At 38.1% G+C, this 72,089-nt stretch overlaps 2 protein-coding genes across 10 annotated transcripts; one reads left to right on the plus strand and one right to left on the minus strand.

The window, feature by feature from the left end:
- The first annotated feature begins 23,692 nt into the window (after nt 1-23,692).
- Nucleotides 23,693-28,837, plus strand: RBIS (ribosomal biogenesis factor). 9 transcript variants are annotated; one of them, XM_007180139.2, is made up of 5 exons: nt 23,693-23,832; nt 24,437-24,545; nt 26,001-26,117; nt 28,303-28,419; nt 28,708-28,837. In XM_007180139.2, the coding sequence occupies exons 2-5, from the start codon at nt 24,537-24,539 to the stop codon at nt 28,777-28,779; spliced, it is 315 nt and encodes a 104-aa protein (XP_007180201.1). In that variant the 5' UTR covers nt 23,693-23,832; nt 24,437-24,536; the 3' UTR covers nt 28,780-28,837. The 9 variants fall into 9 exon arrangements, with proteins under 9 accessions (XP_007180201.1, XP_007180200.1, XP_007180205.1 ...); XM_007180138.3 differs by having other exon boundaries at nt 23,694-23,839; XM_007180143.2 differs by having other exon boundaries at nt 23,694-23,832; nt 24,437-24,512.
- On the minus strand, nt 28,821-57,893 carry E2F5 (E2F transcription factor 5). The gene is made up of 8 exons (XM_057532241.1): nt 57,400-57,893; nt 37,615-37,724; nt 36,560-36,723; nt 35,213-35,254; nt 33,889-33,953; nt 32,525-32,792; nt 30,610-30,657; nt 28,821-29,592 (listed from the first exon to the last, which is right to left on the minus strand). Exons 1-8 carry the CDS (start codon nt 57,631-57,633, stop codon nt 29,483-29,485), a joined length of 1,041 nt encoding a protein of 346 aa, XP_057388224.1. The 5' UTR covers nt 57,634-57,893; the 3' UTR covers nt 28,821-29,482.
- Nucleotides 57,894-72,089: the final 14,196 nt, after the last annotated feature.

The raw sequence follows: 72,089 nt of genomic DNA on the forward strand, positions 1-72,089 counted from the left end.
GGAGAGAGGGAGGAGGGAAAGAAAGCGAGAAGGGCTTCCAGAGGGGCTTTCCTGCCTTCTGAGAAGCGGCCATCCTAGAGAGGCAAGTGTTGCCTAGCGGGCCCTCCGGGGAATGAATGAGCCACCCAGGCCGGGAGCCGCCAGGCTGGGAGGTGAGGATCCGGCTGGAGAAGTGAGGAGGGCGGGGATGGTCGTGGTGACTGCAAAGACAATACAGCGCAATAATGACAATGATAAGAGCCACAAAAAGAATTCTGCTGCTATTTATTAAGGACTTACCACAGGCCAGGGTCTTAGCCAAGACGTTTACCCGCATTTTCCCATTAGATCCTCACAACAGTCTTTTGTGGAAGACACTATAAGTTCCCGATAGTTAGGAAACAAGGGAATGAGGCTTAAAAACTAAGTAACCGGCCCCAGATCAACGCAGCTACTTGGAGCCTAGAGGTCCCTCTTAAAGAGGAACCGATCTCCACCCGCCCATTCTTGCTGCCCCCTTCCCGTAACGCTCACCCTCTGCGGGCCTGTGGCTTGGGGAGTGAGGGACCCAAGCCTGGTTACTGATACTCGGCCCTGAAATTCTGTTGCCCTTTTGACCCTGCAGGGATGCTTGGTAGGCTTCCTGCCCTAGACGGACGACGGAACTGACTGCAGAGCCTTGAATTTCTGTCCTCGTGTGGGTGTTCTGGGCTCCCAATGAAAAATAAACTGTGTGACCTGCCAGGATTATAATTACTGTTCCAGCCGTGTACAGGTTTGAGTTAGATCTATGTGAACTTTCAAATTGAATTGTGCAGTGTTACTTATAGACAAACTAATGCAAAGAGCTTCTTAATTGGCATGAGCCTTCCATAAAAGACTTAAGAGTGGCTGTTTAAATATCTTTCATTTTCTCTTGCCATCCACATCGCAGCTGCATAATGTGGTAGTTGCAAGTCCCAGGAAGTCCCTCTTTGGGTAACCACTGCATTGTTCAGGGACCACTAAATAAGGATCAATTTGACTATTCTTCTTTAGACCTGACCTAAATACCCCATAGTGAGCCTGTAGCTCCTTCTACTTATATAGATCTTAAGGAGGTTACAATGAAACAGAAGAAATGCTGCACTTCATATAGCATTAAATACAATAAACTTTATGCTTCTCTTGCACCTAGGAGAAGGCCTAGGCTTCCATATTCCACATTCTGTGGCACAGCTGGGTTCATTTATGCCAAGAATGTAATAGGAACCAAACTTTTAAGAGTAAGGTCTGATCTATATTCATTTTCACCACAGAAGACAATATGCATATATATATTTATATACACACACATATATGGGTGTATATAAAATATATAAATACAATACATGTAAGATACATAAGACATATATAAGTATCTTAAATTTATTTAAGAATGTTATCTTGAGAAGTTAAGTCTGGGTTACTTAGCTAAGCACCCTTATTCTCCACTAAGTCTATAGATATAGTTGGGGATACATGTATGCACTGTATGAATGCAGTGAAAGAGATCACGAAAGCTCAGAATTCCATGAGCCATTTTCTCACGGTGCCCTTGTCTCAGATCAACTGTCTCATATTTTATAAACCCAAGGAACCTCTCTGTAAGGAGCTTAGTATACCCATTTTCAGTAACTCAGATGATTAGCACAGCAAAGTGAATAATGCTCTAAGTAAATGTCAGTTCCTAATGCTCAAGAATATTTCTTGAAGGAATGAATAAATGAATGAATGGACAAAAACTGTTAAAGAAGTTCCAATTAGTGGGTTTCAAATCCTTCCCAAATTGTTACTTTTACTGCTTGGGTACACAATTTCCTCTGGCTTGAATGTATTGTATAGTCTATCCAATTTTCCAAAAGAGCAACCTAACTATTGGAAACAATCAAATAAGCATTTATAGAAACTGGTTAGATAATCTGTAGAGCATCCACACAATGGGCTACTAACAAGATTTGAAAAGAATGAAGAAAATCTCCATGAACAGAGATGGGGTGAGTCCTGCAACAGATTTGGTGGAAAAAAAGGGGAAAAAAAAGCAAAGGTGCAAAAGAGTGTATATAATATGCTACATTTTTTATAATTTTAAAAAAGAGAAATAAGAATTTGTATACATACTTGCAGATTTTCTCCAAAAAATTATGGAGGATAAGCCACAAGTTAACAAAAATGGTTCCTTATAGAGGATGGTTGGGGATGGGGTCTATAGGGATGAAAGTGAGATTTCTCAGTATATCTTTTTAATTTTCTAATCATAAATGTTTTATATTTTCAAAAAAATTAAAGAGGATTTAAAAAACACTAAAATTTAATTTAGGCAGAAACAAATGAACTTAACTGTATATTAATGTGATAATATAACCACACAGAAAAAAAATATGTTTTGAATAGAGTACTCTGGCTATATATCCTTAATAGAGTATATTACATATTAAGAAGAACTGCAAAACAATCTTGAACTTTACTGCTAGATTTAATTTTGGTAGTAATATCAGTGTTGTCATTGTGAAACCATTTTTGTGTATACTTCTTATATTAAGAAAGAACAATGAGTAAATATATTGATAACCTCTGGAACCAATGATTTTCACTCTGGTTTATACAAATATGAAATGGCAAAAGCTAAGATGAACACTGCCGTACTAGATTTGAATATTCTGTTCACTGAAAGATGCTAAAAGCAGTAACACCCCAATGCCAGTGAAGCTAAAAAAACAAACTTTATGGCTCCTCACTTATGGACTTCTTATAAGGCCCTATACCTAATTTTATATTTGTAATTTTGTACTCCTCTTTTAAAAAAAAAAGACAATTCCAAAATTATATTAGCTTCAGGCTCCACAAATCTGCATCTACCTCTTGCTGTGGGACACCTGGCCCCCAGATTTTGATTTCTGAACTCCTTTACCCTTTACAAGGAATCAGAGCCCCTTGGAGAAGTGGCTGGTTTCAGAAATGGAACAAGGAAAGATCAAGGTGAGAGCCTAGAACATATTTTTTATGCCAGAAAGCTAGAAAGTGATCAAAAACTAATGAATCGGGGCTTCCCTGGTGGCGCAGTGGTTGAGAATCTGCCTGCTAATGCAGGGGACACGGGTTCGAGCCCTGGTCTGGGAAGATCCCACATGCCACGGAGCAGCTGGGCCCGTGAGCCACAATTGCTGAGCCTGCGCGTCTGGAGCCTGTGCCCCGCGACGGGAAGGGGCCGCGATAGAGAAAGGCCCGCGCACCGCGATGAAGAGCGGTCCCCGCACCGCGATGAAGAGTGGCCCCCGCTTGCCGCAACTGGAGAAAGCCCTCGCACGAACCAAAGACCCAACACAGCCAAAAATAAATAAATAAATAAATAAATAAATAAATAAATAAATAAGAAAATCCTTTAAAAAAAAAAAAAAAAACTAATGAATCAAGAGAATGAAACACAAGCCACAGAATGGGAGAAAACGCTTTCAAAAGACACATATAATAAAGGGCTGTTATACAGCCTTTATACAAAATACTCTTAACCTTAACAATAAGAAAATAACTTGATTTTTTAAAATGTGCCAAAGAACTTAACAGGCACCTCACCAAAGAAGATATACAGATGGCAAATAAGCATATAAAAGATGTTCCACATCATATGTCATCAGGGAAATGCAGATTAAAATGAGATACCACCTATTCAGAATTGGTGAAAATCCAGAACACTGACAACACCAAATGCTGGCAACAATCTAGAGCAATAAGAACTCTCATTTACTGTGGTGGGGATGCAAAATGGTAAGAAGACAGTTTGGCAATTTCTTACAAAACTAAGCATACTCTTACCGTACGATCCAGCTATTACACTACTTGGGATTTACCCAAATGAGTGGAAAACTTGTGTCCACACAAAAACCTGCACATGGATGTTTATTGCAGCTTTATTTATAATTGCCAAAACTTGGAAGCAACCAAGATGTCTCCTTCAGTAGGTGAATAGATAATTAAATTGTGGTATATCCAGACAACAGGATATTATTATTATTAAAAAGAAATGAGGGCTTCCCTAGTGGTGCAGTGGTTGAGAATCTGCCTGCCAATGCAGGGGACACGGGTTCGAGCCCTGGTCTGGGAAGATCCCACATGCCGCGGAGCAAATGGGCCCGTGAGCCACAACTACTGAGCCTGCGCATCTGGAGCCTGTGCTCCACAGCAAGAGAGGCCGCGATAGTGAGAGGCCCGCGCAAATAAATAAATAAATAAATAAAAATTAAAAAAAAAAAAAAAAGAAATGAGCTATCATCATGAAAAGACGTGGAGGTAACTTAACTGCATATTTCTAAGTGAAAGGAGCCTATCTGAAATGGCTATATAGCGTATGATTCCAACTATATGACATTCTGAAAATGACAAAACTATGGAGACAGTAAAAAGATCAATGGTTGCTGAGGGGGTGCTGAGACGAACAGGCAGAGCACAGAGGATTTTCAGGGCAGTGAAACTATTCTGTATGATACTATTATGATGAATAAATGTTATTATAAATTTGTTCAAATCCATAGAATGTAAAACACCAAGAATGGACCCTAATGTAAACTATGGACGTTGGGTGATTATGATGTGTCAATGTAGGTTCATTATTGGTAGCAAAGGTACCCTCTGGTGGGAGAATGTTGATAACGGTTGAGGCTATGCATGTGCGCTGGTAGCGGGTATTTGGAAACTCTCTGTACCTTCCTCTCAATTTTTCTGTGAACCTAAAACTGCCACCCAAAAATAAATTATATAAAAAAAAACAGACCCATAAAATAGACCCATAAAAAAACTAATGGGGTCATGTAAAACACATACACACACACACCTCCCACAGGAGCTAGCTTACAGGAAGTCCCACTGCCAGATTTGGGACAATTTGGCCACCAGAAAGAATAATGATAATAATACATTAATCCTCTCCCTCAAATATCTATGAGTCCATAGTGGTACAGAATGAGACAGAGAGTGAACTTCTTTATGAGAGAATACAGATGAAATGACAGAATTTTAAACAACCATTTTTGCAAGGACAGTATTTCAGGCAAGAATCAGTAATGGGCGCTAAAACTTCTGGGTGAAAGGTTTGGCTATTAGTGAATAAAATATTCACACAGTCTAGGATTAAGAGACAAAAGATACATAACAACAAAACATAATGTGTGACCCTCAATTAGATCCTAGATTGGGGGAAAAGCTGTAATAGATGCTTTGGGGACAATTGGAGAAATATAAGCATGGACAGCATGTGGTATTATTGAAATGATGTTAATTTTCATAGGTGCAATGATGGTACTGAGAATACTTTAGAAGATGAATGTTAAAGGTATAAGGCCGAAGTACCCTGATGTCTGCAACTGATTCTCAAATGTCTCAGTCAATAACTGGTGACGCTAGTTGAGGCATGTTTGGGGGCTCATGATGCCATTCTTAGAATTTTTCTGTGGGTTTTCGTTTTTTCAAAAGAATTTGGGGGCCTAAATCAATGAACCCTCAAATCAATGGACCTATTAACTTGCTAAGTAACGTTTTATAACTTTGTGTGGACTTTCTCCTTAACAAGGAGCCTCTGACTCTGGGATCATAGCCATCAAGTGTAAACAAGTAAAGTGAGATTAACACTGGCCAGAGAACCCAGGATATGGTCATCAACTCCATTTCACTCTTGAACCAGTTAGATCCAGTACAAGCTTCCTTCGCAGAAAAACATGCTTAGGTCACCTCTCCTCAATGAATCAGATACTGTATGTATGAGAGGCACTTGTAAATTACAACTCTAGCCATACAAATATTCAATTAAGTATAGTAACATATTAAAAAAATATCAAGGTATGAATTAAAATTCTTTTGTTAGGGGACATATGCAGATTCTTCCTCAGAAATACACTTTTTTTTTCCCCAGGGACTCTTTTTACAAATTCTACATGTGAACTGAAGTGGCTGTTTTCATCTGACTTTTACCCAGCAGGAAACTCACATGAGCAAGGTTCCTCATTCCTCAGTTACCTAGAGAAGCAAGCTTCACTGTCAGGAACACGGCCCCCGTCTGCAGAGTCCCACGTCCGAGGTGCTCTCACTTTGTACCCATTTCCTTCATTCATCAAGTACTGTGATTTGCACAGCTGGGACTGATTAACCACAAGACTTGTCATTTGATTCATTTGATGTCTTGTGGAGAGTGTTAATTTTATGGAGCTGATACTATATGTGGTTTCAATTTCTTTAATTTCCCATTGCTAAGGTTATGCTGGGTTAGAATTGAACAAGGCAAGCTCTCCAGATTACAATGAGGCCCAAAGGGGCTTAAAGGTCTTGCTCAAGGGACAGAGGTTTCACGCTAGGATGAGAATTCTCGTACCAGAATTGGAAAGGTGACTACAAGGAATCACCTCTTAAGTCACTTCTCAGATTATAACTTTCAGAAACTAGAGCAAAACATTTTGTCCCACATTGTCAGACAAGAGCACATTGCTAAAACCCTGACTGCTATATTTTTGTTCTTTTGTTTAATCTCACACTGTTTTCTACAGTAACAAAAATGTATCCATACCCTATTTTATAGTACTTTGTGTCTTATTTGAACATATTATAAGAGTAGATAAAGTGTGAAAAAGGAGAGAGCTAAGATTACTTAAAAGAAAATGAAGCTGTATAAACATCAGAACAGTGTTGAAAAGTCCAGATAATTCATGCCAAAATAATAATTCAAAATAATTAACAAAAAGAATTTAGTTAATTGTTCCTTGGTTTGGAATGAACAAGTCAATGTCACTCTATTCCTGCCAACTCTCTGAAATATAATGACAGAGAGAAATTAGGGTGCTGACAGACATTCTGTCATCAGCTCTTCTAAAGTTTATTTATCCTTTTCTGTCCTCTAGGAAAGGACAGTCTATTCTATCAAGAACGATTCCCATATCCCCATCTCAGCAACAAGGAAGGCTTCATACATACTCACTCCAATAAGTTCACTACCTGGATCCCACCATTCCGCCACTGAAAGCTTGATGCACTAGCCTTGGACACCTAGCAAAACTTCCCACTCCCATTAAAAACATACCATTATATCCTTTATTAACCTACGCTACCAATTCCACTCCTTCTTTGTCATTGCCATCAGCATACTAATGTGTTCTAGAATTTTCTCTCTTTAGGAAAAAGTTTCTTGCAGAACATACATACAGCTCCCATTTGCTACCCACCTGTCCTCTCTGGTGTTCCTTGAGTTTTTCTCTCTATACTCAACTATATTAGTAAGGTTTCTCCAGAGACATAGGACCACACACCGTGCACGCACTTGTGTGTGTGTGTGTGTGTGTGTATGTTATAAAGATATTTATTATAAGGAACTGGCTCACACAATTATGGAAGCTGACAAGTCCCAAAATCTGCAGGATGAGCCAGCAAGCTGGGGACCCTGGAGTGTCAATGGTGCAGATCCAGCCTGAAGGCCAACAGGCTTGAGACACAGGAAGAGCCAGTGTTTCAGTTCCAGTCCGAGGGCCATAAAAAGTTAATGTCACAGTTCATAGGCAGTCGGGCAGGAGGAATTCTGTCTTACTTGGGAAAGGGTCAGCCTTTTTGTTTTATTCGGGTCTTCAGTTGAAGGATGAGACCCACACACATTAAGAAGGACAATCTGCTTCACTCAGTCTACTGATTTCAATGTCAATTTTATTCAAAAACACCCTTGCAGAAAAGATCCAGGATAATGTTTGACCAAATATCCTGGCACCCTATGGCCCAGTCGAGTTGAGACATGAAATTAACCATCACACAAACCTTTAAATTTGGGGGGCTTGGGGCTTTCCACTAGGATCTCTCCTCTCTCTACACTCTCTTCCTAGGTACTTCTATCACTTTCTAGGATGCAATCTACATAGTTCAGCTATCTCTTCCAGCATTATCCAAGTTTTACATATTCAACTATTTACATTAAAAAAAAAAAAGTAGGAATTCCCTGGTGGTGCAGTGGTTAAGAATCTGCCTGCCAATGCAGGGGACACGGGTTCGAGCCCTGGTCCGGGAAGATCCCACATGCCGCAGAGCAACTAAGTCCATGTGCCACAACTACTGAGCCTGCGCTCTAGAGCCCGGGAGACACAACTACTTAAGCCCGCGTGCCTAGAGCACATGCTCCACAAAGAAGAGAAGCCACCGCGACGCGAAGCCCACGCGCAGCAACGCGGCCAAAAATTAATTAATTAATTAATTATTTTTTAAAGTAAAAAGTGAAATTTGTTTAAATTATGTATCTTATTTAACCTGACATATCCAAAATATTGTTTCAACATGAATTAATAGAAAAAAATTAATGAGTGTGCCAATTATCAATTTATAATTAAATTGAGTAATATTGAATTAAATATCATTATGAAATTCAGCATTAATTACTGCTCTGTGATAAAGGAGCGTTAAGAATTTCTTTGCAGCAAGCACAATGTTAATGTTTTTTCAGTAGAGGGACACTGCAGGAAGGGAGACTGTTTTCCTGGTTCTGACATGCTACATTTTTTGTTTTCTTCTTGCTCCTCTTGGGCTGCTGGCAGGAACACATGTGGGTGGACTTGCAGGGGCACCCTGGTCCAGCCTCACACCCAGAGTGTGCAGTCCCTTGGCAAGCTCACAGCCTCAGCCCCAGCCCAGTGACAGTCTCACTGCACTTCCTGAAGCAGGCACCACATACCCCAGCTCTCATGCCACCCTGCTGGCAAGCAGATGCCCCAGCTCCCTGTGCACACCAGCCCACCAGCCTCAGGCAGCCTGCACCATGACGGTGTCTGCCGTGGTGCTCTTGACCCAGACCTGTGCATTCTAGGCTGTGCATCACCCTGCCAGAGAGTTGGTGCCCCATGCTCGGAGTCCCTTTGCAACCTGCATGCCAGACTTATCCCACTGTACCCTGGAGGGGCTTTTTCTGCTTGCCTGGCAACCCTGGACCAGCTCCTATCTGGGCCACCCTTTAAACTCCTCTGCCATCTAGTGGGCTGCAATCACACTTCTCCAGAGATATGAAATCCTAACCTCGGAAAGGAGGCCAACTACCAAGTTTGTCCTTCCTTCAGAACGCTCCCTTAGCCTAAGGGTATTCCTTAGCATTCTCCTTTACATCTTATTCCCTGTTAGAGTTAATAATTCTTTACAGTAAACTTTTCTTGTACAAGTTATTGTGTGATTTCTGTCTCTTGGTTGGACCTTAACTGACACAGTATATCTTTTACATTCTTTTATTCTTACTAAGTGTTCTAAATCTGGTTTGTATTTTACTGTTACAGGATATCTCAATTCTGGCCAGCCCCTTACAAGTGACTGATGGTTGTATGTGGTCAATGGCTACTACACTGGGCAGCACAGTTCTAGATCTCCCGAACTCATTCAACTTCTGCAACTTCAGGTGTCCAGAATGGACTTATTTATTCCTCTCCCCGTCCCAATCTCCTTCTCAAAAATTTTCCTATCTCATTAAATGGCACCACCACACACTTGGTTGCACAAGTCAGAAGCTTAATACTCATACTTCCTGCTGGTCTCTTTCTCCCCTCACCTCTAAATTTTGTTGACTTTGACTCCTAAACAATCAGTTAATATGACAAAACCAGAAAAGAAAGAAAACTATACTTTAAGCATTAAATCCAAATCCAAAAGATGTATAATTTTATAAAAGTTCTTATGCCATTCCTTCCTAATCAAAGTTTCAGTTTCTTAAAAAGTATCAACATTCCATATTAATTAGGATGCAGAGAAATAGACATGTTCATACTCTGTTGGTAGAAACGTAAAATATATGATATTTCTGGAAACAAGTTGTTAACTTAAATCAAGTATTTTAAGTATTTGTAATCTTAGATCTTATTCCTAGTCATGCTTTCCAAGAAAATATTAGGAGATTGCTCAGAGGTTTATGGAGAGGGATGTTCATCACAGTGTATTTATAACAGAAGAAATCAAGAAACAATGGAAATGCTAATGATAAGAAGAGAGTTGAAATAACGTCGAACATCAAAAAGATGTAACTTTAGAAAGATATTAAATATATTTTTAAATATACTTAGTATATATGTTTATATTTATAGATTATACACTTTTATCTAAAGAAAAGTTCCAATTTTTAATAAACAAAAGAGTATATTTGCTTAGAAAAAAAGGTTGCCAAGAAATATATTTTTAAAAATCTAAGTGGTGGAATTTATTCATTGTTCAAAAATATTTGTCAGGTTCCCTCTATGTGCCAGACACTGTTTTAGGTACAGGGGATATAGCAGCTGCACTAGCCAGCTTCCAAGATAGTCTTCAATTATCCTCATCTGGTATTCAGCTCCTTTTGTAGCCTCCTTCTTCACTGAATAGGACCAGCACGTGTGATTTTAAAAATACAGTGGGGGACTTCCCTGGTGGCGCAGTGGTTAAGAATCCACCTGCCAATGCAAGGGACGCGGGTTTGAGCCCTGGTCCAGGAAGATCCCACATGCTGCGGAGCAACTAAGCCCATGTGCCACAACTACTGAGCCTGCGTTCTAAAGCCTGTGAGCCACAACTACTGAGCCCATGAGCCACAACTAATGAGCCCGTGTGCCACAACTACTGAAGCCCACATGCCTTGAGCCCGTGCTCCGCAACAAGAGAAGCCACCACAATGAGAAGCTCACGCACCACAGCGAAGAGTAGCCCCTGCTCACCACAATTAGAGAAAGCCCGCGCGCAGCAACAAAGACCCAATGCAGCCAAAAATAAATAAATTTTTAGAAAAATAAATAAAAAAATAAAAATACAGTGGAAGCGATAGTGTGTAACTTCTGAGTCTAGAGCATAAAAGACACAGTTTCTCCCTTGATTTCTTGGATCATTCAGTTTGGGGGTAGCCAGCTTCCACAGCTGAGGATACTCAAATAGCCCTGTGAAGAGACTGTCCTGGAGAGGATTTGGGGTATCCTGGCCATAGCCAGCACCAACCTGCAGCCACGTGGGTTGCTTTGCAAGAAAACCCTCCAGCCCCAGGCAAGCCTTCAGATAACTGCAGCCTCGGTCAACATTTAACTGAATCTCATGAAAGACCCTGAGCCAGAACCATCAAGCCAAGCCACTCACAAATTCCATACCCACTGAAATCATGAGAAAATAAATGATGAGTGTTATTTGGAGCAAATAAATTTGGGGGTGAGTTGTTATGCATTAGAGAACAAATATAGCAGCAAACAAAACCAGATAAAAATGCTCTGCTTTTATGGAGCCTACATTCTAGCAGGAGGAGACAGATAATAAGCAAAGTAAATACATATATGGGATGCTATATGGTGATAATGGGATAGCGGAGAAGGAGGGCAGGGATGTAGGAGGACTTGGAATTTTACAGAAGTAGTCGTGGAAGCCCCCCACTGAAAAAAAAATGCCATTTGAGAGAAGACCTGAAAGAGGTAAGGGAGGAGCTTTGCAGCTATTTAGGGGGAGAGTGCTCCAAAAGAAGGGTCGAGAAGCAAGAGCACGCCTGGCATGATTACAGAAAAGTAAGAAAGCAGTGGGGGAGGTGGCGAGGGTTGTCAAATAGGGCTTTGCAGGCCATTATAAGTACTTTGGCTTTATTCTGAGTGATGTGGGAAACACTGGAGGTTTTGAGCTGAGGAATGACATAATCTGATTAGCATCTTAGCAGGATTCCTCCGGCTGCTGGGTTGAGTAGAGATTAAAGCAGGGGAACAAGTTAGGAAGCTATTACAGTAAATACAAATGAAAGAAAGACGGTGATGAGTTAAATCAAAATGCAATAATTGCTGGTTGTTCACATCCTTCTTTATACTTTTCTGAATTTTCCAAATTTCTACAATGACTCTTCATGACTTTTCTAATCCAAAAGGAAAACAATGTTCATGAAATACCTTACAGTCCTCAGTATTTTCTGTTGTATTTATCATAATATAGATGCCGATGTAATTCTTAGTAGGATTTCAATACAACGGAGTTGCTGTAAAACATCACAAAAAAAGAGAGTCAAAAACTGTCAACTTTAGTCTGTATAGACTCTGAACATAGTATCAACTGAAAAACAACTCAAAATCATTTTTGAGCTTTAGACAACTTGAGTGTTTACATTATCAGCTAAACTTGATAATTACAAAGCACAGCAGCCTTTCATTTTGCTTTAAACACTGCTGAAATTTGGAGTGTCAAATGTTAATTTAATAGCTCACTGCCTCCTTTGCAGTTACCAATTTTCTGAGTTTTAAACATGCACCTGCTAAATATTTCCCAATTCCTATAATTTTTAACCACTACTTACATTTTAACCTAGCATCACAAAAAATGTGAAAGGACCTCATGCACTCTTTGAATATTTTTATTGCCTTTGTGATATGGATTTGACCGTTTTCACCTTCAGATATTTCATGTGTAAGCTGTCCTTTATGACTGTAATCAGTTCAGGTTCAGGATTTCTAGGCATTTGGCCAGATTACTCTGGATAAAATCTGCTTAATTAAATTAAAAACATATTTACCAAGCATCTATCACTTCCAAGGAACAGTACTACAAGAAGATAAAAAGAAGTGTTCTTGTAGGTATTTTTTAGTCATGCTAAAGATGATAGAGCTTTAAAGTCATTTTTACTGTATTGGCTACAATCTCTTCCTGCTTTTTATACTTCAAGGAATTTTATTTCATTCAGCAAATGTTTATGTCACACCTCTCATGCACTGGAAATATGGAATCCTGGATGGAAATAACAAAGGTGAGTAATGGATCCAGCCCCTGAAAAGTGCATGGACTAGTTGAGAGACCAGTAATATGATATTTGAATTTAAATTATAGAAAATAAATAATAAAAATATAAAGCCTGTGATCTACCTCCTACAGCTTTATAATAACCTGAGGAAGTGAGTCGTTTTTCCTACACTGCAAAGAGTTAATCATCTCTTTTCATTTACTGGTTCTATTTTCCAGATATTTCCAGGAATTTGACCTAAACAGAAAGGTTGAAGGTCCTGTCTGCTCTGCTCTGCTCTGCTTTATTATATAGAATATGTTATAGATGTTTATTCTTAGTCTGAAAATAAATGCTTCTGTCACTGAAGGGTTAAAGGAAGAAAAGAATCTCCATTTCTATAATCAATCATGAAAATTTTCATGATAATTGGCTCCTCACAAGAAATGCAGATTTCACTGAAGGGTAGCTTTACTATTTATTTGGCCCACAAAGAAACTATACAGAAAGGCAGAATGTATATCATTTTTACTGACTGTTCTTCACGAATTGGATACACAAAGGAGCCATAGCAGGGACACCAACATCCCAGGTTCTCCATGTCTTCATTACCCCTCATCATTTATTTCCTGGACCATTGCCTCCCTGCCTAAAACCATCCCTTCTTCCGAACTATTTTTATGCTGCCAACTGAATTGGTTCCATACACAAAGCCATAAAACGCGCGTATGTGTGTGTCTCTGTGTGTGTGTGTGTGTGTGTGTGTGTGTGTGTGTTGGGTGACACAGAGGAAAAGGGACTCCTTCAGTCCCCATAGAATAAAATCCCAAACTCTGTTATTTTCTTGTCTTCCTTTTTTCTCTTCCTTCCTCATTCCTTCCTTCAAAATTCAGTCTAAAAGACATTAGGTCTTAATAAAGGAGGGAAGGTGGCAGCAGGCTAGGGAAGGTCACAGCCTGAGCAGGGTGAGGAAGCCATATCTTCAGATGGCAGCAGTCAGAGCAAATTTTGCAAGCCCATTAGGAGTTAGGAGGGAACATGCATAGGGTGGAGGTGGGGGGACTGGCAACAGTGAAGGAAGATTTGTTACAAGCAGGAAGATGAATCAAATGAGTACATATATTTAGAATAATAGGAGACCGTTTTCTCATTGATGGAGAAAGAAATTACAACTATGGAAAGGTAGAAAACTAAAATAAATCCTATGGTATTCAACTGGAACTGGAATAATTGGAATTGGAAATATTGGCATGAACTCATGGTTTGCACATACAGAAATACATACAGTTGGTGAGGTGTGTGAATGTATATAGGTAGGTAGCTAGACAGACAAATGGTATAAACATACATGCATATATTGCCTAGCTCTGCCCACTGAGGAGACGTGGAAGCATCAACAACCCAGATTTTGGTTTCTAAATATTAATCTCCTCTAAAAGGAACCAGGCCTCCATGGAGATTTGACTGATTCTAGGACTAGAAAAGTGTAGGTCCTAGATGAACCTGGAATGCTTTGTTGTGCCAGAAAGTATGGAGGTAGTCAAGGAATGGTGGGGACAAGTAAAAAGGATATACATGAAGGAGCACTCACTTGTCAAATATGGGGCAATGTGAACATCAAAATAAATTATGAAAATAATATCCATTGAATAATATCCACTGAATAAAATAGCATCTCATGAGCCCATACTTAAATAAATAAATAAATAAATAAAGGAGAAAGTTTTTACTTACAATGGAATGTCAACTGATGACTGTAGAAGGAATGATGGAAATAAAGAAATTATAATTTCACAGTCATCATGGTAATAATTAATTCAACCAAGAAACATCAATGTGTACCAAAACCAGCATATAAAACTTTGATGAGGAATGGGATACTTACATAATTCCAAATACCTCCTCACAAAATACTTATTGATTAAAATGAGGAAAAGAGTAACTTCATAGTGAAGAAAGCTGGTGGGTATCATCTTAATTAAGTGACCAGAAGTTACATCCCCTATAATGGGACAAGTCAAAATCATGTACCACCTTATAGGATGCAATGAGAAGATCACAGTATCACTTCTGTGCTATTTCTCCCCCACCAAAAAAAAAAGTATGCATTCTGAATTTTATGATAAAGAAACAACAAAAAAAAACCCAATTAAGAACATTCTACCTGGGGGAATTCCCTGGCAGTCCAGTGGTTAGGACTCCACACTCTCACTGCAGAGGGCCTGGCTTTGATCCCTGGTTGGGGAACAGGGATCCTGCGAGCCACACAGTGCAGCCAAAAAAAAAAAAAAAAAAATTCTGTCTAATAACTGGACTATTATTGTCAAAAGTGTCAAGCCAAGAGAACCAAGGCAAGATTGAGGTGCTGTTCCAGATAAGAGTTGACTAAAGAAACATGGTAACTACCTGGCAAGGCTATCATTCAGATTTGATGGGGAGAGAAAGAGTTTTACTGACAAGCAAAAGCTAAAAGAGTTCAGCACCACTGAAACAGCTTTACAAGAAATGTTAAAAGGACTTCTCGGAGCAGAAAAGAAAAAGCCACAACTAGAAATATGAAAATTATGAGAGGAAAAATCTAATTGATAAAGGCAAATATACAGTAAAGGTAGTAGATCAACCACTTATAAAGATAGTAGGTAGATTAGAAGACAAAAGTAGAAAATCATGTTATATCCCCAATAAGTACTTAAGGGATACACAAAACGAAAGATGTAAAATATTATATCAAGAATGTTAAATGTGGTGGTGAGGGGAGTAAAAATGCAGGGCTGTTAAAATGAGTTGGAACTTAACAGATCATCAACTTAAAAATAATCATGTATATACATATGATATACATATGTATAAATATGTTATATATATATATATATATATATATATATAATTTTGCCACATATAAACCTCATGATAACCAACAACCAAAACTCTATGATAGATACACACACACACAAAAGAGAAAGGAATCCAAACAACACTAAAGACAGTCAACAAATCACAAGGAAAGAGAAAAAAAAACTATAAAAACAACCAGTAAACAATTAACAAAATGGCAACAAGTACATGCCTATCAATAATTACTTTAAATGGAAATGGACTAAATTCTCCAATCAAAGGACACAGAGTGGCTGAATGGATACAAAAATAAGACCCATATATATGCTGTCTACAAGAGATTCACTTCAGATCTAAGGACACACACAGACTGGAAGTGAGGAGACAGAAAAAATATATTCCATGCAAATGGAAACAAAAAGAAAGCCAGGGTAGCAATACTTGTAACAGATAAAACAAACCTTAAAATAAAGACTGTAGCAAGAGACAAAGAAGGACATCATATAATGATAAAGGGATCAATCCCAACAGAAGATTTAACAATTGTAAATACATAAGCACCCAACATAGGAGCACCTAAATGCATAAAGCAAATATCAACAAACATAAAGGGAGAAACTAACCATAAGAAAGAGAAATTAAGAAAAAATTCCATTTACCATTGTATCAAAAAGAATACCTATATTTCATTGTTAGTGTCTAGAAATGCAACAGATTTCCACATATTAATTTTGAGTCCTACAACTTTACTGAATTCATTGATGAGTTCTAATAGTGTGGTGGCATTTTTAGGATTTTCTATATATAATATCATTTCATCTGAGAACAGTGACAGTTTTACTTCCTCTTTTTCCAATTTGGATGCATTTTATTTCTTTTTCTTATCTGATTGTTGTGGCTAAGACTTCCAATACTATGTTGAATAAATATGGAGAGAGTGGGCATCCTTTTCTTTCTCCTGATCTCAGAGGAAATGCTTTCAGCTTTTCACATTGAGTATGATGTTAGCTTTAGGCTTGTCACATATGGCCTTTATTATGTTGAGGTAGGGTCTCTCTATACCCACTTTGTTGAGAGTTTTTATCATAAATGGATGTTGAATTTTGTCAAAAGCTTTTTCTTTATCTACTAAAATGATCATATGATTTTTATTTTTCAATTTGTTAATGTGGTGTATCACATTGATTTGTGAATATTGACCCATCCTGCATCCTTGGGATAAGTCCCATTTGATCATGGTATATGATCCTTTTAATATATTGTTGAATTCGGTTTGCTAATATTTTGTTGAGGACTTTTGCATCTTTGTTCATCAGTGATAGTGACCTATAGTTTTTTTTTTGGACTGTCTTTGTCTGGTTTTGGTATCAGGGTGATGCTGGCCTCATAGAATGAGTTCAGGAACACTCTTTCCTCTGGAATTTTTGGAAATAGTTTAAGGATAGGCATTAACTCTTGTTTAAATGTTTGGTAGTATTCACCTGTGAAGCCATCTGTTCTTGAACTTTTGTTTGTATGGGAGGTTTCTTTTTTTAAAATTACTGATTCAATTTCATTATTGGTAATTGATCTGTTAATAATTTCTATTTCTTCCTGATTCAGTCTTAGGATATTGTACCTTTCTAGGAATTTGTTTATTTCTTCTAGGTTGTTCATTTTATTGGCATTGTTCATAGTAATTCTTTATGATCCTTTTAATTTCCATGGTGTTGACTGTAACTTCTCCTTTTTCATTTCTGATTTGATTTATTTGGGACCTCTCTTTTTTTCTTTATCAGGCTAGTTTATCAATTCTGATTATCTTTTTAAAAAACAAACTCTTAGTTTTATGGGGTTTTTTGTTGTTTTTTCAGTCTCTATTTCATCATTTTTACTCTGATTCTTATTATTTGTTTTCTTCTACTAACTTTGAGTTGTTTGTTTGTTTCCTGAGGTAGGCTTGTATTGCTATACACTTCCCTCTTAAAACGGCTTTTGCTGCATCCCATAGATATTGGATCATATGTGTTTTTGTTTTCATTTGTCTCCAGGTATTTTTTGATTTCCTCTTGATTTCTTCAGTGACCCATTGGTTGTTTAGTAGCATATTGTTTAGCCTCCATGTGTTTTTGGTTTTTTGTATTTTTTTTTTCTTGTAGTTGATTTCTAGTCTCATAGTGTTGTAGCCAGAAAAGATGCTTGATATCATTCCTAAATTTATTAAGACTTGTTTTGTGGCCTAGCATGTGGTCTATTCTGGAGAATATTCCATGTGCACCTGAAAAAAATGTGTATTCTGCTGATTTGGGATGGAATATTCTATAGTCTATTAAGTCCATCTGGTCTAATGTATCATTTAGGGTCAGTGTTTCCTTATTGATTTTCTTATTGATATAAGTGGTGTGTTAAAATCCCCTACTGCTATTTTGTTACTGTTAGTTTCTCCCTTTTGGAGAGAATGTGGAGAAAGGGAAAACTTTGTGGACAGTTTCTGGGTATGTAAATTGGCACAGCTACAATAAAAAACAATATGGAGCTTCCTCAAAAAATTTAAAATAGAACTACCATATAATCCAGCCATTCCAATTCTGGGTATTTTTCCAAAGAAAACAAAAACAGTAATTCAAAAAGATATATGTACCCCAATGTTCGTAGCAGCACTATTTACAATAGCCAAGATATAGAAGTAACCTAAGTATCCATCAATAGATGAATGGATAAAGAAGATGTGGCGCATACACACACACACACACACACACACAATGGAATATCACTCAGCCATAAAAAAAAGAATGAAATTTTGCCATTTGTGACAACATGGATGGACTTAGAGGGTATTATAGTAGGTGAAATAAGTCAGACAGAGAAAGACAAACACCATATGATTTCACTTATATGTAGAATCTAAAAAATAAAACAAATGAACAAACATAACAAAACAGAAACAGAGTTGTAGAGAAAAAACAAGTGGTTGCCAGAGGGGAGTGGGGGGGATGAGTAAAATAGGTGAGGGAGAATTAAGACATACAAATAAATGAGCCATGAACATGATATGTACAGCATGAAGAATATAGTCAATAATAATGTAGTATCTTTGTATGGTGACAGATGGTAATTAGACTTATTGTGGTGATCATTTCTGTAATGTATAGAAATATGAAATCACTAAGTTGTGCACCAAGAAATAAATAGTGTTGTAGGTCAACTATACTTCAGTAAACAAACAAACTTATAGAAAAAGAGACCAGATGTTTGGTTACCAGAGGCAAGGTGGGGGAAGGGGGAATTGGATGAATGTGATGAAAAGGTATGCACTTCCAGTTATAAAATAAACAAGTACTAGGGATGTCATGTACAACTCGATTAATATAATTAACACTGCTGTACATTATATATGAGCATTCTTAAGGGAGTAAATCCTGAGTTCTCATCACGGAAAAAAACTTTTTTTTTTCATTTTCTTTTATTTTGTATACATTGAATACATGAGATGATGGATGTTCATTAAACTTATTGTGGTAATCATTTCATAATGTATGTAAGTAAGATCACTTTGCTGTACCTCAAACTTATACAGCACTATAATGTCATATATCTGGATAAACTGGAAGAAAAAAAGGTATGATAACTAAATGTAACACTTTATCCTGAATAGGATCCTTTTACTATAAAAGACATTATAGGGATCATTGACAGTTTGAATGGTGACTGTGAAGTAGAAAGAATCAGTGTTCATGTCCTGATTTTTGATGGCTGTATTGTTATGTGGGAGAATATCCTTATTTGTAGGAAATACACACTAACGTATGTGGGGTAAAAGGTCCTTTTGTCAGTAACTTACTCTCAAATGGTTCAGAAAAAACCACTTGTGATTTGTCTGTAAGTTTGAAACTCTTCTAAAATAAAAAAAAAATAAACCTTTCCTGGTTGTCAAGGCCCTTCATTAGCTCATCTTACCAGCCTCATCTTCAACAGCATCTCCACACCCCCACTCCTCCATCCATATTGGATCTCTCCCACTCCTACAAGCATAGCATGTCCATTTCTGGGTCTCTGGCTTGCTCGTGTCATGCTCTATTCCTATAAGGCTTTATAGCTCCACTTTTGCCTGTTAAAATTCTTGAGTGTAAGAAATATCATAACACATATTCTTGAATGCATACATAACAGAAATATCATAAAACTTAAATTTTTAAATCAAATTCAATCTGGCTCCAAATTTTCACTCTATAATTTGATGTAAAAATTTCTTCTCAGTCTCAAGTATATGGGAAGCGGGTGGCTTAACCCGCACACAGAAAAGAAAAACCTTCTCTAGTTTTCAGTTCATCACAATGGCTGCTGTAATGCTTAATATCAAAATCCACATTTCACTTGAAGGCGGAAAGCTCCATCCATTCTGTGACATTTGCTAGCGTAGGGATCTTATGTTACTACTCCCCAGGCCATGGTGGCATGTGCCACAGGGTCTTAAGTCTCAATCACTTGCAGAAAAACCCTCACCACCTTCTCCCCAACCACTTCTTTGGTCTCCAGAAGCTCATCTTTTCCCCAAGCATTAGGTTATTTCTTCTTTCCATTCCCTAAGGAAGACTCAGGTGGGAATGTCTTTATACCTGGAAACTTCCATTTTCAGCCTAGAAACATAAAAATCATCGATAACCATTAGAGGCAAGGAAACTCAAACCATTTTGTAAAGGTTTAGCTACCTTAGAATACTGGGAGGAAAAGTGGTTTCATCCTTTTAAGCCTCCTATTGCTTTGAGTATAAAACACGAATACTTCGACCAATTATACCACCACGCTGCTCATCCTCTAAGATGAGTTGGTAAAGTTTTTTAAAGTTTTATTAAGTTGGTAAAGGGCCAGATAGTAAATATTTTAGGCTTTGTAGGCTATGTGGTCTCTGTCTCAACTACTCAACTCTGCTGTTGTAGCATGAAAGCAGCCATAAATAGTATGTAAATGTGTGGCTGTGTTCCAGTGAAACTGTGCTTACTGACACTGAAATGTGAATTTAATAAAATGTTCATGTGTCGCAACATATTGTCCCTATTTTGATTTTTTTCCTCCATTTTAAAATGTAAAACCATTCGTAGCTCACGTGCTGTACAAAAATAAGCAGTGGGCTGAATCTGGCCTGTAGGCTGTAGTTTGCCGATTTCTTCTCTAAGACAATCAGATGAGAACTTTTAACATGAATGTTTCCAGAATTCCGAATTATTTCCTTCCATAAATAGCTCATTTTTGTGCATTTATCATAGTCCTTACCACTTTCTGTCAAAAATGATCATTTCATATGCATACGTCTATCTCAAATGACTGTCCTCTTTACAAGAAAGTACTTCCTTTGAGGTCTCACAGAGCCTAGGTGTTCAAACTATTTCAGTTGAATGAAACTGAGTAGTGGGGCAAATAAGGTTGATGAATGAAACAAGTCTATCATGGAGCATCATCTAAACAATGCTGGCTTTGTTCTGGGAGAGGGCTGAGCTTTGTTGCAGATGATTTGTAATTATTTTTGTGGGCTCTCATTTTCTTCTCCCTAATTATATTCGTTAACCTGCTGAATTGCTTCCAAGACCGTTCTTTGAGGACTGAACCTGTATAAAGGACTCTGCATTGCTGAGTCTCAACAGGAAAGCTAAGGTTTCCAAAAAAACATTTCTTTATTTATGATTTTATTCATCTTTAAGGTTTTTAGAAAAACTGGAAGTATGAGATTGGTATGAATTTTTAAAGATTAGAAATCTTGAAGCTATTTGGTTCATAGAAAATTAGAAAACTGTCTTTTAGAACATTACATGTTTCTTTCTTTTGTCTTAGTAATACCTTATGCTTTCATGTTTTGTATTTCACTAACTCTGCACAATAATCCTGTGAAGTAGGCTGAACAGGAGTAGAGTTAAGACTCTTCAAGGTACAAGTGGTTTAAAAAAATAACCCAACAGGGACTTTCCTGGCAGTCCAGTGGTTAGGACTTCGCCTTCCAATGCAGGGGGTATAGGTTTGATCTCTGGTCGGGGAGTTAAGATCCTACAGGCCTTGCAGCCAAAAAACCAAAACATAAAACAGAAGCAATATTGTAATAAATTCAATAAAGACTTTAAAAATGGTCCACACCAAAAAAAAAAAATTTTAAAAAGTAAATAACCCAATAATAAAAAAAAGCAATGTTTTCGTTCAGATAATTGAGAAGACAAGGGATGGATCTTTCTTCCATCTATGGCTGAATCCAAGGACTCCAATGATATCACCAAGGTCCTGTGTTCTGTTGTTCAGCTCTGTGTTCTTTTGCATTGCTCTTATTCTTTCCCACTGCAGACAGGCTTCCCTCAAGTTGCTGTAGGAGATGGCAACTAGCAGCCTCAATTTCACATCATCCCAGCAAAAGGATACTAAAAGCAAGAAGTGTCCCCACTAGCTCTGGCTGGAAAATCTTTAGAAGAGGACTGTAATTATTCATTCAACCAGGATCACTTAATGGAAGAAGAGTGGTTTCCCAGAAAGGGATGCTGAGCAGATAATGAATGTTCTCTGAAGTGGGTATTTACTGAGAGGCCATCTACATATGGGAAAGGGAGGCATAGAGAAATGAAGTAACTTTTCCACAGTCACACTGCTGGTAGGTAACAGAAGTAAACAGAAATCATGCCTTCTCACTCATACCTCATACAGTGCCTCTGTCCTTGCCTGTATAATCATGTTATTTCCGTGGTGTAAGTATCTCTATCTCACCATTTCGAAATGAAAGCTAGGCCTGTTAAGTTTTCATAAAGACTATAATGTCATTCCATTGCATCTATTTCTTTGTCTTCTGCATCTACATCAATAACTTCACATTCAAGGAACCATAATTATACTCACCTTATTAGCTTCAGTATTCCTGGATAACTCTGGCCTTGTGAAAGAATCTAATGGTTTTCTGTCGCTTTGATGTTACTTTGGTCTTGCCACCACACATTATGGGCATTTTATAATGCATTTTAAGGTGTTTTTAAAAGTCACTGTTTAGAAAAAATACAGAGTTTTAATAAAATTACATTGACAAGTAATTATTCCTCATTCCTTAACGTATTCCCTAATTTTTTGTGATGGACATAAACAATAAAATGATTTACTGTAAAAGTGGTTCATCTTTCTATAATCAGGCAAGTGGCTGATTTGGCGGGAAGAGGACTTGACCGAGGGCCAGCCCACGTGGATTCTAGTTTGGCTTTGTCAATTACTAGTTGTGTGGATACCGAAAATGGCTTAGACTCTGAGCCTCAGCATTCTCACTTGCAAAAGGGGAATGGTACTTTGGCCTTATTTTGATACTTAGAGCAGAACTCATGTACCGTTACAAAAATGATATAAAAATGTCAGTACTTCTACATTTGTTTAAAAGCTGGCTTTCCCTAAGACCGTAACAAAATAAGGAGGGAACAAGTGAAAACTGTTACCTTAGTGGAAAGATCCTCTTGGAAAAAGTGATTCGATTTTCTAGAAAACTCAACCCAGAACACCTTAACTCGGAATTATACACACACAGACATAAAACTGGAAGGCAAAAATGTTTCTTCTAAGATTTTCTAAGTTCCCTGATTCTTATTTTACAACTTACTGATATTTTCTTGTGCCTCTGCTGTGCTGTCAGAAATTCTCATTTTGAAGCAAGGATTAATGAGAAAAGCATTTCAACTTTTGGCTCACTACAAATTTTCCCTTGGGAGATTATAGTTCTAGATCTGTTCCAGACATTAGGTTCTTTGTTCCTCTAACCAAACCCGGGACGCCACTCAGAGGTGCGCAGCGCCACCTCCTGGGAGCGCGGACAGAGCCAGCCAGCAGTAAGCGGCTGAGGGCCGACTACCTGTGTTACGGTCTGTGTGGCTCTGGTGACTCAGACACTTCGGGTGGTTTCTGTACACATACCCCCGCGAGGAACTCGAGACTTTGCCGCGTCTTCGACGCCTCAGCTGAGTAGAGGTTCTTAACCCAGCGAACGGCAAGGGAAGTTAACAGGGAGGGTCCTGTGTTTAGGGAAGGGTGCTCCGCGGCTGACATGGTTCTATGGACAGGACTACGTTAGGTGGGTGGGAACCAGACCGTGGGTGGAACGACGCTCGGTGGGCGGAAGGACGCACGGTGGGCGGGGCTTATCTCCGTCAGGACCAAGCTCACGGGGCAGCACTCCGCCCTGTGGGCGGAGTTTCGCTCGGTGGGCGGAACTACGGCCTGAGAGAGGACCCTTGACTGGCTCCTTCAACCCGGAACTTCCTGGATCCTGCGCGTGCAGATGGCGCTACCTGGAGCTTAAACCCCTGCAAGAGGGTATCGGAGGACTGGTGAGAGGTTAATAGAAAAATTTTTCGGCGCGCTGGCGTGAAGTTTCCGAGGATTGAGACAGGATTGGCCGTCCGCGGGCTGCTGCCGTCTGGCGGCTCCGTTCCGTCGTCGCTCGCTGCCTTAGGCAGTCCTACTCGGCCGCAGGCCTGCTGGCTCAGGCCTGAAACCCCCGTGCCTGCTGGGCCTTCAGCCCACGGCAGGGTACCAGTTTTGGGTTGTTCTGTTGTCACCAGTTTCCACGTGGTTGTTAGAGAAAATCCCTATCCCCCTACCCCCCCCCCCAACTAGGCTATCAGCTTCTCCACGAACCTTCCTTAAGTCCCCAACTCTATTGGATCTTTCCCTTTTGTGACTCCACTCGTATGCTGTCAATTACAGCACCTATCTTTGTTTCTTGTGTTTGTATATGTTTCATATGTATGTATATAGGTTCTGTACCACGCTTGGTACATAGTAATTGATTAATGAATACTAGATGAATGGTTGGATTTTGGTTACTTATTGGAAGGATTTTAGATTATTTAATTTGGGGGTGGTTTATGTGTATTTTCTGCTTCTATAATAGTCATGTATTTTCTACTGTGTTCATTTTTTTTTTAGAAGGAGTTCTGTTGGGGTTCGGAAACATTGCTGTCTCTGTTGTTCCTGAGGCTAGACATTGAAGGAGGAGAGATACAATGTGAGCAAAGGGAAGAAAGGAAGAATGTGCAAGGTGTCTTCAGAGAGTAATTAGTAGACTAGACTAGAGTGGGTATAGAGAAATAGCAGGAGATACCTTTGACAGATTTATGCTAGAGTCAGGTTTCCAGCAATATGTCAGGACAAAGAATATTGCTCCTTGTGGGTTGGAGGAGCCACTGAAGGATTTTAACATTGGGACGGTTCATTTTATACCACTATGCAGAATAGACTTGAATGCATGTGGCTTAAGCCAGGGGTTGACAGCCTTTCTGTAAAGGGCCAAATAGTAAATATTTTAGGTTTTGCGAGCCACAGTTGTCGCAGGAAAGCAGCCACAGACAAAACATACATAATCGAATGGACATAGCTGCGTTCTAATAAAACGTCATTTACAAAGACAGGTGCCTGACCTGATTGGGTCCATGGGTATAGTTTGTCCCAACCCAGAGTCTAACCAAATAGTCCTAGGGACTAAAGCAGTAACCCAGTCCTGAACTAGGCAGTACTAAATCATGTTTTTGTACTGCATTTTTATTTATATACGAGAGGCCACACCACATAATGAGAGCTCAGGATCTAGTCTGCTTGGCTTTGAATCTTGGCATTCTCTGACTACTAATAGTGTGACAATGGGCAGATTAACTTCTCTTTGCATCAGTTTTTTTTTTTTAATCTATAAAACGAGGATAAAATAGTACCTCCTACAAAGTGTTGTTGTAAGGAGTAAATTAGTTAAAACACATAAAATGTTAGCATAGTGCTGTACATGTAGTAAAAGCTTAATAAATCTTAACTATTAATATTTTTTAAATTGTTCCTCACGTGCATTGTTAAAGACAGGTTTGAGATGTTTCTCAAGTAGAATTTATAGGCTTAGTGTGTTTAGCTATAAAACAAAGATAATACCTACAGTTTTTAGACAAGAGCCATTCACATAGAGGTGATGTGGAAGTCATGAAAGTAATTTAACGCGGGGGTTAGGAAGTGTAAGATTAAGTACTGGTTTTGAGGAGGTGCACACAGGAGTGAAAATGGGGCAAATAAAAAGGAATGAAAGAAGGAAGGAGAAGGGAGTCAGTCCTAGAGTACGAAAGGAACCAGCATGGAATAGCAGTATGTAAACTAGCAGAAGGATGGATGGTGCTGGTTAGCATTGTCAGATGCTGCAGAGAGCTGAAAAAAAACAATTGCTGTGTTGAGAATATTAATTCATGAATCTAACTGGCAGAAATTAATGTGGAGCCTCTTATGGGCCAGGTGCTAGAGATGCAGAAAAGAATTAGCTACACACTCTGCACTGAAACAGAAAAATCTAGTAGGACCAAAAGGACATAGAGATAATTTTAATACAAGCAGCAATTTTAAAAATAATCAGGAGTAAGGTGGAATTTCTTAGATTTAATTGGTACCTTTACTTCCAAAACTTAAATTGATTTAGTTTATAAACATGGGCAACTTAATTGAGCTCCTTTTCTTTCTTTCCTAGACAATGGCCAAGAACAAACTAAGAGGACGGAAGTCCAGGAATGTATTCCACATAGCCAGCCAAAAAAGCTTTAAGGTTAAAAATAAAGCAAAACCAGTTACCACTAATCTGAAGAAGGTTAGTATCACTTAAGCACTCTGACTTTATTGTTTACAAGCAAAGCATAATTGTAAAGCTACTGAAAAACTGAATGCTAATATTTAAAACAGGTTCTTAGCCTTTCCTACAAAAGCAAGATGATTTTAAACATTTGTTTTAAAAAAGAAAAAAAGATGAAGAAAAATAACCTCCCTTTCTTGAATCCAAATGTGCAAAAAGAAGAAAGCATTTTAACTGCAAATGTATGAGGCTCCAAGTAACAGTTTTAATAGCTTTCTCAGAGCATAGAAATCATAAAAAACCATAGTATGGAAAAGTTATCTCTAAACTAATATATATTCAAGAAGCTTTCAACAGAGCCAAGACATGGAATGTTAGTCAACACCCATTCTTTTTCTCCTCGGTAATTCTTATTTCTCTGAAGATATCTAGAACTCAGATAAAAGCCTAAAAATAGAAGATAAAATATTTTGTTTCTTAAAATACAAAATTTGAAAAGAAAGGAGTTGCTCTATCTTTATTTCAAAATATTTGGGGAATGGGAAATTTCTTCAAGATTAAGTAGACTCCTTAAGATTATTCAAGAAAATGTTTTCAAGCTTAAGTAGTAGGTGGAGTCACCTCTAGAGGACTTAGTAATTATCATAGTGGTCCATAGAAATGTAACATTTTATCTTTCAGTCTTCATGAACTAGCTGAGTTAAACTTTTTGGTGGAGCAATTTCATGACTTTGGAAATGCTAAAAAGGAAATAAAGCTGGGTGATATGACTGGGGTTTGGGGGTGACAGTTTTAGATAGAATTGTCTTCAGGGTTGACATTGAAGCCAAGACCTGACTGAGGAGCCAGTGATGCAAACTGCTGGGAAGTGTTGGGAGCAGCATGTTCTAGGCAGAAAGAATAGTGAGTGCAAAGACCCCCAGCTGGGTGAAGGCTTGGTGTATTTGAGGAAAATTACTTTGTTTGGATAGGAAGTCCTAGAAGCTTTATGGATGCTAATGGAAAAGATCTGTGGGTAGGCAGCCTGGTTGGAGAAAGTATCGAACACTTTTATGAGAAAGCAGCCTAACTTAGGGGGAGGTCGTACGATTGCCAGGCACTGTATAAATGGTAAATTGAAGTTGGTGGCCATGAACTTAAAGTGAAGCCAGTCAGCCAGTTATGCTTTTCTACAGCTTCAGTTTGGGGCTCAGAAAAGGCTGATACTTGAGTTTAGCTAGGTCGCCAGGCAAGTCTTGATTGAGGGAGAGAAGAGAAGGAGAGTTAAGAGGGTGTGAAGGAGTGACCGATTAGTGGTCATGGAATCTGTGCAGGCTAAAGGAAAAAGTGGGGATATGAAAATGTGAACAATAGTGAACTTGGTAGGAAAAGATTTCAGTGAGATTTAAGAATTATTAATAAAATAAGTGAATAGAAGGATAGGAGGTGGTGCGGTAACAGGTAATGATGCAGCCTCAGGTGATGCATGGGAGTGATGGCACGGTAGGTCGTGGAAAAGACCCCTGGAGATGAGGACCTGAAGAGATTAAGAAGCCATAGGATAGGTTTTTGTTGTAGCCACTAAGCAGTGACGCCAGGCGTGAGAGGGGTCAGTGAGCCATGGTTTGAGATCTTTCACAAAGGAGCAAGTAATCATGGTGTTGGTAGGTGACAGTAATGAGGAGAGGGGTGTCAGAATGTCCTGATGCATAAAATGCAAAAGAGCCAAAAGTTTTGAAGGAGAAAGAGTTGGGGAGCAGCTGTGAAGAACAAGAATACCACCCCCACCTTTCAGATTCAAGCGAGGAAGGCTACAGGGGCCGCTGTCCTCAGGAGACTGCCAGGCACTTCCATCAAGGAAGGATTCAGAGACGTACTGTTAGAAGGACCCTGGAAGCATGCCATCCAGGTTCCTCATTTTACAGATGAGAGACGATAGCACCGTAGCTTAGAAAGATCGTGGTCACATATTTTGGCCTGCTTATACCAGGAAAGTCAAGGTATGAGGTATACCCACACAATTCTTATTTTTAAAAAAAACAGAACCTTTTGTCTAAAATGTCCCAATAAGACTGTAAGAATTTTAGTGTAAATTGTCTCCACAAATTGGTAGGATTGATAAGAGTTTATAGATTGGGGGGTAACAAGATTAAATTAAGGTTGCCTGTATTTTTATCCTTAATGGTTGTGAGGTCATGGATTAAGGCTCTCTTTTTTTTTAAAGATAAACATCATGAACGATGAAAAAGTTAACAGAGTGAATAAAGCTTTTGTAGATATACAAAAGGAACTTGCACACTTCTTAAAAGGCCTTTCCCTTGAACCTCTGCAGAAACAGCTGGTGAGTGGAAATCACTTCCTTTTGTTCTGGCTAATAAACTGAAGGCTAATAAATTAAACTCCAAATTTTCAAAGCCTGTATTGATTGTAATTTTTAGTATTTGGCTCTGTATTATGTATAGCTTATTCAGACTTTAAAACATTGAGTCTAAAATATGGGAATTTATTGTTCTATTTCCAAAAGTACAACTAGAGGAAATTATATTGAATAATAGATTATATGTCAGTAGATTATGTCATTTTTGTTTGCTATTGTTATCTAAATTTTTAAATGTAATTTTCTCTCCAGATTCCTCAGCAGTGTCCTGAAAACGAACCAGTTAATGTTGATGAAGCTACAAGATTAATGGCTCAGTTGTAATACACTGGTGATGCATCAAATTCCCCAAAAAGACCAATAAATTAAATGCTTTATACAATTTTATTTTTAAAAATCTTGTTAATGTACAGGCATTGGCACATTTTAAAAACAAACTACATAAACAGATCTTTCCTATAACCTAGGAAAGTGGAATGTCAGAAGTCAACAAAATGTGATAAACTTAAAGTGCTAAAACAGAAGGCACTTCACAAAATCTGTTCACTGAAACAGTTAATATATCCTAGTTTACACCCTTCACTTTATAAGTGGCAGTGAATGTCTGGATCAGAGGATACACAGAAATATGGACAGTCTCGTGGCAGTAAAAATGTAAGACAAACAAATGATGAGCCCTTGGCCAACTTTTTTGTTTTTGATGACCTTAAGTCTACTTTAACTTTCCTCTCATATAAGGAAAAAAACAAAGATTCAGAATGGGAGGAAAAGTTGAAATTCCAGAATGTAATTACTTGAGGGTAGGGAGTTGGTGGATATGAAATCACTTTTTCCCCTGAAGCAATCAGAATCCTTTGTTCTTATGGTTGAAGTTTTGTGAAGTAAAAAAGAAAGTATTAGGGAAGAACATTTCAGAATCAGTGAACTAAAAAGGTGTTACATTCATAATTTTAAATACTTAGGTTATTAAGACGTCTAAAATGTTACACAGTTAGAGGTAGATAACAGTCCCAAGTTTCCATGGAATCTAATAATTTAGTATCTGGACATCAAACAGATCACAAACTCCTTCATTATCATCTAAATTAAAGTTGTAGTCATCTGCCGGGGTCGGAGAAAGCCGTAAAAGCGGAAACACTGCAACCAAAAAATAAATTCAGTGTTAGAGATGGTTTCTACATAGAGGTAATGATGTCTAACATAAAATACTATCAAAAACATCAAGCCAAATTATGTTTCCCATGTTGTACAGCAATTTTTAAAAAATATATAATAGGAAATGTAATGATCAAATTAATGACTAGTATTTTGTGTATATTTTGAAAGATTCTTCTTTAAAGACACTTTATGCATTGATTATAAGTGTTAGCTTGAGAAACAGAAGTTAATTTTTATTGGTTGAACTTGTCACTAAAATTTATGATTCAGAAACACTGGTCAAAGTATTTTCTCTGATCTGCTAAATAAGCTACCACTTTGAAAACAGAGAAAGGAACTAGACATAAATTAATAAATATGCTGAAATTCTCTGCTTTTACAGAAGTGTTTGATAAATGTCTAAGTGGTTACTGTGCCATTGGCTAATTTAACAGCTGCCACTTCCTAGGTCTCGGCTATACATATTTGTTAGGAACCAGGACTCTGAATCCAAGAACTTTTAGAAAGGTGAGGCCCAGAGAGTAATTGTTAAAGTAACTACCGTATTATAGCTAGTTGATTTTTAAGAATTATTTTAGATTAGACGATGATGTGGCTAATCTTAGTAATACTGACTTCACATTGGCAGCTTGAAATTGGCCGTGGTAGGAGTGTTTACAAAACTATGTTTTCAGATCTCCTGTTGACTCAGATACACTGTTTTACTCTTCTTGGCCAAATTCTTCAGGTGTAAAAAGGGCTAGTATGCCAACAATTTAGAAGTTTATTCAGTAAAGGTGATAAGTATCCCCTTATGAATTCTTTTTCTTCAAAATGCAGGCAAAAAATTCTGAAGGATGCCTATAACTTACTATAAATTTCATGAATCATCATAGTACATTAAGCAGTTAAAAAATATAGGTTCTTCATTTCTTTTAAATCATGTGCCACTCATAAATTCTAGAAAAGCATTATTGATGTATAAGGTTATATTTATTAAATTTTTTAACTACTTACCATCAGAAGACATTAACTCATCAATGATATCTCCACTAATAGATCCCGCTGGAAAGAGAATTGTGATAAAGTTTTTTTACACTTCTCTTTATATATTTTAACAGCAAAAAGGCAGTTATATTTAAACAGCATATATTTAAACACAGTATATATTAAGCAGTTATATTTAACATCAGCATCTTGATTAAAAGTACGAAATTAAAGTACTAGAACTTTCAGAATTTTCATGACACCTAATCTGTACTTGGCATTACTTTTAAACTTCTGAACTCAAGATTTAGCCCCAAAAAGTCATCACTGTTTTCCCAAAACTGACTCCTCAGTTTTTAAAGTCAGTGTTACCATAATTCTCCCAATGACCCAACCTTAAAAGTGCAACATCACTTTACAGTCCTCCTGTTAACTTTATCTTCAGATCTCACATATCAAAGGTTACTTATTTTGCCTAAAGAGTATTTCTCAAATCTTCCTTATTTCTCTTTCCAATCCCATTGTCATCACCCCATTTTAGCCTCAGTGTTCTCTCACAGTTGCATAACTGCAAACATCTTATCTTCTGTCTTCATTGCCTCTAATATCTTCTTCCCAGGGCCAAAAGCCTCTTCTTTCCTAATCACTTTACTTTTGTGTTCACCAGTATACAGTTCTAAACGTGCCACTTCCCTGGTCACAAATCTTCATTGGTTTATAGGTCCAAGTCCTAACTCAGTCTGATATTCAAGGCCCTCTCTAATCTGGCCCCAAATTGTTTTCTTTATTATTTCCAAATACAAAATCATGTACAGAAATGAAATGCTCAAAAGTTTCTTTAATGCTTTGTGAAAGCCAATGTACTAATTGTGTCTGAGCTAAACCATAAGCCTGCCTACTTTATTCTTCCCAATTAGATTATAAGCTTTTGAAAGATGACACTTTCTGTTGTGCATCCCTATGGCCTATGGTGTGGAAATACTTATAGAGGAAGGATATGGGCAACAAGAAGCTGAAAAATATTGTGTCCAGTTAGATCTTTTTAGTCTCACTCTTACCTATTGTGAACTCAAAGAGTAGACCACATCCCAAAAGGATAAAGGTAAAAATAAACAAATTGGAATATATACAATATAGTTTTTAAATTATCTGCAATACTACGTCTAGATTGTGTGGCAGTCATTCATTCAGCAACCATGGGTCCTTTATTTGGAACCACTAAGGAGTTGGTAAATACCTAGCCATGTAATAACCAAGGGAAAAGGACTGGATGCTGAGGAAATTTTATAAATTTAAGAAATGTGGCCCCTATTCCTGATGCCCAGTTTTTAGCTATTTATCATTTCACAGATCAAACAACTTAGGAAGGCAAAATTTCCTAAATAATTGGAGTTGAGACCACTTATCAACTCTATAAAACTAAGCTTTCCAAATAAAAAGTGTAACAATAGAGAATACAGAGAAACAGGAGACATAAGTCACTATAGTCATCCCTAGTATGATTTTTATTAAACGTAGAACAAATTTCAATTATATATACTAGAGTTACTAAGAGATAAAAGAACCTTACAAAATAAATCTCAGATAAAAAGCTGACATGTAAATAGTAAAAGGGGGGTGGGGGAACAAATTTGGTTTAATTCCAAAAATGGAATCCTAAGGAAAACTGCAAATACATATATTTACACAGTCTATGAAACAAGTAGTAGTAGTATAATTATAGACAGGATCTGTTTTTTAAATTTTCCTCATAATACATATTCCAGTGCTGGGCACAGAGAAGACACAAAATTAATACTTGTTGATCAGGTTTACTATTTTGCCTCCTATACTAGATAATAGAATAACATCACAATTGAGAAATTCAGAAAAGCTCTCCAACTTGTTCAACACAGTATTCGTATTTTCCCCTCTCTACTTTTTAAAACAAAGGCTCTGAACCCACCTGAAGATAACTCTGTGGCTGGAGTCTGCTGAAGATTCTGGCTTCTTTCGGAGACATGTTGCTCAGGCAGGTTCTGAGTTGCCATGCTGGATTTCTGTGGAGGCACTGGAGTTGAGGGCTGAGAGGAAGGCTGTGTGAGGTCATCAGGTGGGGGAACAGGAAAAACCACGGGCTTAGAGGAGCTGGACTCTTTATTTATAAGCAGCACGTGGATAGGTCCTGAATGACTCTTTAGATTGATCTGGTATTTCTTTTGTCCATTCTGACCCTTTGAAGTTATTGGGCATAAACAAATGAATAAAGGTCAACATTTCTAGGTAAGCTGAAACATTAAAAATAAGACAGTCAAAGCTATAGGGACTAACTAAATACGACAAAATTAAGTCGTTAAGTCAAAACAGAGAGACCAAGAGTAGAATGGGATATTGAGTGCTATAAACCACTTGCCCCTAAAAGTAAGCTTTTCTTAAATACTGGGCATCAAAAACTCCCAGTTGTAGAATTCTGGAAACCATCTATTTGTGTGTAATTATACATGTCAGTGTGCAGCAGCGCTCCAAGCATTCTCCACATGTATGGAACTCCATCCCCTGGCATTGGCCGCCATTGATGTGGTCATCTCAATGTGCGGTCTTAAATGGCAGCTATTTCACAGGTCGAAACTTTTTTTCATTCAGCAAAGCACAAAGACAACTGAGTTTTCCTATAGAGATATAAATGTAAAGTCCCTCCATTTCAAAAAGGTAATTTGTATCCCGAGGCTTCAGAAACCAGTAATGAAAACGCCTAAATACAAAGTTCTAGAATAGCTGGGAGAAGAGAGGGAGGTGATAACAGTAATTTTTTCTACCTCTTTTTTGATTGTTATAGTTTTCAAATCAGTTTGTTTCAGGAAATTTGAATCTGAAAACTAAAATCATGAAATTTATATTAGCATAGTATAGAGTCAATAAATATCTCTGACTCAATAAGCCAGCAAATGTTTTTTTAAAGACCTAATTTAAAGCAATATATTATTGTTGATATTTAAAGTGAACTTTTTCCTCAGGATCGTTATATTGGTTATAGATATAGTCAAACTGATGTTTTAAGATTATTGACTATATCATTACTCATTCCTTGATGTCTTCTAGCTCAAATAAAATCAAATTTTAAAAAAAGTAAAATGTTAAATGATTCATTCAGTCACTTCCATAATTTTACCAAAGTACTGAAGACATCTAAATTCAGATATCAGTACTTTCAAACAGACAACTTAAAAGCAGTAACTTGAAAGTGTTTGCAATTAGCTCATGTTCAGCTAAAAAAAATATATTTGTCCCTCTTGTAGATCCATTTTAACAAAAGTTATCCTACATACATACCATTTCTGGAATAGGTACCTCCAGCTGTGTACCAGAAGGTGCTTGAATGGCCAGAAGTGTATCACCTGGTCAAAAAAATTAAGAAATAAAGATTTTTACATTTTAGAAAATACTACTGATCCTGTAATACAGTGGCCAAGAGTGTGGGGTGGCCAAGAGTGTGGGCTGTGGAGTCAGAATGCTTGGATTTGAATCCCACGCTAGGTAACCTTGGGCTTTTGTTCTTAATTCTGTAAAATGGAGGCAATATAACTTACTGCATAGGGTTTTTTTGGAGGATTAAATGAGGCAATATATGTGTGAGACCTTAGAACAGGTTAAACGTGTTAGCTCTATTCTCATAAACAAATTGCTTTCACCCAATCTCATGTCAAGTCTGAGATTCTCAAAACCTTTTAGCCTTAGTTAAGTAACACTGTTTAGTTGAAGTATTTATACTACTTAAATGACTGGAGATACTAGAGATTAGGTATGATATAGTGAAATCTTAAGCTTAAGTGAACTTACTTTTGAAGCCAAATTCTACAGCAGTCTCTGCTGAGTTGAAGATTAAAAATACTTCCCCAAACTTTCTTTGAAAACTTGGGAAATACGGTGGCAAAGTAGAGCAATAAGCCCACATATATTACCAGCGTAGTCTTAGATGAAAGTCAGATTCCACTTGGCAAGGTGTTCGGCAGATTATTTTTTGTATGTGCATGATACAAGACTGTCCTTTTTTAATAGGTCATGCACAATTAAATCTGTATGCAAAATTTCATTTTACTTGTATTATATACATTATGGAAATACAGCCCCCACCCCCCATTTTAGTTACTAATACATTGTCATCTTAAGGGGAAAACATGGAGGCTGGGGATGGAATAGGGTGAGGAATAATTTTCCTGATTATAAAATGGATAAACCTTACTCTGCCCTCATGCTTTCTTTGGGTTCCATTTGTGACCAGCACACTTGCTACATATATTTTCATAAACAGTGCCAATGAGAACCGTGTTCTAGTTCAAGTTTAGTCATTGACTCTGTGATTCTGTGACTTTGAGACTGTTGCTTAATCCCTCTCTGACTTAGGTGCCTCTCCCACACATAGTTTATACCTACCGATGTGGGCAATGAAGTGAAAGCTGGGAAAAGCAGTTATTGTCATGGGAACAGAAATGAAAGCAGCCTATCAATACATGGCACTGTAGAGTGAGACCCAAAAATGTCCACAAGTCCTGAAAATAATGACTTAGGGTGAGTGCATGGAAAATTTTGAATCACGTTACGCTAAATAGGTTGATCAAAGGAAGAATGTAAGAAAAAATTTACTAACAGTACTTACCATTAAAGCAATTACAGATGTCTTCATGAGTTACATAGGAAAATGTACTGTCATAGAGTTAAGGAAACAACATTTATATCAAGGTCTAGACATTTAAATTAAGATAATAAATCTGAAGGCCAAAATAAACAAAATGACCAAATGCATGAAGGGACTGTCACATATGGTCAGATGAAAAAGAACACAAGTCTTTAGTCTGAAAAGGCAAAGGCAATCACATAAAGGTCCATAAGAGAAGTGTCCATCCTTTGTTCTAAGAAGAAACCACTTTTGATTTCTCTGTCATTGAGAACTCTTGGGAGAGAGATGGAAAACACATTCCTCATGGAGACAGGAGCTTCAGGGGGAAGGATATTGATGGGAAAAAGGATGCTCTCAGTGGGAGTGAAGAGCAACTATACAAGCCTCTGCATCGAGAATCTTCTTGGGTCATGGTTTGGGGAATTGGGAGTGGCCACAATCTTGGAAAGCAGTGCAGCAAAGTGCATGATCAACTAGTTCAATGCTTTTTGAATCTTGGGGTTCCACAAGGCACAGTTGAAGACCCCCATTATTATCAAACTGTTAAGGAGTTCTGATCATAGAAAGGAAATAACAAATGAGATCATGGACTTGTTCACCAAAGACAAGACAACACGAAAAATAAATTGTATACATTAGTCAAAAGTTCATAAGAGGTGGTACAAGATAAATGTAGTTAAAATGTTCCATATGACTACAGGTAGGTTCACAAATCAAGAGAGTCACAGATATCTAAGAGAACACAATGACTGTAAGAAACACATGGAGTATATCACTAATGATTTTTCCCCCCAATACAATAGATACACCAGCCTTGGAACCCCACCCTCCAGTAAATACTGTCTTTGGGTTAATATCAGGCGGAATGTATCCTGGACTGATTGCAGGCCTGTAATATTTCATTTTCAAACCAAAATTAATTTTTCAAAACTTTGAGAGTTGCTGAATTTTTACTACTTCAGAACACTGAATGATTTAAGTACAGAACAATGATTTAAGTATGTCTATGCACTTAACAATGACTTCCAAATTCGCAGACCCCCTAAGCACACTTTAGCTAGATGTTACATCCTATCAGTGGGTAGACTGAATGTAGGTGAATTTGTTTTTCTCAATGCAACACAGTAATGGTGCTAACTGATGCACTGTAAACTTAAAAAGGTAAAAATTTTTAAGTATTAGTATAAATCATTAGAAGGATTATAAAATTAAAATGTTATATTCACTTGCAAAACTGAACTCTAAAAACACTAGAATAAAGTAACTCATCTTCAGACTGAAAGAATATATAGCTATTATGTATACGTATAGCTTATTTAAAAGGATATCTATTATTAATGGAGTCGTCCATCACATTTTTGATGCTTTGCTGTAGCCACAACTTCTGCTGATCAAGTTCTCTTTCCTTCAGTTCTAGATCTTCAATTTCGGCTTTAAGATATCTTAATCTATCTATGACTTCTTTAGTATTACAGCCAGCACCTACACCTCTTAAAAACATATGAGAATTAATATCCCCAGTATCAGACCCAGGTAAACATCACTTAATTTTTGTAGTAGTAAAACTCACTGAATATATTCAAGACAAAAATCTTTACACGCTTCTAAAAATCAAGCATTAAAATCCTTAGAAAATTTAAGCACCATATACCTCTGAACATGTTTGCTTAGACAATTTATTGCCAAGAACAACCAAAATACAAAAATTCTCAACATGTTCTAGTGTGCTTTTTGTCTTCTAGAAGGTCAGGCTGGTGACTGAGGCACCAGAGGATGTCAAAGTCAAATCGTCACACTGGAAGTCTCACTATATAGACTGAGATGCTGGTAAAACACATTACAACCTCTTAATATATTTTGGTGGGATTTTTGGCTAAGATAAACCAAAAAATTAAGGCTAAAGGGGACAAATTTGTGGAACAGAAAGTGTTTATCACACTCAAACATACAACAGTTAACAAATGACAACATGCATTTCAACTAACCATTATTTACAAAGTACATATTCCTGTGTATAAGACACAGTTCCTGTTTTCAAGGAGTTTATACTAGGTGGGCAGATAAATACTTAGGCAGAGAGGAATTAATAATACAAAGCAGTATGCAGTGTGTACCAAATGAGTAGCCTGAGGGAGAAAGTAAGATTTTAATTTTAATAGTGTAAATTAAACAGTGGAGTGAGCAAGGGACATCCCAACATAGAAGTGACACATACAGAAGCCCAAAGAGGTGTGTCCAGGGACACAGGTGGGCCTGGTGTGACTAGAGTAGATGGCTGAAATAGAGGCCTTCAGAGAGGCAAATGGTAGAAAGGTCAGATCTTACAGAGCACTGAGAAGAAAAACAAAGGTTTTAGAACAGAGTACTGGTTTGTAACTTACTTCCATTGTATACTATTTTTTGACTTTTTTTCAATTAGGTCAATTCCTTCCAAGACATTGGTGATATCATAAATTCTTCTCTTTTGCCTCACTGCCAAAGTATCTGCAGCCTGTTTAAAAAAAAAAAAAGGAAAGAACAATGAAATAAAGTACATTTTGTATTTTAAGGCCAAAAAGGCTTTGGTTATTAAGGTCACAGCATGAGAGCCCAATCCTAAATCTGACCCAGTCAGTTGCTTGAGTATGTGCAAATCAACCCTCAAACACTGAAAATACCAAAGAAATTATTCCATTTAAAAGCCAGCAGATGTAGGAATGGAAAAAAAAACGAAGAGGTCATGACACGAAGCCCACAAAAATTAAAGAACACAATAAAAATACTTTATATCACCTTATGGGCTAATCCTGAAAAGGCACTGCTAATTGTCACTTCCTATCTTACTTCTCCGTTCATAAACAGTCTTGTCTAAAGATAGCCTTAATTACTTTTTAAAACTTTGAAAAATTATACGTCAGCAGCTTTTAAATAATGAAGTCAAGATACTTGGGGGAAAATTCTGAATTATATACACATTGTAATACCTTGAAATACACAATCTGCATTTTTTAAACTCACAGTGAAAAGAGAGGAATGAATCATGCCATCCCAACACAAAGCATAAAATCTACAAGAAATCAAAATCTATAGCACAAGGTTGTGGTACTAGCAAACACAAAAGCTTGGTAGTTTCACTCACATTAGGTAAGACCAACGAAAATAATTAATGCTATCATGTCATGAATGAATTGAGGAATGCTGGACAGTTCCTCTAACTAGTTCTCACTCACATGTCTGACATTTGTTCCCCAATAGTACAAACAGAACCTCTAAGACGAGGTTACCTTACAGCTTCTTTTTTCAGAATGGATTAGACAACAGACTATCTTGAATGTGGAGTCACATTTTAAGATTCATGGTAGTAATGAAAAAACACATTTCTGTCCTTACTGACAATATTCAGTACATATGTACAAGATTTCGTTTCATATAGTTAGTTACCAACTACCCCAGGGCATCACTACCTTCTTGATTCTGTAAAAAAGCACCTCCTACAAAAACCCAGGACAGCATTTTGTTTCCTTCCACAGGGGGCATGTGCAACCACCAGCAACTGTTCACTTCACAGGCATGCGGAACCTGTAAGTGAAATGTCGGTTCTATCAATCTAGTTGTGTTACCCAAAATACCAGGTTACTGTTGTCCAATCACACAAGTCTTCGGGAAGGGGATTCATGCCTCAAACAGTGGACCTGGAGGGTAAGTAGGAAGTGGAAGAGAGAAGGAAGAACCAGAGCGTGAGGCTGTTTGAATCCCCAAATCTGACTAGAGTTTGGCTCCATCTCTTCTAGAAAACGAGAAAATGAAAAAGAGGACTAGGCACTGTTTCATCGATATCCTCTTCCTTGTACTTAGCAATTTCCTCTCTGTTTCACCTACCATCGTACAGTTTCTGTCCTTGAGTGTGAGGCTGTCTTTCTGAAGCGCAGTCATCTACTGCAAAGCTAACTGTAAAATCTTAAGTTGTGAATTCATGTCTCACTTCCCTCTTGAGAAGTAGCCCGCAGCACTCCAAGCCAGCTCTGTGCTATCCGTAGCTACGGACTCACACACAAAAGCCGTCACAACCACAGCAATAGCTCACCAGGTAGGGTATTAAAATATGTTTGTATGAACCAGATCGCAGAGCTATTCCAGGTCACTGGGCAAAGAGCCATGAGATCTCACTTTTAGCTCAAAATTTGTAAAAAAGTATCTCATTTATAATTTATTACTGCTTAACAATTATAAAATTAAATACTTTATTTCCAAAACTAAGCATTATTTCTTAAATATCTTCCTATTTAAATATATAAACATATACATGACCAACATTAAAAAGGATCTCCAGGAAGCTTTTATTTTAGCAGCTGCATAATCCTTCTGAAGTCAGGTTCTGGAGCTAGGCACACCACGATCCAACCTCAGCCCTGCCACTTCCTGTCTTCAGTTGGCTTCAAACTCATTAAACCTCACTTCCTTTTTGGAAAATGGGATAACAACACATGCTGAATTGTGGGGATTAAACTGGATCATCTTAGCACAGTGTCTGCTGCATAATTTAAATATTGGTAAGTAACTGCCTCATCATCAAATACAGGTTGAAACAAGATTGTGGGTAAGTTAGAGTTTGCATGTATACAAACCTATCATATTTTATGTAGTGTTTTTAAAAGTTGCGTGTGAATTCTTAAAGTTTTATTAAGTAATCCAAGACCTTTGTACTTAATAAAATCATACAATGAATCACCACCACCTTCATTCATCCATTCAGCACCCACGGGGTGCCAGGCTCGTCTGGGTCTTAAGGATACAGTGGTGACAGAACGAAGTCCCTGACCTCAAAAGAGGGAGAGGAGTTAATAATGTACAAATAATTATGTTAGGAGGAATGCATGTAGGAAGGTGCTATATTTAATAGGATTTTCAGAGAAGAGCTCCCTGATAAGGTGACATTTGAACTGAATGAAGTGACCCCTGGGAATATCTGGCAGTAAGTGCAAAGGCTCTGAAGTGGGAGATGCTTAGGTCCTTCAAGGAAAGGCGGGCAGGCCAGTGTGGCCAGAATAGTGATTGAGAGGGAGAATGGGAAGGGGGTGTGTAACGAGAGGAGGAAGAAAGGGGAGGGGGAAGAGAGAGACACAGAGACAGGGAGACAAAGATGATAACATGGAAGAGGTAGCAAGGGGCCAGATCGCTGGGGTCTTGCAGGCCACTGTAAAGACTTCAGCTTTTACCCCCAGTAAAACAGAAAGTCACTGGAAGGCTCTGAGCACACAATGATTTGGCTCCATATTTTAAAAGGTTCTCGGGCTGCTCTGGGTGAAAGAAAAGAAGCCAGTGGGAAAGCAATGGCAATAATCCATTCAAGAGATGGCCGTGGCTTGGGTGAGGGGGTAGCTGTGGAGGTTGTGAGAAATGGTGAGATTAAGGATCTATTTTTTTTTTATAGCTTTTTAAAACTGTTTTTATTTTTTTACAGCTTTATTGGATTATAATTGCTTTACAACGTTGTGTTAGTTTCTGCTGTACAACAAAGTGAATCAGCTATATGTAGACACATATCCCCCCACTCTTGAGCCTCCCTCCCACCCTCCCCATCCCACCCCTCTAGGTCGTCTCAAAGCACCGAGCTAATCTCCCTGTGCTATACAGCAGCTTCCCACTAGCTATCTGTTTTACACATGATAGTGTACATATGTCAATGCTACTCTCTCAATTCGTCCCAGCCTCCCCTTCCCCCGCTGTGTCCACAAGTCGGTTCTCTACGTCAGTGTCTCTGTTCCTGCCCTGCCACTAGGTTCATCAGTACCATTTTTCTAGATTCCATATATATGCGTTAATATACGGTAATTAGGATCTATTTTGAAGGTACAGCGAGCAGGCGATCCTGAGAAAGGAATCAAGAGTAACTCTCCAGTTTTTGACATGAGCAACTGGAGATGAGGAAGGTTGCAAGAGGAATAGGTTTGGGGCACTGAAAATCAGGAACTCGGCTTTGGACAAGTTGACTTCCAGGGGGGAGAGATCAAGAAGGCCACTGGACATTGGGAGTGTGGGGGTTAGGGGAGAAGTCCAAGCTAGAGATACAAATTCAGAAGCCATCAGTAAAGAAGACATTTTAGGACACCGGATAGAACCTACTGGATTCACCTAGGAGGTGAGCATAGAAGGAGAAGATGTCTAAGGGCCAACCCTGGGGTTCGCCAGTGTTTAAGATCCGAGAAATGAGGGGCAACCTGCCACTTAAGTAAGAGAAGTAGGAAGAGTGGGGTCTTGGAAGCCAAGGGAAGAGTGTAAGAAAGAGTGACCATGTTAAGTATCGCTGGCAGGGAGACCTGACTCACTGAGACCTGATCCATGGATTAGACTTTGGAAAGATCACGAGTGACCTTGGTCAGCGCCGTTTTGACAGACTGGTGGAGTAGAAAGCCTTCATGGAGAGATTCCAGGACAGAGTGGAAGGAAAGCTGGAGTGGACAGCTCTTTTGAAGATTTCTGCTGCAAAGAGGAACAGAAATGGAGCAGTAGCTATAGGGAATTGTGGGGTTTCCCCAGGAAGTTTTTTTTTCCCTTCATTTCTCTTTTCTTTTAAAGATGGAGCAATTTCAACATGTGAGTATCCTGATAGGAATGAGCCAGTAAAGGGGGAAGAGGGATAATTCATGATGCAGGAGAGAGAAGGGGCAACCACTAAAGAAACAGCAGTAACTATGCAAGAGGGGATGTGAATCAGACTAGCTGAGGATCAGCCTTACATAATAAGAGGGCATATTAATAACTGAAGCTCATCAGAGTGCCCAAGTGCAGCTGTGGGTACGATAGTAGATAAGGTAAGGGGAGAAGTTAGACACTTCCTTCTGGTTGCTTTTTTTTTTCTCATCAGTGGAGGTGGGAGTGGAGGAGTGAAGGGGGAGGGGGTGGTTAGTGGTTGAGAGAGGAGAAGTGTGAAATCCTCATCTAGGAAAGCCAGAGAATAAGTCATGTAGAAGGAATGCTGGACCCCACTATGGTCCTGTTCAAGTTAGCGGCCCTGAACTTAAAGTGAGAGCCATCAGAATCACTGTGCATTTTCCTGAGGCCCTGCAGAAAGGCTGGGGTGTTGTCAAGGGACAGGCAGAGAACAAAATGGGTGCATCCTCATCCCATGCTGGCACTGTGTCTGTTGAATGCACATGAGTATGCATCAAATTTACTTTAAAAGTTTACATTTACTATTCTAGGACCTGACCTATATAGCCATGGGAAGCATCTATTAGATGCTCATTTTTTCAGGAAAAACAAACATAACCCTCTGAAAGACATAGATCTCCCCTCCAAATATTAAATTCTTTTCTAAAAATATGTCACCAATGGTGAACAAACTGATATCCACAGGTGGAACAAAATTAAAGCTTGTGATGATTTTAAGAGGTGGACAAGTCAAATAAAACCTAAGAGCTCAGAGAGATCACATATAAGTGCTAAAAAGGGCTTTAAGAATTTTCTGGCCCCACCCCTTCACTTGAACAAATGAGTCCACTAAGACCAGTGTTAATTCTGGGAGGGAGAGAGATTATGCAGTAGCTTTATTTGGGTTAGGATTAGTTGCGGCTCATTTGCTCAAGGATGTTCTTCCGATGCAGCCCGATGCTTCATTTAAAAGGGCTGAAATAAACACAGTAACTCTGGAAACATCCTGTCTTTCAGGTTCTCCATCTGTAAAGCAGGTACTTTACTCTCTTCCAGGACAACAACTGTTGACACACGTGCACTCACTGTCTTAGCTACTGTGCTACAGAGACTAACATTACAGCGAGGAGGGCCACATCCAAAAATCAAAACTGTGCAATACAAACACTACAAGAGACTTTCCTGGTGGTCCAGTGGTTAACACTCTGTGCTTCCACTGCAGGGGGCACAGGTTTGACCCCTGGTCGGGGAACTAAGATCCCGCATGCTGCACGGCACGGTCAAAAAAAAAAAAAACCACTACACAACATTAGTTATATACACATGCATACAGACGTGCCCAAGTGATGGGATCCTGAATATAAGGTGGAAGGGCCCCAGGTAATACACCAAGATTGCCTATGAAATATTTTAATGAGAATTTTAAAAAAACTGTGCTCGATGGTATGTTGCTTTATCTCATGGTAAGATTACTAGCTAATTTCAAACACTGTTAAAGATAATTGAGATGTAGAATGTTTGATTTCAACCCACAGTCAAGAACCATTTATAAGCCAGTACTTGGGTAATTGTGTAATAGGATCTTTCACAGATGTTATCTAACTTAATGCTCACAACTGCTTTGTAAAGTAGGTATCATTCTCCCTGTTTTATAGGAAACAGACTCAGAAGGCTAATGAATAATCAGGTGGAATCTGGCATTAATTATATATTCATGAAATAAACGTGTGGCAAAACATTTTCAAATGGGCTTCTATTATTTGAAAAGACTGGTGGACAGTCATAAGTTCCCAAGCTATACAAATGCACCGAGTAGCAATTCGAGCACCACTAGTCTGCAGGTGGTTCCATCTAGAGTGTCTGAAAAGGCAGAAAGATCTTCATTTCCACTTATTTATTTATTCAAAAATAATAACCAGTAACAAAAAAAACTGTAAACATATCTAAGTCTTTGGGACCATGGCTAACACCTGGCAGAATGAGGATGAAAAAATGAAACAGTCCCGTAAAGTAGAGACAAAGTGTTATACGAGACTGAAAAAAGAGATTACTGCAGGTGGCGGCAAAAAAGGAAAGAGTTCCTGGAGGAAGGAGGCTGCTGTGTGCTTTCAATGCATCTGTAGAGGATGTTACATCAGGAAGGAAATTAAATACCCAAAAAATAAATAACTTACTTTAAGGCTACAAAGGGCTTCCTCCAGAAGCAGCGTTAAGCACGCAAGTGTTTTAAGGAGCAAACCTCCCCCGAAGAAATCTCTCCTAAAAAAATCTGCAGTGCTTTCACTACCTCTAACTACTACTCTATATGGTATTTTTAAGTGCATAAGCTTTAAATTTGTTCTAATTCTTAAATTTTTTTAATAAACTCTGCATAAGCTTTTGAAAACAAACTTCATTTGTACTGCCTTACTCAAGTCACCAAAGATCTCTCAAAAGAAAAAAGAAGATACTTGATAAAATATCTATTTAAGTAGGAAAAGCCTGCCGAAACTCAGCTCTAGAGACTGCTTGCCTAAGTCCCCAACTGCATGCTTTGTAATTCTCATATGTGTTAAGTTTCTAAAACAGGAGCAAAATTAAGCATGCATCTGCTATTCTACCACTGGGATTTGTATCTGCACATTTTCTATCATCCTGATGGTTAGAAGTTAGGAACCAAAGAAGTGGCATAGAAGTTAGGAACACGGGCTAGCTTGTAAGATAACAGTTAAGATACTGTTGTTGTGAAGATTAAATGAGTATATTTGAAACACTTAGGAGAGTGCCTCGTACATCACGAGTATTACATTCGTGTTAGCCATTATCACTATTATAGATCCAATTTGTCACCTATAGTAAGAAAACATTGTCCTTTGAAAAGTGTATCATGGAACGTAACAGACCACATTTACTTACTTATCTGGTGTAACTCTCTAACTGTAACACTTCAGAACACAGTCAAGCACAATGAAGTAGGAAAAAGGGCTTCTGCAGAAGCAAAAATAGATATAAAAAGGTATGTTTTATTACGCAAATAGTTCACCCCATTTGGATCCTATTTACTCCTTCTTTTCTATGATTCCTAACAGTGGGGCTATTTAATTTCAACGTCCACAAGAGAACTGGAAGTACCATCTGGGACACTGGCAAGGTACCTAAGCAGCAATCAAGAGATGTGGCAGAAATTATACAAAGGATAAAAAACTCACTAAGCAGACAAAGCTGAGGTCACTGGACATGGCAGTAATCCAAGATACTTAGAAAAGCTTTGAGGCTATCACCTCCAAAGGATACAAAACATAATATTCATCATGACTATCCCAAGTTACCAAAAAAGTAAAATCAAGCACAAAGACATGTGTAATGCAATTTGGAAATTTTTCAAACCAAAATGGTTAAATGTTCTTTTATAAGAAATAATGTTATTAATAGACATAAACCCTTAGGTAATCAGAAAACTCAGCTATGGACAAAATCTCATTATCTAAAGGATAAACAATGGTTTCAGAATACCTGGACTTGTCATTATCAAGAAGAATATACTAGTCAGATGTGGATTTTAAAATAAATCCAAAAATCTCAAAGGGATTACAGTGAATGTGACCAATGACTGAGTTAAACTCAATTTTCATGTCAGCTTCCTTCATAACTGTGACCAGCAGCCTATTCTGAAAACTGATTAACCCCCCCAAAAAACTGGGGCATCTCTGTCTCAAACACACATACACACACCCACACAGACACGCATATGTATATACATCAAAATGTCACAAATTTCCTTCACCAAGAACTTCTAAACGTCAAATCTATAGAAGAAATAAAAATGAAAAGATAAAGATTTGACTATCTCAATAATTAAAACTCACATAAAAGAAAGCATGAAGACCACGAATTAAAACATGGACAAAAGATACATTTCATACCAAAAATTTGTTAACATTCTTGAAAAAGTTTTCAAACTTTTAATGAGTTAGCAAAAGAATAATAAAGAAATGCAAACTGAAACAATGAGAATATATGTCTACACAGAGAATTGTACCAGAATATTCATAAAAGCCCAAAATTGGGAGCAGCAGGTGAATGGATAAGCAAAGTGTGCTATACCCACAAAACGAAATACCAGTCAGGGACAGAAAGGAATGAACTATTGGTACAGGTAACAATGGGCGTGAATCTCCAAAACATCATGCTGAGTGAAAGAAGCTAAACCCAGAGCACATACTGTATGAGTGCATTACCATGAAGCTCTAGCAAAGGTCGTTTTAATCCATGCAAAAGAAAACAGAACAATGGTTGCTTGGCGGGGTGGGGAGGTTGGAGTTTGGCTGGGAGAAGGCAAAAGGGAGCTAGCTGTTTTGGGTGATGGAAATGTTACACATCTGGTTGTGGTGGTGGTTATAGGTACAAGCATTTGTCAAAACTCACTGAACTGTACACTTAAAATGGGAGCATTTAATGGGTGGAAATTATACCTTTACAAAGTTGACTTAAAAAACAGAGATACTATTATTCATCATCTTTCAAATTTGTATAATATGAAAACATCAGAATACCCAATATTGATTCATTCTATCCATCACTTGTCTAACAAACACCTGGAAACAGCACTTACAATGTGCCGGGCACTGTTTAAGTGTTTTAAAAGTAAAAACTCACTTTAGCCATTCCTATAATGATAATCACATGAGATAGATACTATTATTGTCACCATTTTTGCAAAAGAGGAAAGTGAAGCTCAGTAACTTGCCCAAGGCCACTGAAATGGTATGGTAAAGTCAGGATGTGAACCCAGGGTGTATACTTTTAGCCATTGCAAAATGCTATTTCTGATGTGGTGAGGTGGCTGGTCATGATTATATGCTGCTAGTGGAGTATAAGTGCTATCTTTTTGTAAAGCAATTTGGCAACATCCATCAAAGGTTTTACATTTTTATTATCCTTTGATGTAGTAATTCTTTAGAATAGATTATCAGAAGCAGAAATAATTCAAAAATGTCTAAATGCCAAAAATGTTTCCTGGACCTCTGGTGCTAAATCCAGTGGACACTACAAAGTCTTGTATCCTCTGCAGCACTTGACTCTGGTTCTCTCCTTCCTAAAGCACTGTTCCCTGGCCTTGCTGTCACCACAACCCATAGGTTTTTCCTCCTCAGTCTCGGGCTGTTTCTTCTCAAGTCTCGTTTTTCTCTGTTGCTCCTGAACTACAAGTGTTTGCCCAAGTTCCATTCTTAGTCCTCTTTCCACTCTAAACCTTCTCCCTTACATACCTCATAAACCAATCATTTCCAGATCAAACTGGTAGCCCTGGTCTTCTTCTTGGGCTCCAGATTCATAATTCCCACAGGTTGCCAAATATCTACTCAAGGATGGCCTATAGGCATTTCACACATGCCCAGAACTGGACTTCCCTTTCCTCCAAATTCCTTTCCTCTCTTCATAATTTCTAAGTGAAAACCACCACCATCCACTCAGCTGACCACGCCATGACCTGGCAGTCATCCACGATTCCTTTTCCTATAGACTCAGCATCCAAGTTCTGTCACTTCTACAATGAAACATCTCATCTCCCCACTTCTTTATATTTCCACTGCTCTACCTTAGTTCAAGCCTGTAATCTTGCCTAAATTACAACCATATTCTCTAAATTCAACAGTCATCTGATTTATAGCTTTGCAAATGTACCATTTCTTTCTCTGGCCTCGTGGCTCTGGCACTTGCTGTCTTGCTGGGAATGCCTTTTCACCTAATTCAAATCTGATCACATCCATTCTATTTGTTGAAAGCTTACAACAGACTGGCTGGATCAGTACTGGTAACACACAAGACACAGCCCTTCGCCTCACAGAGCACTTGGTCTAGAAGGGAACACAGGCAAATAAATAAATGAAGAAACAATCCCATCTTGTGATGAGGGGTATTAAGGAAAAGAACAGGTAACGGAGAAACAGAATAAATGGGAATCAACTTCAGCCACTTTAGATTAAGGGGAAGAGTCAGGAGATGCACCTGCATCAGTTTCCTATGGCTGCTGTCAAAATTACCACAAATTTAGTGACTTAAAACAACACAAATTTATTATCTTATAGTTCGGTAAATCAGAAGTCCAAAACGAGTCTCACTGAGCTTGGATCAAGGTAAGGCTGTGTTCCTTCTGGATGCTCCAGCTTCTAGAGTCTGCAGCATTCCTTGGCTAGTGGCTCCTTTCCTCCAGCAATGGTTGGGCCAAGTCCTTCCATACTGCCATCTCTCTGGCTCTCTCTCTTCTGCTTCCCTCTTCCACTTTTAAAGGCCCTTATAATTACCAATGGGCTCATAATACATAATTCAGATTCATAATTCAGAAAAATCTCCCCATCTTAACGTCGGCTGATTAGCAACTTTAACCTTAATTCCCCTTAACTGAACAGATTCATAGGTCCCCAGAATTAGGCCATGGGTATCTTTCGGGAGTCATATTCTACCTACCAAGCATCTAAGACAAGGAAACATTTAAACTGAGACCAGAGGGTTTAGAGAAATGGCCAGTCAAATAAGGGAGTGTGTGTGTGTGTGTGTGTGTGTGTGTGTGTGTGTGTGTGTGTGTGTAAATGTGCTCCAGGCAGAAGGAAAGGCCTGTGCAGCAGCCATAAGGTGGAGAGCAGAGGGTGTGTGAAGCATTAGAAGAACTGGAGCCATGGAAGGGGCGAGTGTGCTAGAAGAAGGGAAGGACTCCCAGAAGAGACAGGGTCCTGTAGGCACTGGATGTTGTTCTAAGTAGAGGAGCAACATGAACTTAAATTTTACATATATCAATGTCACCTGACTTTTTGAGTCCCTTAGTTCCAGCTCCACTCTCACTGCTCCCTGGAGCCGTCAATGGCTCCCACATCACCGGTCCCCAGGGCTCAGCAGGGGCTTCCATACCCCCTTACGGTGTGAAAGTGTCCAACTCCCATTTCCCTCACTTTTCCCCATAACCGTAAGCTGTAAGCTACTAAAGGAAGGGGCTAGGGCACACATTGGTTAACTTATATTTATTGAATGAGATAGAACAAAACCTAGAAACAACTAATATATTACCAACCTAAAAGAATGGTGAATTCTGGATAATATGATAGATCTAAGTTGAGGCCCTCACAATTTATGTTTATAATTTGGGAAAATAAAAGTTTGACCTCAGCTATGAAAAGGTGTAACAAATTGGGGAAATACTGAAAATTGAAAATAGTGGCTCTCTTGGGGTGGTGGCATACTGGGTAATTTTTATTCTGGACTATATTAATTTTTTCCAAGTTTTCTATTTGTATGCTATTTCAACAGATATATTTTAAGTTTAAAAAGGTAAATCAGAAAAAATACCCTCCCTTGTACAAACATATTAAGTTTAAGACATAAAGGGAGACCCATGGACTAATAATTGGGGAAAGTTAGCCTTAAATGACAAAATCTAAAAGAAATGTATTTATAAGAAATATTTACCATGCCAATACTTACCATACTACAGAAACGGCATAACATAATACACACATCCAGACAAATGTATGTGATTCACACTGAGAGGCACTATTTAAACACTGACTTTTATGATTCATCCTTAGATTATGATCTCATTCTTAAAAATATCAGTTTATACCATTGAGTGCACTTGATATTAAGGTAGACATTCTCTGGAAATTAGTACTTTCACTCCTGATTTCTTTCTCTTCCCGTTTGCCTGGATACCTCAATTTAAAATTTTTGAGTCCTTTTCTTTCTTGGTGCTTTTCTTGTACAGAATGGATGCCTGAATTTTTTTCATCTAAACAACTTTATGAAAAAGAAAAAGGAATCGGATACATTCACATACTGCAGAAACTAGCAGGTTTCAATTATTACTCATTTGATGTTTCCTGTATATTACGCTTTAATGCTTTTACCTTTTCATCCTTTTTTATGGATTTGTTAAGCTTTCTGTGTTATGTTTTCCCTTCGTAAGATAGCAATTCAAAGGGTATTTCTAGTCTATTAAGTTACCTTTAAAATTTTAATAATATATTTATAAAAAGAAAATGATGCATAAAATCAGCCAAAGCTCAACTAAAATACTTGGGCACTCTGCTAATGAAATCTCTCAGTTACCTGAGGGTCTCAACTAGACACTCCTTACTCTTATCCTTGTGACAATCTTCCTAAAATGTCTACAGTCCTGCCTACACATACTCTCCATTCAAGGAAAGACTCTTTCCCAGTGATGGAGGCCCTCGCATCATTTGAGCATCATCTCATTCACTGCTCAGTCCCCTGGAACACAAATGATGAAGATTAGCTACAGCTGCACTAATCTTGCTCTTTTTAAAAATTAAATCCAGGGCTTCTCTGGTGGCGCAGTGGTTAGGAATCTGCCTGCCAATGCAGGGGACGCGGGTTCGAGCCCTGGTCTGGGAAGATCCCACATGCCGCAGAGCGGCTAGGCCTGTGAGCCACGACTACTGAGCCTGTGCGTCTGGAGCCTGTGCCCCGCAACAAGAGAGGCCGCGATAGTGAGAGGCCCGCGCACCGCGATGAAGAGTGGCCCCCCCTCGCCGGAACTGGAGAAAGCCCTGGCACAAAAACGAAGACCCAACACACCCAAAATTAAATAAATAAATAAATTTTAAAAAAAAAAAAAAATTAAATCCAAAATTTAAAAATTTTATAATTTTCCTATTCCCCTGTAAGTAAAACAGAATTTTACTGTAAAAGTGGATTTTAATTTATTCCATTATAGAAATGACTCTCAAAGCTTACTCATTTCCACTAGAAATTAGGTCCCTTAATTAGTAATGTAAGATTTGAATGCCGTAATATGCTGCCATTCAGACAGGAGCAGAGACTATTCCAGAGCAATTAAATGGGGCATTTCTTCCATCCCTAGCCTCCAACATTTTCCCAAGAGTAGCTCTCATCAATCTTAGTAAACTCCTAAAGGGTCAACTGTTTGACATTAATTCCTTCTACTACCAGAACAGTTCTTTTTGATTCGTGAATAATATGATTGAAAAAGAAGAAGCAGTAGAGCTCATTCCATGGTTCTCAGATGTCAGTAGGTATCAAAACCACCTGGGGTATGTATTTAAAATGCAGATTCTTAGGCTCCTCCCCTGGCCCTACAGAGCCTGATTTCCCAGGTCTGACATTAGAATCTTTTTTTTTTTTTTTAAAGATCCAGAAGATGCTGACATATTTGACCATTGGTCTACACATTGAGAAAGCTGGTGGAATCCCTTTCAGGCCACCACCTTTCTTTACGTGTGAGGGTAGAGAGACTGTACAGCTTAGCACAAAAATAAAATCTGCCTGGGGCTTCTCGGTTCACAACTACTGCCACCACTTATGGTGGCTCATCCCTTCTTCTTCCTTCCACTTTAATGATAAGATATACAGGATGTGGAACATGCCCAAGACACACTGCTGATAAGTGGCAGAATCAAGACCAAGAACTCACTAGTACTGTCCATTTATCCCATTTATCCTGTCCAGAACTGGAAAACGAGATGGCTGGCTTTTTTTTTTTTTTACTTTCTTGTTCTCTAGAAAAGTTGTTCTTCACATTATACCAAAACTTCAGAGGTAGGTACACTTTGCTTAGCATGGCATCAATTCTGACATCAGACTATCTGGGCTCTTCTTTACCGTGGATATTGGCTGTAACTAGATAACCTCATTAAGCCCTAATTTCCTAATCAGCAAAATGGAGATATAATATCTCCCTTATAGTTTTGTTACAAGGATTAAATGCGCTAATACAAGTAAAGCATCTGGCATAGTGCCAGTCACTTAGTATTAGCTACTAGTAATCATTTTTATTAGTGTTGTAGAGCTTTAGTCTCCTAAGAATTTTCTTTTGCCATTTGGTCATGCATCTTGTATTTAACAGATGTTTAATAATTAGACCCTGGAATAGATGTATCCAGAGAAGCTTTATATATGCATCTTTAATATATTTTATTTTTTAGAGTAGCTTGAGGTTCACAGCAAAACTGAGTAAAACATAGAGATTTTCCATAAATCTCCTGCCCCCACACATGCACAGCCTCCCCCACTATCAACATCCCTCACCAGAGTGATACATTCATTACAACTGATGAACCTACACTGACACATCATAATCACCCAAAGTCCATAGCTTACATTAGGGTTCACTGTTAGTGTTGTACATTCTGTGGGTTTTAATAAATGTATAATGACATGTATCCACCATTGTAGTATTGTACAGAGTAGTTTCACTGCCCTAAAAATCCTGTGTTCCACTTGTTCATCTTACTCCCCTAACCCCTGATCTTTTCCTGTCTCCATTGTTTTGTGATTTCCAGAATGTTATATAGTAGGAGCTATATAGGATGTAGCCTTTTCAGACTGGCTTCTCTCACTTAGTAATATGCATTTAAGGTTCCTCCATGTCTTTTCATGGTAATGACTCATTTATTTCAGCACTGAGTACTATTCCATTGTCTGGATGTACCATAGTTTATTCATTCGTTCACGTACGGAGGGACATCTTGGTTGCTTCCAAGTTTTGGCGATTATGAATCAAGCTGCTATAAATATCCATGTGCAGGTTTTTGTCTGAACATAAGTTTTCAACTCCTTTGGGTAAATACCAAGTAGTGTGACAGCTGGATCATACGGTAAAAGTATGTTCAGTTTTTTAAGAAACTTCTGTAACATTTTGCATTCCCACCAATAGTGAGTGACAGTTCCTGTTGCTCCACATTCTTGCCAACATTTGGTGTTGTTAGTGTTTTGGATTTTTGCCATTCTATTAGGTATGTAGTGGTACTGCAGTATTGTTTTACCTATTTTTTTTAAATTGCAGTAAAATACACATAATATAAAATTGGCATCGTAACCATTTTTTAAGTGTACAATTCAGTAGTTTTAAGTACCTTCACATTGTTGTGCAACCAATCTCCAGAACTCTTCTAATCTTGCAAAACTGAAACTATACACACAGTATTAGTTTGCTAGGGCTGCATAATAAAAATACCACAGACTGGGTGGTTCAAACAACAGAAATTTATTCTGTCACAGTTTTGGAGGCCTGAAGTCCAAGATCAGGGTGTTGGTGAGTTTGATTTCTTCTGAAGCCTCTCTCCTTGGCTTGCAGATGGTCTCCCTCGCTGTGTCCTCACATGGGCTCCCCTCTGTGCACAGGAATCCCTGGTGTCTGTGGGTCCAAATTTCCTCTTCTTACAAGGACACCAGTCAGATTGGCTTAGTGCTTACCCTAGTGGCCTCATTTTAACTTAATCATCTCTTTGAAGGCCCTATCTCCAAATACAATCACACTCTGACTACTGGGGGTTACGACTTCAACATATGGATTTTGAGGGAACGCAATTCAGCCCCAAATGCCCAAGAAGCAACAACTTCCCATTCCCTCCTCCCCCAGCAACCACTCCTCTACCTTCTGTCTCTATGAACTTGACTACTCCAGTTACTTCATAAAGTGGAATCATACAGCATTGTCTTTTTGTGACTAGCTTAATGTATTCAAGGTTCATCTATGTATGTATCAGAAATTCCTTCTTGGGGCTTCCTTGGTGGCGCAGTGGTTGAGAATCTGCCTGCCAATGCAGGGGACACGGGTTCGAGCCCTGGTGTGGGAGGACCCCACATGCCGTGGAGCAGCTAAGCCCGTGAGCCACAGCTACTGAGCCTGCGCGTCTGGAGCCTGTGCCCTGCAACAAGAGAGGCTGCGACAGTAAAAGGCCCGCGCACCGCGATGAAGAGTGGCCCCCGCTTGCCGCAACTAGAGAAAGCCCTCGCACAGAAACGAAGACCCAACACAACCAAAAATAAATAAATAAACAAATAAATAAATTTTAAAAAAAAGAAATTCCTTCTTTTTTAAGGCTGCGTAATCTTCCATTATATGTATATACCACATTTTGCTTATCTACTCATTTGTTGATGGACCCTTGGGTTGTGTCCACATTTTAGCTACTGTGAATAATGCTGCTATGAACATAGGTATACAAATATCTGTTCAAGACCCTGTTTTCAATTCTTTGGAGTATATACTCAGAAGTGAAATTGTGCTGAGAATTTTTAAGCATGCACTAAAGTTCTGGCTCTCCTACCCATATCTCTCTCCTTAGGATAATCCTTGCTTTATTCTGTGACATCACAAACTAAGACCTTAGATTATTTATTTCTTCCACAGTGTGTATTAATCAGCTAATCATAAATGGGTATGAGTCAGGGACCTGTGAGATAAGAAACACCATAAGTATTTTATCATATTAATCCAGGTATCGTTCAGGCAATTGATAACTTGAACAATTATAATAAATGAGATAAGCAATCTTGAGCATACTTTAAAAAGTTGAAGATGGCATCAAAATGGCAAATACAGAAACTCAGTTATAAATTAATAGGACTTTTCAAAACAACATATATAGACAGTCATGACTATCCTAACTTACTTAAATTTTTAGTTCTATAAAAATAGAACCCTAGTTTAATTTGTGAAGTAATATGAATTTGTCATCAATATCCTCATTTTCAATGCAGAAGCTCAATACCTTCTCTTCTATCATGAGTAGAGGTATAAAAATAATCATGCATTTTTCTTTACAAGAAAGATTCCATGCCCTTACACAGATGAAAAATTTAAGAAATTAATTTTTTTTTAGGAATACTGAAAGTCAGTATAGCACAGAGAATAAGAAAATATTGTCTAGTTTCAAGTCATAGCTGTGACTTTCTACTGTGTGACATTGGGCAAGTTACTTAACCTATCAGTTTTCTCATCTGTGAAATGGGGATGATAAGTCCAAATTTCAACTGTTAGGATGATAAAATTAGTTAATATATGTTAAATGCCTGGCACATACTAAGCTCTCAATAAATGTCAGCTACTAACAGCATAAATTGGCAAACCACATAACTGGAAAGGACCATGACATAACTTGTCATCTCACTAGAATAAAGAGAGAGTAACTACCCCACTCCCACTATTGTAAATGAGGTTATATCGTGGTGGTGTAAGAGAAAGATATTGAATAAAAATTTCTCAAACCAGCTCCGAGGTGTTTCCATTCCCTCCTAACTGTTAAATTATACTAGAACAGCTTTATTAGAATTTGTTTGTTTTGTTAAGCTATGTCCTCAATTAGTTAAATTACTAAGAAGAAGTGCATCACTAAGATACAGCATTATGTTCTTATTCTTCAGTAGTATATGTTACAAGTTAGAAAAGAAATAGCATCTAAGTGGTTTGGATATTTTATGGATATCTAAGATATTTGGATGTGATGGTTGATATTTTTTATATTCATGATATTCACAAAAATGATGTTTCATTAATTGCTTCTTAAAAAATATCAAGTGTATAATGCAAAAGTGCCAATAACTTATGTTGAAATATACCACCCCCAATAAGAATATAAGAAAAATATGTGATTTTATAATTTCAAATTACAGAAACTTTATAATTGTCAGTGTTAATTGATCTTCAACATGTCAGAAAAAGTCTTTATGATCTTTTACTATGGTGTACAATAAGAAACATCATTGGAAAGATTTCAGTGTAAGATTTTTATAAGATTTTATACATATATACAAGTAAACATATGTAAATAAATGAAATATATATATCCATATATATGTGAAAAAGAATGATACTCAAACTGTTCTCTACAACTAAAAAGTCGTTAATATAATGAGACCTAATGTCACTGCAGAAACCCTTGAACTTTTAAGAAAGTTCCAGGATGGATGAAACAATGTTGTTATGACATATTAAACTCCATTTCCTACTCATTGCCTCTGTGACTTCTGGACAGCAAAATGTGGCCACAGATGAAGTAGGAAGAAGCCAAAGAATTCAGGGGAAAGCAAGGGCAAAGTTCCACCATATTCCAAGGCAAGTTACAGAAGCCCTCACAGTCAGCCCTCAGAGTTCAGTTTCATCCGGAAAATCCCAAACTTTCCTGATTCCTTACTGAAGTCACAGGCTACAACTGAACTTCTAGATTTTGAATAGTAGTTTGCAAGCTATGCTTTGTAACATCCCTCGCTTTCACTGATGACCTCATGACTTCCTGTGAAATTCTTTAAACAGAATCCAATTTAGTTCACAACAATTTAAATACTATATATGCCATAAAGCACTTTCAGGGAGGGAGGTATGGAGGAAAGAGCTGGTGGGGAAAAAAAGAGAACAAGAATTTCCAAGGGTGTGGGAAAATTCTAGGAGTAACACTTCAAAAAGAAGAGAGTAGAAACTACTTCCGAAAATGCAAAATATGTGCATTGTGCCTCATTTGTATAAACTAGAACAATTCAGATAATTCAACAATCACATACTGAACACGTACTACACCCAGGGAAAGGAGACGGCATTCAAAGACATACCTCACCTCCTGCACTACACTGAGAGGAGGGCCCCTAGCAGAGGCCATGAAGTTGGCCTTTGTGAGTTCAGGTCAGGAAGAACTAGAAGATGCTCTCCTGCTCAGATGCTGCTTCTGTTACTCTAGGCACAGCCCTGATGATTGCAGTCACACTCTCAAGCTAGGAAAGGTGGCCCTCCCCTAGGTGCTGGGACCAAACTTCTGCAGTAATTACTGACTCGTTAGTAATTTTTGTTTGTTTTTAATGCTTTACTTCTTATTTAAACTGCCTGTGCTGGCTGAATTTTAATTCAAGTGTGATCACAGCGCTGTTCCTCAGCGCTGTGGAATCCTTCCAAGTCCTGCCTGGAACGGTTAAGTCATTTTGTTTAACAGAACAGCTTTTGATGCATGTTGCTGTTTGAAAATTCCAAACTGTAGTAAAAGACAAGCACACGGTCTCGTGAAATAGGAAAGAGTTTACTGAGCGCTTCCATCTTTTGGGGTGAAAATTATAAAACACCCCCTTTTCGTGTGATGGCAAATCTCGCTTTTAGAAATTTATATCAGATACCAAATTAAGTCACAAGTCAAATATCCCTCTTAATCATCAGGATGATGAAAAGAAGTGCACAAGGAACAGGTTTCTTAAATTACTATCATTGTTTTAACGGGGAGGGCTAAGGAGTTCACTTTTTTGTGTGTGTGTCATCCAGAAGAGGTGGCAAAATCGGGTTTTGCTTGCTTGCTCGTTTTAAACAACCGAAACACGGACTCAGCAAGAATTGCCTATTAAAACCATCAATTCCCAACAGCAAAATCAATCCCAAGGGTGCCTCGGGGCAAAGCGCCCGGGTACCCCTTGCGCCTCTGCCACAGGTGGACGCGGAGCAACAAGGACACTCGGTCGCCCTCGGGTCCCTACGCCCAGAGCCTGAAGCCACGCGGGCGCGCCCGAGCTCCTGGGCTCTTTGTCGAGAGCCCGGCACAGCGCCGGGCCCCATTGGTTAACGCGGTCGGTCCGGGCCATCCTGGTCCCGCGTCCCTCCCCCATCCCGGCGTCCAAGGCCTGGGCGCCGGCCACGTGGCCCCTGCTCGCGGGTTTCCCGGTCCCCGGGAGGCGCGTCCACGCCGCGCCGCCCAACCCACGCGACAAGGGGGTGGTCTTCTCCCTGGACCGCGGGCTCGGAAGTCCGCCCCCTCCCCGCCTCCCGCACTCACCGCTTTGAGATCCAGGACGCCGTCCTTGGCCTCCTGAAGTAGCGACACGAACTTGGTGGTGAGCAGTCCCAGGCTCTTCTCGTGCCTGCTGCTGCCGCCCCCGCCGCCCCCGAGAGGCGGCGGCGGCGGCGGCGGCGGGGGCTGCGCCTGGGACTGCGGCGGCTGCGGCCGCTGGCCCTGCCCCTGGCCCTGCGGCGCCGGCTGCCCGGAGCCCGCGGGCTCGGCCGCCGCCATCGCGTCCCCGCGCCGCGGTGGTGCGGCCCCCGCGCTCGGCCACCTGCCGGGTCGGCTCCGCGGCGGCCGCTGCCGTCTCCGCCCGCCGAGGGCGGGACGAAGGGTCGCGGGCTCCTGCAAACAACAGGTGCGCGGCGCCCACCCGCCTGGGGGCCGCTCGGCGCGCCGGGCCTCCGCCCCCTCCCCGAGCCTGGCGACGCGAGAAGGAAGCCCACGATCGAGGGGAGGGGGAGTGGAAGCGAGAAGAAGGGGCGGCTAGGGGTGGGGACCCGAGTTTAAATGGCAGGAAGTGACGCCGCGGCCCGCCGTTGCTTGGAAACGCATTTTTCTGTAGGAAGGAGGGGCGAGCGGGGAGGAGGGCAGCGTCGGTGACTGGGTTTCACACTTGCCTCCCTGCTGTTGGCGAGCCGCCGCCGGGAGCGGCGACCTCCCGCAGCAACGCCGGGAGGAAAAAAGGGCTTCAGGGCAGGAAAAAACCCTGCCGGGTGGCCATCAATTTCTGAGCCGCTGGGTCCGTGGAGCCACACGAGATTAGCCTTCCTTCACTTACCTTCATTGGGCGGTTTCTGCTGTCTGCTCTTTTCGAGCTTTAGGAAAGCTCGAAAAACATTTGCAAATATTTCAGTGACTCGGACCAAGTGCAGGGTTATATTCCATACATTATCTTTTTGGATTCGAAATACAGGAAAAACACAATCATGGAGTCATAGGTAGAGATACTGGGGTGTGGAGGGAGAGGTCCTTAATTGCTCAGACTCGCCGCTGGACTCCAGATCTCCTGCATTTAGAACAGTGTTCTTAATACCTTACTGGAACCAAATTATATTGTGTTATTTAGAATATTAGGCACCCACACGTTCATGTGTTTCGTGATACCCCAAACTATTGATGGGAAATGAGATAACACACAGATCTGAGTAAAAGGTTTTCCTCATTTGATTACAAACTCTCGAGAGTCAGAACTAAATTTTAAATGAGTTGGTGTCACACACAACACTTTGAATATAGTAGATGCTCAATAAATATTAGGTGAATGAAAATTCCATATGATGGTAATTAATCAAGAAAGTTTCATGCAAGAAATATTTTAAATTTAAAATAACAAACTAGCAAAAAAGGGTCACTGGAATGAAGTGAAATACTCAGCAGCATTAGCTAGTAAAACTGGACACACCATTTATAACAAAATATTTATGCTTCCAATTCATAGGTACAGAACTTCATTAATAACCAGATAACCTTTATTTTAATCAAAGAACTATATAAGCAAAACTTGGAATTAAAAATCTTTAGTAAAACATGAAAAATTCAATTAATAAAACCACTCAATTTAAGTTATCTCAAAATGGGTTCTGCTATGTGATTGGCATTAACAAAATCATTATTATACAAATTAAATTAATTTGCAAATTAGTTTTAACTTATTAATAAATCAATAGAATTAATAAATACAATAGTGTTTCTTGAGGTTTTAGTTTTAATTTGAAGTGGTAACATTCTGCTATAGATGCAGGGACAGGAATTGATAAAAATAAAGTTATTTTTAAAAACTTTTTATATGTGTCTTAGCTTGGTCTGCCATAACAAAAATACCATAGACAAGATGACTTAAACAACAGAAATTTATTTTCTCACAGTTCTGGAGTCTGGAAGTTCGGGTGCCTGCATGGTCAGGTTCTGGTGAGGACTGTCTTCCTGGCTTGCAGACAGCTACCTTCTCTCTGTGTCCTCACATAGCAGAGAGAGAGAGAGCAAACAAGTTCTCTGATGTCTTTTCTTATAAGGGCACTAATCCCATCATGAGGGCCCCACTCTGTGACCTCGTCTAAACCTATACCTCTCGAAGGCTCCCTCTCCAAATGTGGTTAGGCTTTAACATATGAATTTGGGGAGACACAATTCATTCCATAGCATGTAGTATTAAATCATAATAACTATTTTGGTAATTTTTTAATTGTTCTTTTTAATTTCAGTTTTTAAAGTTTTTCTACAAAGCAGTTATATTATTAATGATGCTAATAGGTCATTTGAAATTTATTCTGCAATATTTTTGTGTTTTTCACAATGAATTTTTCATTTGTTTAAACTCACTAGGATTCAATGAAAACACATTCGCAAGTTAGCAGCTATTTCAATTAGCCTTCAAAATCCTATGTCTGTCAGAGAAACTACAAATTACTTACACCAGTGGCTTCCAAACTTTAAGGAGAAAAATCATCTATGGTGTTTGTTAAAAATGCAATTCTTTTTTCCAAATTACAGAGATTAAATCAGCATTTGATATGAGAATTTGACCTGGGAATCTGCATTTCTTCACAGATAGTTTCAGGTAATTCTCATGCACACAGTCACCCCTTTCAGAAACACTGAATAACACAATGAAAAATAATAAAATATATCATTTTTCCTAAAACTGCTAAAGATCAAAGCCTGATAATGCAAAATTCTTTTTAATATTTTGAAACTTTTTGGAATTTCTGCTAATGAATTATTTAAAAGACGTGATTTTTAAAAATCAGAATATCAATAATCTTTAAGAAACTGATATTGGTCACTGTTTGAAGTATATTACTCTGAATTTGATTTCTGTATCCTTTTGGCTATAAAGGAGACAACTCTAAATGGCTATCAATTGCTACACTAGTTCTTTGCACCAATTCTGACAAAGGCTAATAATTCTTTCCATCAAAAGTTAGGAGCCATAGTATATTATCAAGAAGTAGGTAACAAACAGGTCCTACCGTGGCCGTTGCTGAGGCTGGCGGGCAGGGCGCCGGCTGCCACTGACCAGAGAGAGAAGCTGCCTGCCGACGTCAGCCTGGGTCGCAGCCGCCGCCTTAATCAAAAAAAAAAAAAAAAAAAAAAAAAAGAAGTAGGTAAGATTTTTGTGCACTAGAATAATCCAGTTAAACTAAACCGTATTGCATTGACCTATGTAGTACTAAATGCATGACAGTAATCCTTTGTTAAAATCAGAGTAATTATACCAGATTAACTGGGCAGATATTATGATCTATTATAATATTGTTTATATGCTCCTGATTATATTTTCATTATTTTTATGCATTTTGGAAGTGCAGCTGCTTAACCAATTCAGGAGTAGGAGGGAGGACTTCAGTGTTTTGAATTCGACAGAATAACTTATTAGCCCATAGCTCACTGGACTAAGAGTTTCACATTTGTGGAATTTCACATATGTTATTTTCATAGAAGTCCAGGATCAGTTTAGAATATGTGCAGTTGTGTCATAATATAGTAGTTAAATGTTCAAGAAAATTCAACCAAATCTTATTTTGTTCACTGATGGTGGCGTACTGATTTTCAAATGCCTGAGCCTATCAGTTGGAAGTGATCGGTTGGAACTTCCAACTCTCAGGTCTCCTTTGAGCTAAGAAACTTCCATCAAAAGGCTGCTTACATCAGCTTTATTACTCTCTGTTCTAAGTTAATGAAGATAAAATTTGGCTTTCTGTTTTTCCTTCCAAATCTTATAACACACAAACATCTATCTTATTATGCATTTTCAAGATTAAAAAAAATTAGGTAAACATATATGTTTCAAGGATTATTAATCCTCACATTATGACAAACAACATTATTCTTTACCTACCTATAACCTGCATGGTATAGTAATATGATAGATAACCCAAAGACCTTGACTTCAGAAGTGTGTACCGTGTAAGTAGAAACGGGAAATGCAGATTACATTCAAACACCTACAGAAATATAATTCACACACATTAAAGAGATTTTAAATTTTATTTAGTAACTTATACTCTACCTTATTGCCCTATCAAGGCAGCTTACGGAAAGAGGGAAGCTTACATTCAAAAGGTAGCTTACATTCAAAAATATGGCATGATATTAAAAGAAACAAAGAAATAGTTGCTTCTAAATCTTCTTGAAGAGTCATATTGAAAATTCGAATTCTCATCTTCATTAAGTTAAAACTTATGATGTGATATTGGGGTTTGAACTTCAACCACACATATTCAAATGTAAGAACAAGAGATCCAAGTTTGTTTTAACAAAAATAAACTCAACTAATATACACCAGAAGCTTCTATTTACTAACACCTGAACAGTCCTCTGACTGCTCTTGTAGATAAAAAAGGAAGGTAAATATGGTCAAACATTTACAGAAACTGTATGTCACTTAGACTTTCCTGAAAAATAAGTTGCTCAGCAACTCTCCCACTGGCAACACTGTTGATAACACTATTTTTTTGAAATTTCAGTAAGGTAAAAGTGTTCATCACTAAACTACCAAAGCATAAGATGACTGCCCGTGCAAATAAGAAGCCATCACATAAAGACCTCCTGTTCACAATACATTGCCCCAATTAAGACACAAACTTAAAAATCATACACTCTGATACAAACCCTTTGGTAACTAAGACCCTGTGTCAACCTAGTGTTGAAAATTTTTGAATTTATCACCGAGAGAGTAATTCTAAGTCAAAAGTGGTTTTATCAAAAGAATTTCTCACCAGTGAATGGTCCCCACATCATTCAATTCCTTGTGCAGTGTCACATCTATTCCCTAGAATGAAAAAATAAAGCACTCTAAATAAATAAATCCCTCAAGATAATGGTTATAGGTACCCTAGAATTATCTAATGTTAACAAATGCACCATCCTATCTTGCTCTACTGTAACTGACTATTTTATTTATAAAAATACCTATTTATTTAATTATATGTGTGCCATTTATAAAAGTTAAGGAATTTATTCAGCAAAAATTAAATTCAGACTCTCAGTGGATATCTCCCAACTAAGTCATGTCAGCCATACACATTACAAAATGAAATCATACACGCTTTTAGAATCTCTGAAAAAAAATGCTTTGTAAACTGGAAAAAAAAATTACCTTTGGGATCTTTCCTCAATCAGTAGATCATCCAACAATTTATCTGTCTTTTGTAATTGTGTGATATACATATTACTAGTGTTAACAGAATGACTGTAGCTGATACATGGTAAATCGTTTGTTATTTTAATACTTTCATGATTAATTTAATGTGGATTAGGCAAAAATTAAAAATAAACATGACCAGAACATTAAACTAGTGATTTCATTTATGTTAGTTAAGTTGTGGCTAAAAGAGATATTTAATTTTTAAAAGTAAGTCCATTTTTGGAAAACTGATAAGAAACTAAGTTTGGGTAGTGTGAACCCAAAAATCATGAAGGTGAAGTTAATGATGTTATGCCAATTTTTATATGGTCAGTTTATTCAATGATCATAATCAGTTGAACTTTGGTAAACACTTACTTATCTTTTAACTGACAGGAAGAAAACCATTTAGAAAACTAAAACTACTCTTGTAGTTTTTAGCCAATTATGCATCGCAAAGAATTTCCTCTCAAAGTTCAGAATTGTTATGCGGGTTTTATCAGTAAAGAGACCAAGTACACAGATTTCATAAGATCAATAATGTTTACAAAATAGTAGGTGATACCTGCCAGCATTGTTAACACTAAGAGTAGGAAGGGCATTCCAGGATTTGAAAGTATAAACTAGTGTTCTCTTCACCACTGTCCAGAAGAAAATATCTGCCAGTCAAGAAGCCCCTCCCCACAAAGGTTTAAGGATAATGGAAAGAAGTGGTACAGACTGATCTTCAAAGTCTCCCACTGTGTCCTTACTCTCAGTGGACCACATCCTAAGAAAACAGACTCTAAAATCAAGACAGGTACATTACCAACAAATATAGCAGTATGTATATGGAAGTGAAAAACTGGCTAACAAAAATAAGATAATCCATTGAAAGTTGTGGTAGCTATGAGAACAGCCTACGGCAAGGTGGGAGGTGGTTGGGAAGCATATAACCATGAAGTGGGTCAAGAGTAATTATCTACTGTGGGCAGTACTGCCAGACAGTAGTCAAAATCCTAGAAAGATATTGAAAATTCTTATGATATTGAACTAGACCCCAAATTCTCAAGATTATAAGAACAACCATTTCCTTAGGTTTAAGTAAAAGGTGTTCCAAGAATTTGATAAAATGGAAAATAAAAATCCAACCTCAATTATAAATCACATGCTTACTTAGATCCATGTGTATATAAGCAGACTACAGCTTATATACTTCTTGAAGGAAGTATAAGGAAAAATTCAATTTACTTACAGATGTAACAACTATACTTCTAAATTCCCTTCCAAAGCCTGGTAGGAGTCATGGTGGAAAACTGTACAGCAGCCCCTGGAAATTAGTGTTTTGATTTGGTGAGACTCAGGTTAAGACCCACAGACTGATCACCCTATATAATTCCCTCTAAGTATGTATATCAAACCAAAGAGAGTGGCCACATGAGAAGGATGCTTATCCTTTCTTTAAAGCCTGAACATATCCTCAGCTAGATCCTGAGGTAGCATTGAGGGTGGGGATTGGTTCTAGCTTTTGTTTCATAAGTTCTAATAAATAGATGTTTGCTTCTTTTGCTTTGTAGGTGGCTATCTGTAGGCCTGATTCAATAGACCTTTCAAAGAGTGATAATGGAGTAAGAGATTTGGTAGGGAGCTCTAGAAAGGACAAGGTTTGAGCTATCTGATGGGAAGCAATTGGGACAGACTGTTGACTTAGACCCAAGCTGTGCCACTAATGTTGGGAATAAGAGCATGACTGAGCTGTAATGAAAGAACTCAATCAGAATCTAGGCACCCTAAAACAGCTGTCTTAAATTTATGTACTCCAGAGGAGACACTCCAGAGGAGTGGTTACATTCACTTAATATAATTGAGTCAATTATATTAATAAAATGTGTGTAGCTGGTCATATCTCCCTTGATCACTGTGATTCAAGCCATGTGTATTAGGTGTGAGCAGCAATACCATTTCTCCAGAGGAAGTAAAAAAATAGATGAGATAACTGGGGACCACCTTTGGTATTTCCACTCTATCTCCTTTCAATCCTCCAGTATGGCCAGCTGATAAATCATAAATCAGATGGAATATCAAGATTTCTTGATAAAAGTCTACCAATTGAATTAAGCAATCACAACTTTGGCAACGTTGCTCTCCCACCCCTATAAAATCTGGATTCACCTACTATTTGTCACAGATTTATTTACTGGGACTTGCAATGATGAGATCAACCTAAGGACATTACTATCATCAACCACACTGATGATATTTAAATGTTAGTAGGATTTAATGAAGCAAGATATCAACTTCTTATTCACTAATATCTCAACAAAAAAGGAGAAGGGATAAATTGTTATCCCTCCAAAAAACTTAGGGTCTTGCCATGTAAGTGAATATACTGGGATTCCAATGGATGAGAGAAGGTAGAATATCTTTTCTAATTATCCTCCAGAATATTAAACTGAAACCTCTATACCTAACATCCCAAACTTGACGGAGTCAGCAGTCTTGAGATAGCATATCTTGGCTTTGGAAATTTGATGTGCTATATGTACTAGTTAAGCTGGAAGTCTAGTAAATTTCAGTTGAGGTACTTTTAAATCAAGATTTTGGATCCAGGGATAAGCTTCAGCTGTAATCAACCCTTCTTAGGTCCCATGACCCAGAAAGTCAAATAATTTTTTAAACCTCTAACATCTTTTCAATCATCTTTATGCAAAAGGCACACACACACACACACACACACACACACACACACACACACACAGCATGGGTCAATACAGAGCCCATTTCTGTATCACACAACGGCCTGAACTACCTGTTATGAATTGAGGGCTCTCAGCTCTTCCTTCTCACAGATAAGTAAGCCTAGTACTCTAGCAGCTAGTAGAAATGGTAAAATCAAGATTGGATAAATGATAATAACTAGACAAGCTTGATGGAGCATGTGCTACCTTAGTGCACACTAAGGATTCCAGAATCTTCTTGAAGTGTCCCTTTATATTATATCATCTATTTTAACAAATTGAGATCAACCACATGCTGAGCTCATCATCAGGCAAAAAACTTGATGATTTATGAATGGGGCTGACTGGTATTTAGCTGAACAATATCTATGGATCACAGTTGACTTGTGTCCTCACTTTTACCTATCCACACAATATTAAGGAACTACTCTTTCCTCCAGGAGGTTGAAGTAGACAAAAGTCTCCTTGATAATTAGCTTGACAGTGACTACTGTGGGCAGGGGACTTTTAAAGGGAAAGAAGTGCACATGGCCATCTACCACCAACAGTATGGTCAGAGGTGAAATATCAAGTATCTAATGGTTCAGAGAAGAAATCCAGGCTGGTGTGGCCATCAAAGCCATTCTGTAACATTGACACACACATCATAGGGGGTACAGTTTAGTAGAGACTTACTATAAGTGAGTTAATAAATATTATTTATAATTAATGGCCACCAGAAATTATCAACTTATTGCTCGCCATATTGAATGAGTTGAGAACTATTCCTTCCTTCTCTCTTTTCTGAAAGAGTATGGCTATGGACTGATTTTATTTCTTTTTAAAATATTTTATAGAATTCACTGGCAAAGCTGTCTGAACCTGAGCTTTTCTTTGTAGGAATTCAGTTTACTTATTATAGGTTTATTCAGATAGTCTATTTTTTCTTGAGTCAGTTTTGGTAATTTGTATCTTTTCAAAAATGTGTTCAACTAAGTCATCTAATTTGTCAGCATAAAGTTGTTAATCATATTTCTTATAATCCTTTGTAGCATCTAATGAGTCAGTAATGCTGCCCCTTCTTCATTCTTGATTTTAGAAATTTTTATTCTCTCTTCTTTATTGCCCAGAGTTGTTAAAAGTGCATCATTTTTTGAAAATATTTTCAAAGAACCAACTTTCGTTTTGATTGCTAGTTTCTCTATTACTTTTTTTGTTTCTTTTCTATTTCATTGATTTCTGCTCTGAGATTTAATATTTTTATCCTTGAGGTTAAGTGGATCTTCTTTTTCTGGTTTCTTTTCTTTCTTTTTTCTTTTTGGCTGCGTTGGGTCTTTGTTGCTGCATGCAGGCTTTCTCTAGCTGTGGCGAGCGGGGGCTACTCTTCGTTGCAGTGCGTGGGCTTCTCATTGTGATGGCTTGTTGCAGAGCACGTGCTCTAGGCACAGGGCCTTCAGTAGTTGTGGTATGCGGGTTCTAGGGCATGCAGGCTTCAGTAGCTGTGGCACGTGGGCTCAGTAGTTGTGGCGCATGGGCTTATTTGCTCCTCGGCATGTGGGAATCATCCCGGACCAGGGATCAAACCCATGTCCCCTGAATTGGCAGGTGGATTCTTAACCACTGTGCCACGAGGGAAGTCCCTTTCTGATTTCTTAAAAAGGAAACTTAAATTACTGATTTGAAACCTTTCCTTCTTTCTAACATAAGCATTTCAATCTATAAATTTCTCTCTAAACATTGTTTTGCTGCATCCCATAATTTTTTCCACGTTCTATTTTCGTTTTCATTCAATTCAAAATATTTTCTACATTTTGTGATATTTTTATTGAGATATACTTGATTTACAATATTATATAAGTTTCAGGTGTACAACATAGTAATTAACAATTTTTAAAAAGGTATGATATTCCATTTATAGTTATTATAAAATATTGGCTATATTCCCTATGTTGTATAATATATTCTTATAGTTTATTTTATATATAGTAGTTTGTATCTCTAATCCTCTACTCTATCTTACCTATCCCTCTTTCCTCTCCACACTGGTTACCACTAGTTTATTTTCTATAACTGTGAGTCTGTTTCTATTAGGTTATATTCCCTAGTTTGTTTTATTTTTAGATCCCACATATAAGTGATACCATAGTAATATTTGGCTTCCTCTGTCTAACTTATTTCACTAAGCCTAATACCCACCAGCTCCGTTCATGTTATTAAAAATGGCAAAATTTCATTCTCTTTTATGGCTGAGTAGTATTCCATAGTAAATATATTCCACATTGTCTTTATCCATTCATCTAGTGATGGACACTTAAGTTGCTCCCCTATTTTGGCTACTGTAAATAATGCTGCTATCAACATTGGAGTGCATGTATCTTTTAAATTAGTGTTTTCATTTTCTTTGGATATTTACCCAGTAGTGGAATTGCTGGATCATATGGCAGTTTTATTTTTAGTTTTTTTTTAAATATGTATTTATTATTTATTTATTTATTTTGGCCACGCTAGGTCTTAGTTGTGGCACGCGAGCTCTTAGTTGTGGCATGTGGACTTCTTAGTTGCAGCATGTGGACTCTTAGTTGCAGGATGCATGTGGGATCTAGTTCCCCAACCAGGGACTGAACTTGGGCCCCCTGCATCGAGAGCACATAGTCTTACTCACTGGCCCACCAGGGAAGTCCCTATCTTTAGTTTTTTGAGAAACCTCCATACTGATTTCCACAGTGGCTGCACCAATTTACATTCCCATCAACAGTGTACGTGGGTTCCCTTTTCTCTACATCCTTGCCAACATTTATTATTTGTGATCTTTTTGATGATAGCTATTCTGACAGGTGTGAGGTGATATCTCATTGTAGTTTTGATTTGCATTTCTCTGATGATTATTGATATTGAGCATCTTTTCATGTACCTGTTGGCCATCTGTATGTCTTCTTTGGAAAAATGTCTATTCAAATCCTCTGCCCATTTTCTAATCAATGGTTTGGTTGTTTGTTTGTTTGATATCCAGTTGCATGAGCTGTTTATATATTTTGGATATTAACCCCTTATTGGTCATATCACCTACAAATATTTTCTCCCATTCAGTAGGTTGTCTTTTCATTTTGTCGATGGTTTCCTTTGCTGTGCAAAACCTTTTACATTTAGCTAGGCTCTATTCATTAAATTTTGCTTTTGTTTACTTTACCTTAGGAAACAGATCAAAACAAAAATATTGCTATATGTCAAAGAGTGTTCTGCCTATGTTTTCCTCTAGGAGTTTTATGGTATCTGGTCTTACATTTAGGTCTTTAATCCATTTTGAGTTCATTTTTGTATGAGAAAATGTTCTAATTTCATTCTTTTACATGTAGCTGTCAAGTTTTCCCAGCACCACTGACTGAAGATATTGTCTTTTCTCCATTGTATGTTCTTGACTCCTTTGTTGTAGATTAATCGACCATAAGCGTGTGAGTTTATTTCTGGGTTCTCTAATCTGTTCCATTGATCTATGTGTCTATTTTTTGGGCCAGTACCATACTGTTTTGATTATTGTAGCTTTGTAGTATAGTCTGAAGTCAGGGAGCATGATTCCTCCAGCTCTGTTCTTATTTCTTAAGATTGTTTTGTCTATTCAGGGTCTTTCGTGTTTTCATACAAAATTTTAGATTATTTGTTCTAGTTCTGTGAAAAATGCCCTTGGTATTTTGATAGGCATTGCATTGAATCAGTAGATTGCCTTGGGAAGTATGGTCATTTTAACAATATTAATTCTTCCAATCCTTGAACATGGTTTATCTTTCCATCTGTTTTTGTTGTTTTCAGTTTCTTTCATTAGTGTCTTATAATTTTCTGAGTACAGTTCTTTTTACCTTTTTAGGTAAGTTATTTGTAAGTATTTTATTCTTTTTGAAGCAATGGTAAATATTGCTTCCTTAATTTATCTTACTGATAGCTTGCGGTTAGTGTATAGAAATGGAACCAGGGGCTTCCCTGGTGGCGCAGTGGTTAGGAGTCTGCCTGCCAATGCAGGGGACACGGGTTCGAGCCCTGGTCTGGGAGAATCCCACATGCCACAGAGCAACTGGGCCCGTGAGCCACAACTACTGAGCCTGTGCATCTGGAGCCTGTGCTCCACAACAAGAGAGGCCATGATAGTGAGAGGCCCGCGCACTGCAATGAAGAGTGGCCCCCGCTTGCCACAACTAGAGAAAGCCCTCGCACAGAGGCGAAGACCCAACACAGCCATAAATAAAAATAAATAAATAAATTTAAATAGCACTTGGCAAACAAAGAGAGGGAAGAAAAATATAGTTAAAAAAAAAGAAGAAATGGAACCAATTTCTGTGTATTAATTTTGTGTCCTGCAACTTTAACAAATTCATTGCTGAGCTCTAGTAGTTTTTTGGAGGCATCTTAAGGAATTCTATAGCATCATGTCTGCAAAAAGGACAGTTTTATTTCTTCCTTTCCAATTTGGATTCCCTTTATTTCTTTTTCTTGTCTGACTTCTGTGGCTAGGACTTCAATACTATGTTGAATAAAAGTGGTGAAAGTGGGCATCCTTGTCTTGTTCCTGACCTTAGAGGAAATGCTTTCAGTTTTTCACTGTTGAGTATGATGTTAGCTGTGAGCTTATCATATATAGCCTTGATTAATTATATTATGTTCCTTCTATGCCCAATTTCTGGAGAGTTTTTATTATAAACAATGTTGAATTTTATCAAAAGCTTTTTCTGCATCTTTTAAATCATCATATGGTTTTTATTCTGCAGTTTGTTATTGTGGTTTATCCCATTGATTGATTTTTGGATATTGATCATCCTTGCATCCCTGGGATAAATCCCACTTGATCATGGTGTATGATCCTTTCAAAATATTGTTGGGTTTACTTTGCTAATATTTTCTTGAGTATTTTTGCATCTATGTTCATCAGGGATATTGGGCTGTAATTTTCTTCTTTGTGATATCTTTGTCTGGTTTTGGTATCAGGGTGGCACTGGTCTCATAGAATGAGTTTGGAAGCATTTGTCCCTCTGTAATTTTTTGGAATAGTTTGAGAAGGATAGGTGTTAGCTCTTCTCTAAATGTTTGGTAGAAGTCACCTGTGAAGCCCTCTGGTCTTGGACTTCTGTTTGTTGGGAGTTTTAAAATTCCTGATTCAATTTCATTATTGGTAATTGGTCTGTTCCTATTTTCTAATTCTTCTTGGTTCAGTCTTGGGAGATTGTACACTTCTAAGAATTTGTCCATTTCCTCTAGTTGTCCATTTTGTTGGCATATTGTTGTTAATAATAGTCTCTTATGATCCTTTGTATTTCTGTGGTGTTGGTTGTAACTTCTTTTTCATTTCTGATTTTATTGATTTGGGCCCTCTCTCTTTTTTTCTTGATGGCTAAAAGTTTATCAATTTTGTTTATCTTTTCAAAGAACCAGCTTTTAGTTTCATTAATCTTCTCTATTTTTTTTTTTTTAGCCTCTGTTTCATTTAGTTCTGTTCTAATCTTTATGCATTCTTTCCTTCTACTAACTTTGGATTTTGTTTGTTCTTCTATTTCTAGATCCTTTAAGTGTAAGGTTAGGTTGTTTATTTGAGATTTTTCTTGTTTCCTTGGGTAAGCTTGTATAACTATAAACTTCTCTCTTAGATCTCCTCTTACAGCAACCCATAGATTTTGGATCATTGTGTTTTCATTTTCATCTGTCTTCAGACATTTTTTTGATTTCCTCTTTGATGCCTTCAGTGATCTATTGGTTGTTTGATAGCATAGTGTTTAGCCTCCACATGTTTGTGTTTTTTGCAGTTTTTTTTTTTCTTGTAGTTAATTCCTAGTCTCATAGCATTTTGGTTGGAAAATGTGCTTGATATGGTTTCAATTTTCTTAAATTTACCAAGGCTTGTTTTGTGGTCTAGCATGTGGTCCATCCTGGAGAATGTTCTATGTGCCTTTGAAAAGAATGTGTATTCTGCTGCTTTTAGATGGAATGTTCCATTACATCTATTAAGTTCATCTGATCTAATGTGTCCTCTATCCCAGTGTTTCCTTATTGATTTTCTCTCTGGGTGATCTGTCCATTTATGTAAGCAGAGTTTTAAGTCCCCTACTATTATTGTGTTACTGTCAATTTCTCCCTTTATGTTAGTTAATATTTGCCTTATGTATTTAGGTTCTCCTATGTTGGGTGCATATGTATTTACAGTTGTTATATCTTCTTCTTGGATTGATCCCTTCATCATTAAGTAATGTTCTTCTTTGTTTCTTATAACAGTCTGTTTTAAAGTCCATTTTCTCTGATATTTGTATTGCTACTCCAGCTTTCTTTTGATTCCCATTTGTGTGGAATAATTTCTTCCATGCCCTCACTTTCAGTCTGTGTGTCTTTAGATCTGAAGTGAGTCTCTGGTAAGCAACATATATATGGGTCTCGTTTTTGTATGCATTCAACTACTCTATGTCTTTTGATTGGAGCATTTAGTCCATTTACTTTTAAAGTGATTATTTATGTGTATGTTCTTATTGCCATTTTGTGAATTGTTGTGGGATTATTTTTGTGGGGTTTTTGTTGTTGTTCCTTTCGTCTTCTTTTGTTCTATTCTCTTGTGATTTGGTGTCTATCTTGAGTGTTATACTTGGATTTCTTTCTTTTTTGTGTGTCTGTGTATCTATTATAGATTTTTTTGTTTGTGGTTACCATGAGGTTTACATATAGCAATCTATATATACATGATTAATTTAAGTTGCTGATCTCTTAATTTCAAATGTATTTTGACAACCCTGCAATTGTACGTTCCTCCCCTCATGATTACTATTTTTGATATCATATATTGCATCTGTTTTGTGTATCCCTTAACTGCTTATTGTGAATATGGATGATTTTACTAG

The sequence above is a fragment of the Balaenoptera acutorostrata genome, chromosome 17 (genome assembly GCF_949987535.1).
Source record: "Balaenoptera acutorostrata chromosome 17, mBalAcu1.1, whole genome shotgun sequence".
NCBI classification, from domain to species: domain Eukaryota; kingdom Metazoa; phylum Chordata; class Mammalia; order Artiodactyla; family Balaenopteridae; genus Balaenoptera; species Balaenoptera acutorostrata.

What these genes read in the sequence shown, in the direction of transcription:
- RBIS (XM_007180139.2), top strand. An exon ending in TTACCACTAATCTGAAGAAG is followed by an intron (nt 26,118 to 28,302) that starts GTTAGTATCACT and finishes TTTTTTTTAAAG; the next exon opens with ATAAACATCATGAACGATGA. An exon ending in AACCTCTGCAGAAACAGCTG is followed by an intron (nt 28,420 to 28,707) that starts GTGAGTGGAAAT and finishes TTTTCTCTCCAG; the next exon opens with ATTCCTCAGCAGTGTCCTGA.
- E2F5 (XM_057532241.1), bottom strand. Translation starts at nt 57,633, where the DNA reads ATGGCGGCGGCCGAGCCCGCGGGCTCCGGGCAGCCGGCGCCGCAGGGC. An exon ending in AAAAATAGTATACAATGGAA is followed by an intron (nt 36,724 to 37,614) that starts GTAAGTTACAAA and finishes TATGTTTTTAAG; the next exon opens with AGGTGTAGGTGCTGGCTGTA. An exon ending in TGAGTTAATGTCTTCTGATG is followed by an intron (nt 29,593 to 30,609) that starts GTAAGTAGTTAA and finishes TTTTGGTTGCAG; the next exon opens with TGTTTCCGCTTTTACGGCTT.